The following is a 72089-nucleotide window of genomic DNA, read 5'->3' as shown; positions in this document are numbered from 1 at the left end:
ATTCCAAAAGTATGAACTGATGATGGTGATGATTATGATGATTATTCTATTTTCGTGGTTTAAGGACGAACCCACGAACCTTAAGTACCTGAGGATTTTTGCCTAAGGATTTAGAAATTTGCCTAGTGGTTCCTCACTAGTAGGACTTTAAAATTTGCCTAGTGACTTCTCGTCAGTAGGACTTTGGAAATTGCCTAGTGACTCCTCGTCAGTAGGACTTTGGGAATTTGCCTAGTGGTTCTTCACCAGTAGGACTTTGGAAATTTGCCTAGTGGCTCCTCGTTAGTAGGACTTTAGAAATTTGCTTAGTGGCTCCTCGTTAGTAGGACTTTGAAAATTGCCTAGTGACTCCTCATTAGTAGGACTTTGGGAATTTGCCTAATGGTTCCTTACCAGTAGGACTTTGGAAATTTGCCTAGTGGCTCCTCGCCAGTAGGACTTTAGAAATTTGCCTAATGGCTCATCGCCAGTAGGACTTTGGGAATTTACCTAGTGGTTCCTTACTGGTAGAACTTTGGAAATTGCCTAGTGACTCCTCGTTAGTAGGACTTTGGGAATTTACCTAGTGGCTCATCGCCAGTAGGACTTTGAAAAGAACTTGAACAATGTGTACCTGGGGCTTCTCGCCTGAGGTCTTGATGATTCGCCTAGTGACTCCTCGCCAGCAGGATTTGAGAAGGCTTCAAACAATGAGTGCCTTGACCATGAGTTATGTGATTTTAAGGTTTCACTAACCTTTGTATGGTTTTTAGTTGACCAAAAACTATTTTGAAAAGTGGTTTTGAAATTAATCAAAAACTGTTTGAAGTGTGGTTTTTTTTTTAGCTTACCACAAACTATTTAAAAACTTGGTTTTAAGTTGACCAAAAACTTTTGAAACTTGGTCTAAAAACATGCATTCTTTGCATTAATGCATTGCAGACAATCAAATTTCCTTTTCAAGGAATTATTTGAACAAAGTGCTTGAATTTTTTTCAAGAAATGCATGAACTAATCATTTGGAAGACCTTCATTAGAAAGGATTTGTCTCAATCTATGAACTTGATCTTTTCTTTATTTGATTGAAATGGGAATTGTCTGATATCCCTTAATTTTATCTCTCTTAACCAATCCTCAGGTGTTTGGAGATGTTCGCAATGTATACAATCCAATTGATCCGATAAGGTTTTTCAAAAGGTTGTAATGTTGGCTTGGTCAATGGCTATTCAAAGGATAGGCATTTTGAGGCCAAGAAAAAGGATTTCATCATATCTGACTTCGGGTCTACAAGTTAAGAACCTCTAAGACAAGATAAGATATTATTGCATACACTTCTTTGAGCGATGACTTCTTGTCATAAAGTCATATTTTTACTTCTCAACATCCCAATCTGAAGAGTCTTTGGGAAGGGGTTGTATTGTTGGTATTGGGTAGGCTCAAAAGGCTCATTTGTTTAAATTCAGGGTTTTTATGAAATTGGTGATCTTCTTGGCATCACCACCCCTTTCCTCTTTTGTCCACTAAGGATCTTTCTTTTCATGGACATCAGAGTCCCCTAAATGTTTATCAGGGTCTCTTTTCTTTTACTCATTCTCACTTGCTGTGATCTATGATCTCTCATGATCTTGGCTTTGCTTTGTCATGACCTTTTTTATTTTGAGTTTTCTTTTGAATTTTCTTTTCTTTCTCATTTTTCTTGGGCATTTGGCCTTGCTTTTACCAGGCACACTGCTTTTTCATGCCCCTGATTCTTTTGCATCCTCTAATATTTTAGCTTTTGACCTGTTTGAGTTCTAAGGACTTTGTGTCATGCTTTTTTTGTTTCTTGTTTATTCAAGGTGGATCATATGCTCATGCTCTAGTGTAAAGAGATGACCACCAATTTAGGGTTCTGAAATGAATATTCATGCTCAATTGGACTTTGCCAAAGGTAATGTGTTTGGGTATAAGAAATGAAGTGCTTTTCTTCTTCTTGGGATGTCTTGAGCTTCCATATGACTTCATCTCAAGTTATCACAGAAAGATTGATGCAAGAATATGCAATAAAATCTTTCTTGGTCCTATTCTCCCATGGCTGTCAACCACAAACCTCCTGGTTTGCCCCAATGTGAGGTGGTTCTTAACAAGGTTGTTTTGAAAAAACTTCTCCACTATTTCGGCTCAAATTTGGTTTGCAAGGGATAAGCATGTGTTTGGGATAGTGAAATGACTGCCTTTCATCATTTCAATCCAGGTAATCATTGCGAACATCCCCTATTTCCTTTGGATGAGTTTTTTCTCACTCACTCATTCACTTTGACTTTGAGTGTATAGGGGACGTGTTTGGATACGGCTTACCTTTCATCATTTGAAGGTCTCTCCATTCGATTTGATCCAAGCTTTTTCTTTGAAATTTTTCAAAGCTTTTTGTCAAATTATCCCTTTTAGGGAATTTTGATACTTAATGCATTTTCAAAGAAAGCGTGTTTCAAAACTTTTGATTTGAAACATTTCTGAGGTATTTTCTTTTCAAAACAATCTGTTTTGTTTTGCTCAATCTTAGTGTCATTCCGCTTGGGTAAGAAAAAGTTTGATTTTCTCTTAGAAAGGCAACTTCTTTAACACATGTACTCACGATTTAGGATACATGTCTGATCAACTTACCAAGATCCCTCTTGTTTGCATGTTTTTGCTTTGGTTCCACTGGGGATTTTTCTTTTGTTGCTCCCTCTTCTTTGTCTCCCTGGGGATAATAAAAAAAAAAGAAAAGCACATTAGGGAATATCAACGGAAAAATTGAATTGGAAGTGATACTTCCCTCTATTATTTGACAACTTCGTTGGGGATTCTGAAATCATCGACTGGTTCGAACTCCTTTTGCTTTCTTCTGCAAAATAGATAAACATGTTCATGAAATACGTAGTATGCATGATATGCATAATATGCATATGTTCTAAAGTGACCCAAATCTCTTTTTGAATGTTCGTCTTCATTTCATGGGTAGAAAATCTTGACAGCATCTGCATTTACAGGATAGGCCAATTCCGTTCCAGCCATATCTACAAGAATCAATGCTCCTCCAGGAAGGACTTTCTTGACAATGTATGGACCTTCATAATTCGGAGTGAATTTGCCACGAGGATCTGAATTATTAAGGATGACTTTCTTCACTACTAAATCCTCTGTTTTGAAATGCCTTGGTTTTGATCTTGTATAAGGCTTGTTGACATTCCGCATCCCACTTCACCTTGGCATTTTTCCTCAATAATTTGAAGAATGGTTTAGCAGTCTCAGAAAGCTGATAGCTGAAACGAGCAATGTAGTTTAATCGCCCCAATAGGCTTCTCACTTTTTTTACCGTAGAAAGAGTTTTTAAGTCGTATATTGCCTTGATCTTGGGGGGATCTATTTCAATGCCCCTGCTACTGACCACAAATCCTAGCAATTTGCCATATTTTGCCCCAAATACACACTTGTTGGGGTTTAGTCGCAACTTGTATTTTCTGAGTCTTTCAAACAACTTGCGAAGCACTTCAACATGATCCCCTCCTTGTTTGGATTTTGCGATCATGTCATCCACATAGACTTCGATTTCTTTGTGCATCATGTCATGGAATAAAGTTACCATTGCCCTTTGATATGTGGCGCCAGCATTTTTCAAACCAAAAGCCATCACCTTGTAACAAAATGTGCCCCATGGTGTTATGAAGGATGTCTTCGCCTTATCCTCTTTCTTCATGAGGATTTGATTATATCCTAAGAAACCATCTATGAATGAAAATGTTTCGAACCCAGCAGTGCTATCCACTAATACATCGATATGTGGAAACAAGAAATCATCTTTAGGGCTTGCTTTATTTAGATCGCGATAATCAACGCACACCCGTACTCGACCATCTTTCTTCATTACGGGTACTATGTTGGCAACCCATTTTGGATAATGGTACTACTTCGATGAAACCGACTTTGAGCAATTTCATAACTTCTTCTTCTATCTTCTTTGCTAAATCCGGCTTCGCTCACCTAAGTTTTTGCTTCTTTGGCGGAATACTTGGATCGATTGGCAAAGCATGTTCAACTATGCTCGGATCAAGGCCTAGCATGTCAGCATAAGACCATGCGAATATATCTTGATATTCTCTTAGCAAATCTATAATTCTTTCTGCTTTTGCTGAGGGAAGACTTTCTCCAATCTTAACTTCCTTGGGATTCTATTTATCACCCAGATTAACAGTGATCGTTTTCTCTAATGTAAGTGGCTTTGATTCTTCATGACAAATCCAATCCTTTCTGACCCATTCCTCATCCTCGTTATCTTCTTCAATATCGCAAGCGATCTCCTCGGAAAGATTTGGGCCACATAAGAACCTATTATGGATATGCGAATGCTCATGCCTAACATGTAACAAACATGATTAATAATCGCATACAAAGTAAAATAATGCATGTGGTCTTATGAAAAACCTTTTGGAAATTCATTTTGAAATTTATTTTGGAAAAATATAAAGTTAGAGCTAGTCCTCATATCATCAGACTTCCTTGCTCTTAAAAATCATTTTCGCAATGAGGAGCAATATAGAAACCCAAAGCCTCAAGCCTCACGAATGAGGACAATGTTCATCATAGGCTTGGTTTTGTTTCTATATGTCCTTAACAAAACATTTGACCACTTTTATTGAATTGAAAGATGTGATTACATCTATATCAATATGAATGTAAATTGCAACTAATCTAAAATTGCAAATGAAATCATAAGAAATTTGAAACTGTAATAAAAAAAATGCAATGGAAAAGGCTGGTAGCAAAAGTTCAAGAGAATCTTCCTACTCTAGTGCGTAGGTATCTTCTGCTTCGGTTATGATGACACTGATGGTATTCTCTTCGAATAAACCAAGCAGAACAGATTCTTCCACTGCATGTAAGTCTTCTTCTTGAAGCAGCTTGGAAGGTCCAGGAAAAGTTTCTCTGATGTGAATCTGATGATAGGGAAGCTCTTTAGCTTTACTCTTCCATATGGATGGATTAATGATGCGATCACTTCGGCTTCCATAGCCTCCATAGTTCTTTCGACCTCGGCCTTGGCCTCCATGGTGATCTTTAGAGCTATCTGGAATATAACGTACTCTGTGTTTATTCTTGTGGCAAGCGAAGTGATAGGTTCCTTGATTCCTTGGGATTTCAATCCAAGACCATTACCGAGAGTAAATCCATACTGGCATAGCACCCTTCCAGACATAATGGATGATGTTGAAAACTCTGGGGATTTTATGATGCAACCGGCAGGGATTTGCACCGTTGAGATCATTTCAAAGGAATGATAGCTTGGTTCTTCTTTCACTTCAGGTTCGACATACGGTATTGCACTCTCTTTGTAAGTGGTGAAATCCGTCTCCCAATGTACAGTGATCATCTTGCCATTAATGACGAACCTGACCTTCTAATGGAGACTTGAAGGAATAGCACCAGCCATATGAATCCAAGGTCTTCCGAGTAACAAGTTGAAAGTCCTCGGAATATCCACTACTTGGAAGTCAATTAGGAAAGGTACAGGGCCTATGTTCACCTCGAGCTCGATATCATCAATAACATCTTTCTTCATTCCGTCGAACGAGCGCACAGTTACCTTAGAAGGTTTGATGAGCTCTTCGCTAATCCTCAAGCGATGCAGTGTGCTTAGTTGACACAAATTAAGTGCGGAACCATTATCAATCAACACATGTGATATCTCTTTGCCCCGGCATTTGATGGCAATATATAGAACCTTATTATGGGAACACCCATCGATTGGGAAATCTTCATCGAAGAAAGCAATTTGATCTTTCAGAAGAATAGTGCCAACAAAGTCTTCCAATTGTACTTCATTAATTGTCTCGGGGACATGTACTTCATTGAGAAGCTTCATAAGTACCATTTTGTGGCTTTCTGAAGTCTTGAAGAGATCCAATAGAGAAATCTGTACTGGCATCTTTCTTAACTGTTCAATTACTTCAAATTCGCTCGTCTTCATGACTGAAAGCAATTGTTTGACATCTTCTTCGGTTACTCCTTTCTTTTCGTGCTCATCTTCTTTCGGGACATAGCATTTCCCTGATCGGGTTATGGCATCAACTTCTTTAGGAGAGTAATCCCAAGGTACACGCCTAGTATCAAACTTTTCTTTTGGAGGGAGAGTGATGATCACAGGCTGTGTTTCTTCTCCTTCAATCTTTAGTTGATCAATGGGAAGTTGGATAGTGATTGGTTCGACAGGACCTTCTTCCTCCTTATATTTATCTACCTCATCAAGCTTGATCAGAAATAGTGTAGTCATGGATACCATGCTTCTATTGGCTTCGTCAACATCCATTCCACCACAGCCATCAGGTGTGATCATTTCGTTCTTGAATGCCCATGGAGGGGGTGTATATTTGACACGGTAATTATACCGGCCACTATCTTGACCCAGGAAATCAACAACTTCACCTTGTCTCTGTGCTTTGTGAGCAAATCGCCTATCACCTTGGTGAGTCTTTTTCTTCTTTTTCTCTTCTCGATCTTCATTCTCTTCGAGATTTAGTTGGCTGATCGGAACCTCGTCCATGCCACCCCATCCATCAGGTACAATGTCTTCATTTTTAAACGCCTATGGTGGTGGAGTATATTTGACACGGTAATTGTATCTACCGCTGTCTTGACCGAGTAACTCTACGGTTTCGCCTTCCCTGGATGATTTCTGGGTGAAACGCCTTTCACCCTGTCGGACTTTTTCTTTCTCCTTTTGATCCTCATCTGTTTTATCTTGGAGCATTTCCTTCTTAGACTGAGCTTTCTCTTCAGGATCGATTTCGTCATCCATACCACCCCAGCCATCAGGCACAATTACTTCATTTTTGAATACCCATGGCGGTGGGGTATATTTCACTTGGAAGTTATACCTTCTGGAGTCTTCTCCCAAGTTGTCTACAATCTCATCTTTTAAGAGCGTTTTTTGAAGAAAACGGGCATCTCCTAATCGAGAAGCTTTAATCTTGACTTCATATTCATCTTCATCGTCAGACTTGATCATTGTTTCTTCGTCTTTGATCATGTTTACTGTATTGTGCTCAGGAAGAGAATTTTGATGTACATTTGGCTCGGGCTCTTGGAAATTCAATATCTTCTTGTCAATGAGCTTTGAACCTTGTACTTTAGAGTGGGACAATTATCTACATCATGTCCCCTTTCTCTCATGTGATAGGTGCAAGTTTTTGATTCATCGTACCAAGAAAATCTTGCGGGATTATCCCTTGGCACTTCTTTGGCCACCAAATGCCTTTCTAGAAGCATTGGTAATAGTTTCGATAGAGGTCGGGGCAACGGTGTGTATTGCCTCATGGGCCTTTTCTTTGGCTCGAACTGTCTCGGGTTTTTCCAAGCGATGTTGGATTGCTTTGGAAATGATGTTTGATGAGTATTTGGACTAGACACCATAGCCACTTCTCGAATGGGTTCTTTGTCTTTTCTCTCGGGTTAAGGCCTTCGTGTTGCTGTTTCTTGAGCCTTCTTCTCTTTCAATCCCCATTCAATTCTCTCGCCAACCTTTACCAACATGGTAATGCTTGACAGCCTGATACATGAAGCTTATCATAGTACTCAATTGGCAATGATTTTAGAAAAAGTTCAATGAGTTCATCTTCACTTATGGCAGGCTTTACTTGTGAGGCAACAGCTTCCATCTCTGAGCATAGGCTCTAAACCCTTCATTCTTCTGTTTCTCAGTTCTGACGAGATCTTCTTTAGTTGGGAGTACTTCAATATTAAACTTGTACTGGTGAAGAAATTCTCCCGCCAAATGGTCCCATTCAGTGAAGTCTTCTATGTCGAGGGCGGTGTATCATGCGAGGGCCGCTCCTCTCAAACTGTCTTGAAATGTGCTAATAAGAAGTGGCGTGTTATCTGAATATCTCGCCATCTTACGGAGATAATACTTCAAATGGCTTTTGGGACAACCAGTGCCATCATACTTGTTCACGAATTCTGGTTCCTTAATTTTCTGGAATAATAACTTTTGTATATGGCGAGAACTTGTCGAACATTTGAAGTTCATAACCTTGACTTGCTAGACATTCTTCAATTTTGGCAAATCTCTTGGCCTCTTCTTCATCTTTTGTTTTGGATGTTTTCTTGGTTGGGTCATCTTCTTCCAAATTCACTACCTCAGGCGTAGTCTTTGGAGGGTTCTCTCGAACTGGTTTTTGATTTCTGACTAGGTCCTCAATCGGTGTTTCAGTAGCATTTGAAGTTCCCACATTTGGAGTAGTAGGATAAGATCCTCGAGATGCGAGAATAAAAGTCTTCATTTCTGCCATCATGGCGGCCATCTGGGTCATTTGGTCATCAACCTCAGCTAGTCGAGTACGAGTTTCTTCTTCCACCATTTTTATTTGCAAGCGAGTTCGGGGTCTTTTACCTTCCGTTGCTAAACAATCTTCTTCACAAAAAGACCCATTGTTAGCATAGTGAAAGAATCATGAAATCCTACATTCTTTTAATTGTATGATTTCTTATGATTAACAAGGATAAGATCTTTTATGCAAGCCTTAGCCTTGCATATAACTTCTTATCGATATCTTTCTCAAGCAATCATACAATTTAAAGAATTGTAATCCATGGTGGCTTTTTTTGCGAAATGTACTTTGAAACTTCATCAAGCAATTATTCATTAAGCAATTGTTTCAATTTTGAAAATTTCTATTACAATGCTATATATCAAAATAGGGGAATACTAGCTTAAACAAGTCTAGGCTTCTTGCTAGCTAAGGTAGCTTCAGCCTCTTCATATTCCTTGGCTCGCGTCTCCCATTCTTCCACATCGATTACAACCTCTTCGGGAACATACGGCTCTACACCTGGCGTGCTTGGCACAATGTACTCTGGGATATACGGCTCATCGAAATGGGTAGTAACACTCAAGGGTACATATGGTTCGACGTCGATTGGTCGTTTAGCCTACAACCACTTTATATACTCATTGGATGCCAAGAAGAGTTTCATTTCTCCTTCCAAATCTTCAGGCCATTGCACTATTTGCTTGGTTGATTTCTTCAAGAAATTCACGATCCTATCAACTTTTATCTGCAACTCTTTATTTTTCTTTTCCAATAGAGATTTTTGTGGTATCTCAAATGTGAACTTCTCCGGATGCCAAATAGGTGGAACTTGCTGAATCATTCTGAATTGCCGTATGACTCTTAGTAGGCAATAAGCGGTCCCCCCACTCAATCCAAGCAAAGGCACCAAATTGCCTTCTTGGCAAGTAATTTGAGCTTTCACTATCTTCAGCCATTGAATTCTCCATTGAAACTAGTCGGGAGTTAATGCTCTAATGAAGTTTGCCCACTCATGAAATGAGTATTTTGGCAGTTTGTCTTGGAGTTTCAAATACTTCTCGATAGGGTTGGTAGATGAGTCGATCTCTCGAATGCGCATATGACGTTCCCAAGGTCGGATATGGGAAATAAACCACACAGAAAGTAACCCGGCTAAGGCTTGAAGTGCACCTTTTTGTTGATTTTGGTATCTGTTCAATGAAATGATAGTCTCCGCCAAAAGCATATTGGAGAAGTCCCATTTTAGGCAAGCTTGCCTAGCGATTACTGCAACGAGAGGATTTAATCCAATCCTTGATGCGGGGAATAAGACGAATCCGAAGAAGGCAAGAATGAAAACCCTCACGGAAGTATTTCCAGTTTCTTTCGGCAATTTGGAGTAATTGGCCACCAAGTAAGATAGAGGAAATCTCCCGGTATTTGACTTGATCAACTTTTTCACTTGAGGGGTCTTCAAGTTTAAGAATTCGGCTATAACACTCGTGAGTGGTAATCCAATTGGGGGCTCAACGATTCTTGACTCGAAATCAATTCCAATGGTTGCCTTATATTCTTCTAGCATAGGTACCATCTCGTGCTCGCTCAATTGAAATGTGGCGGTGGTAACTTCCCAGAAATGGGATAATGCTTGAATTAAGCTCACTTGGTACTCCAGGTTGATGAGCTTGAACAAATACCCGAGTCTTTCCTTCACGTATGCTTTATTGTTTTTTGTCATGTTTACCCACCATGCCAAAAGCTCCTTCCTTGGAATCGGAATGACTTGTATATCTAGTTTCCCCATTTCAATCTAAAGCACGTAAAAGAAATTGATTATTATTCACTATGGATTACCGATTAATTTTAATGCCTCCATTTCAATTATATGTCCTTTTAAGGTAAAATGGAGGTAAAGTATACTTGCATACTTAAAAAGTAATGCAAATGTCACTTTAAATCCATTTAGGCTTTAAAAGAGCATATAGTTGAAATCAGGGATGAATTCAGTGTTTGGTGTAAATGCCCATTTCGTCACACTCCATTTAGACCATAAAGTCCTAAACTATGGTTTACAATTTCGAATACATCGAAATGAATGGATAAACAATTGAATGCCGTGGACCTATATATTTCATCTAAAAATGAAAGAATGGTCATAATGGAGTACGACGCCTTAATCATTCATTCTAATACGATAGGGCATTTAAACCAATCATTGATCACCATTTAGGCATTTTTTTTTAAATGTTCCAACTAACTTGCAAAATTATAAAAGAAGGAAATGGAACGATACTTGCTTACCAAAATGTTTCGGTTTGGTTTTAAGTATACCAACCACAAAGACAAGCGAATGCAACCAGTGAGGTTCTGACGCCTAAAAGGGTAAGGTATTCTAAAGGCTTGAGGTCACCACCTTAATGGATAAGGGATTCCATCCCAATAGGCAATCAACCTAAAGTGAAGAAATATTATTCATCTCGGTGATCGGTATTATATTTAAATGATCTCATGAGCAATTGGCTCACAGTTTCGCCTAAACATATACCTCCTAAAGGTAAACCTAATTGTAGCCGGGGTTGGGCCACGGGTGGTGTGTGCTAATGGTGTAGTGCCTAAGCTATTCAAATGCATACATAGCAATTAGTAATCAAACAGCACTTCTAAAGTAATCGTTTCACATTCATTCCCGACACCATCCTGCAAAACAAAGGTTAACACAGATTACACCCCTTATACCTCCCGTCTGCAAAAACATTTAACACAATTATCAGCGAGACGTACCTGGGATCCGTGCGAGCACAAATCACAAGCGTATCATTCTATCTAGGCCTAAGTCCACTTATAAAAGTTAACTCCCCAGCGGAGTCGCCAAGCCTGTCGCGCCGCGCTTTTTTTTTTTGAACTTTCGGGGTTTGCGCGCTAAGGAGGTATTTCCGTGCAAGGGTCTCTCCCAGACTATACCTCACGTGTCAGTGGATGGTAATTTCCTATTTGATTTAAATTTTCGATTTTGGAGTCGCCACTAGTCATTATTGATAGGTTCACTAGAAATCTAATCGGGATATGGGAGAAATACCACGATTCTACGAACTAGAGATTTTGAGTACGGGGACTTGATTACGCTAATGATCCCGAATCGAGATCCCTAACGCCCTTTCGGTACCTAAGAACGATACGATGTCTAATGTGTCACACAAGTTTCCGAGGCCTATCCACTAATCCTATCCATTCTAATTGCGGTAAAATCAATCAAGAATTAAATGCGCAATCAACGTCAATCAAACCAAACAATCCTAAATTGTCTCTAAAAATCCAAATGCACCCAAAAACATCCAAACCCTAATGAAGCCCTAAAAGCTTATTTATTCCATGATTTGTGTCTTTTAGGATTTTAAGGTTTTTTAGGGGTTATAACCCCTGAATTTGAGGTTTTCTAAAAATGCCACTTGGGCACTTCCAAAAATTCAAATTTCACTTTCCAATGTTGGCCACAGTGTTTTTGAACCGTTTTGTGAATTTTTGAAAATTTTGAATTTTTTTTTAATATCTGAGAATTTCATTAACCGATAATTGATTTTTATGTTTTTCTGAAAATTTTTATGGATTTTCGAATTTTTCAATTTTTTTAGATTTTCTGAATATTTTCACATTTTTTATTTGTATTTTTCTGAATTTTCTGAATTTTTATGGATTTTCTAATTTTTTTAAATTTTTAGATCTTTTTTATTTTTTAATCAATTTTTTTTTAAATTTTATTATTATTTTTGAATTTTCCCGCCGGAATGGTGAACCGGACCGGACCGGTTGGTTCAACCCGGTTCGAATGAATTGTACCGAGAATTACAGGCGCCTGTGCCGGTCATCCCTTCCGATAGGCACGGTGCCCAAAAACGGCACCGTTTTACCCCTTTTCTCTTAGGCCTTTCATCAAACACCTAAAATGTATGATTTGTGTGTTAGAGTTCTCGAGGCCGAGACTTTGAATCAAGCTCCGGCGAGCTTCCGGTCGACCTTTCAGATTAGTTTTTGGTCCTGTGTCAAGTTCATATCATCCTCTATCAAACTAGACCAATTGATTGGCCGTCGGACCATCGCCGATCGACGAAAATCTGATCGGAAAATGCAGGTTTGTTGCTAACCTAAACCATGCTCATCAGAAGCTCTAAATCCCTATTCTATTCGCCCTAGCCATCTAAATCGCTCAAAACAGGTATCAAGTCATCACAAAAGATAAAGGAACACTAGCTTGACCGGCCTATGGCCACGGTGATGCTCCGGCGACGTTATCCGAGCTCCGGCGAGGTGGTTTTGGTAATGGCCGACTCGGTTTATGCATGTTTAATGGCCAAAACACAATCAAGCAACACAAAATGTGGTTAGAAACAAGTTTTGAACATCCAGAAATACAAAATCACAATCAGAATGATATGAACAACAAGATTGAATCAAATCGTGTTTTCTGGAATTCTAGAAAAACCGTGACTATGAGCAATGTTTACCTTCTTCGAATTACACAAATCGGAGTGCTTGGACTAATCGGCGCTCGTGAAGTTGTTCCCTGACACTTGGGGTTCAAGTTGATGGATTCAGCTCGTCCGAGGATACCTGGTCAAGCCGACCGAGCTCCAGTTTCAGAGTTTCACGATCAAGCTTTCCCGAGGAGGAGATCTCCTTGATTAATCGATTTGCCGGCGCCGATCACTCGATCCAGGGATCTCTACTCCCCTCTCCCTCTCTAGATTTCACCCTCTTTCTCTCTCTATCTCTCTCTTTCTTCTCTCTGAAATTTTCTCGAGCACCCTTTCTTCGTCACGTTCAGTTTTTTTTCCGTTTTGTTGATCCATTTTTCCCGCCTAAAATCCATTTCCACCGCCTTTCGATCGGTTGGAATGACTTTCTGGCGCCAGCCGGAGATTCTCCAGCTGACCAACTCAATTAAAACATGTTAATTTGATCGGAGAAGGTCGGCAAAGTTGCGGGTTTGAGAAGATATTTATGGGTTCATTATGTTTTGGGACGAACCGGGTGAAGAAGACAGGTTACCGGGTCAGGTCGGGTTGACCCGGCCGACTCGGTAAGCCCGATTTTGGCTAAAAATTCAAATTGAGCCCAATTTTAATCGAATTTTCAAAATTAAACCCCAAAATTGAATTCCTCATCTCATTTTGAACCCAAATATCTGATTTTCCCCAATTTTTGTCATAATCATGTCCAAGATTTTTAGCTTTTTATATTCGGGTTATTGGAGCTTTGTTCAATTTGATGCCCTAATGACCTGATTAGGAAAAATTGGTGCCAAAATTGAATTACCCACATCAGATTAACCCTACAAACGATGGTCTCATGGTTCAACAATTTCGAATTGGGCACGATTCCCAATTTGGATTCAAAATTCCTAATTTTCAATTGAGTTTTGGGGATTTTTTATTTCTACGAAAAATTGTACAATTGGACTGACCATTATGTAATTCAAGGTCCTACAATCATTTGTTGTGAAGACACTATGACTTAAAAATGACTAGAAAAGATCTAATTGCATTTTTGGTTCAATTCGGGTTTGATTTTGCCCAATTTTGGGAAAAACACATGCCCGATTGAGATTTTCCAAAATTGATGATGCATTAGTGAAATTGGATTTAAAATAAGACTAAGGACTATTTTTATGGAATTTTCTGATTCCATTTGCTATTTTTCTTGATTTTCTCACTCATTTTGACTAAAAGAAATTAAAGAAAAATCCAGGAAAATGCTAAAAAAATTATTTTTGGTCTATAAATAGGTTTCTAGGCTTGACCAAGATTCCTAGTCCTAATTCTAAAATTTTTGAAAATATGAAAAAAAATGAGTTAAAAATCAAGTGTCAACAGTATTCACTGTAGATTCGCTCTGGCATCCTTTACCTTACAACATAGGTCACTAAATTGAGATTTATTCAAGTGCCTGAATTGTTGTTTCAATGCTTTGAGCTTATTCACCAGAATAAACATTTTGGATCCTCTAAAATCCAGTTGCCAGCTAACGTAGACAGTTGGTAGAAAATCGAGGCTTTCAGTCTAGAAATTGAAGAATTGGAAAGAGGGCTTCCTTCTCCTAGCAGTGGTGTTAAGACGCACTAGGCACGGAGAGTGATCTGAAACACCCGGCAGTAAAAATTATACCGAATAATGAGAGTACCTGTTTTGCCAATTTGCATTAATGAAGATCCTGTCAATCTTGCTCGTTCTAAGATCATCATTAGACCTTTTATTTGTCCATGTGAAAAACGGGCTTGTGGAATTAGGCTCGATTAGCGCCAGCTCCTCAATCATAGTGTTTAGCTCATCCATTCCGGAAGTCCATCGAGCATTAGATCCGATCCGTTCAATTGTATCTCTCGTTTCATTGAAATCACCTATAAATAACCAAGGCATATTTCCTATATTACCAATGGAGAATGTATTAACGTTATGCCATAGGAATCTCCTTTCAGTTTCAGAATTGCCTCCATAAAATACAAATAAGAGAAATGAGTCATCTTCCGATTTTTCAACAAGGCAGTGAATGACTTGAGCTGAACCTTCCATCATAGTCAGCTTTAAAATAGACGGTTTCCATAATACCCATATTCTACCTAGACTGTTATTCTAATAGTTATAGATGAATTTCTAGCCTCGAAACTTACTGTTGATGACAAATTCCGCATTTCCTTCTTTTATTTTATGCTCAATCAAAATAAGAATATGAGGGTCTTGAGATAAAGCAAAATCTACAAGTTCCTTTTGTTTGGGGCTACTATTAAGGCCCCGTACATTCCAAGAAAGTATATTCATTGGTCAGGGGGTTCTACCCTACTCCCCAAATCTTCGGGTAGAGTAGCGTGCCCGTCAGAAATAGCCCCACTCCCCACATCTTCAAGTAGAGTAGCGTACCCGTCATAAATAGCTGGATGATCGCCCTCTCCCAATAACGCAAATCTATTTACTCATTCATGGTTTAATTTCACAAATCATGAAGAACTTATCGGAATCACTGATTAGGGCTCAAATTGGGGGTTTTTACCCATTGGCCTGAAATTGTGAAATTGATTCTAAAATTGGATGTGAAATGACTTCTAGATCAAATATCATGAAGAAAACTAATCTAGAAAATGACTAGAAATGAAGTAATTTCATTTTTGGTCTATTGGAACCAAAATCCGCAAATTGGGGAAAAGTTGGTTCTAAATCGATTTTGGTAAAATTGTTGATGCCAAGGTGAAATTGGAGCAAAAATAAGACGTTTTGGGGGTTTTCAATTTTTTTGAATAAAGTGTTAACCAAAAGTCAATATTTTAGTGATTAGTCACTAAAATGTCAATTAATGGGTCAAACTTTGAATTTTTTGAAAATTGATTATGCAAAAGTGAAATTGACACTATTTTGGGGTTTTTTATGCAAAAAATCAAATTTTGACTTTGAGTTGACTTATCGATAACAGGTTGACCAAAAGTCAACACAAAAGTCAACATTTTGACTTTTTGAGATTGAGATGTAAAAGACTAGAAAATGAATGGCTAATGCTAATTCAAATGCTAAATGACTCTTTTTGGTTGAGGATCAGGTTCTGTCGCGATCAGAAACCCTAATCTCAAAATTTTTACATGTATTACTCGTCGGCTAAAAATCAAGTGTCAACACTCCTTGCCTAAATTAGCGTTAGACAACATGCACCTAGTCCTTTCTAATAAGGTTCTGTTCATACGCTCTACAATACTATTCTGTTATGGTGTATTCACTGTAGTATAATGTCTTATAATGCCTTCGTTTTTGCAGAACTCATTAAACTCACTTCCACAAAATTCTAGCCCATTATCTGTTCTTAGCCTCTTGATTTTCTTACCGGTCTGCTTCTCAATCAATGTTTTCCATTGCTTAAATATCAAAAACATCACTCTTTTGCTTTAGAAAATATAACCAAATTTTGCTTGAAAAATCATCAATAAAAGTAAGTAAATACCTCGAACCAAGGCCTTTTGAAGGAACTTTCACAGGCCCCCAAAGATCAGAGTGAATATAATCCAAAGTACGCTTTGTTGTGTGAATTCCTGTCTTGAAACTAACTCTTTTTTGTTTTCCAAATACACAATGCTCACAGAAATCCATTTTTCCAATTTTCTGACCACATAAAAGACCTCTCTTACTCAGCTCCTCCATCCCTCTAATACTCATATGGCCTAATCTCATGTGCCATAATTTAGTGTCGTCTGATTCTGACATAGAGGATGAAACTGCAACTGAACCAGTAACTGTAGTACCTTGCAGTTGATACAAAGTTCCAATTTTTAGACCTTTCATCAACAGAAGTGAACCTCTCATAATTTTCATAACTCTACCTTCAGTTGTAAACTTACAACCATTAGCATCAAGTGTACCCAAAGAGGTAAGGTTCTTTTTCAAATCAGAAACATGTCTGACATTCTCTAAGGTTCTGATCATGCCGTCGTGCATTTTAATATTGACAATCCCAATCGCAACTGCTTTACATTTAGCATTATTTCCCATTAGAATAACTCCACCATCATATTCCTCATACGTAGAGAACCAATCACGATTAGGACACATGTGATACGAACAGCCTGAATCAAGAATCCAGCTATTACTGAATTTGTGTTTATCATCTGCAACCAATAACCAATCTTTGTTTTCTTCTTCAGCAACACTAGCTTGAGCGAGATTTTTGTTTCCCTGATTATGTCTATTCTGGTAGTTCTAATTGTTCTATCAATTTGCATTCCTTTGATTTTGCTGATTCAGATTATTTTCTCTTTGCTGCTTTGCCTTTAGTTTCAGACAATTTATCTTGATATGCCCCCTAGACTTACAATAGTTGCAAATCAGATCCCTATGCTTCGATTTTGATCTACTCCTACTACTATTGCTTCTCTCAATAGACTTTCCTCTAGCAACTAAACCAGCCCCATGATCATTACTGCCTTCAAAAGTCAATTCAATATATAGTTTTTGCTTATTTAGAAGACTAGTCTTGACATCTTCAAAATTAATAGTTTCTCTACTAACAATCATGGTCTCTCTAAAATTCTTATAAGAGGGCGGTAGTGAAATTAGTAATAAAAGAGCTTGATCCTCATCTTTAATGTTAACATCAATACTTCCTAATTTAGAGATAATAGCATTAAAATTAGAAATATGAGACTTAAGAGAAGCACTTTCTGCCAAACGAAGAGAAGAGTCGTTGCTTGAGCCTCAACCGATAGGTGAGGGATTTTGTCAAAAAAAAAAAACTCATATTTCGTCCATAAACCTGAAGCTGTTTTCTAATCTAATACCTCCTGCAGAACCTCATTCATAAGACACAACTGAATAACAGATAGAGCTTTTTCATCCAATTCTTCCCAAGTTTCATCTGACGTGTTTTGCGGTTTCTTCCCTTTCCCAAATAGAGTTTTCTTCAAACCCTGTTGCGTAAGAACAGCCAACATACGAACCTGCCATAGGTTGAAACTGCCGCTCCCATCAAACTTCTCAATATCATATTTCATTGTTGAACTTAATGCCATAACTAGAAGATCGAAAAACCCCAAGGCTCTGATACCATATTGTTATGACTAATGCGAAAACAATAATGAAATTAAAACTAAGAAGACTAAAGAACACCAAAATTTACTTTGAAAACCCTTGAGGGAAAAACCACGGGGAAAGGAGAAGCAAAATTCACTATAGAATATTGAGAATTACAAAAGGTGGCTTAAAAAAAAATAAAGACTCTTTCTGTCTCAACTTCTTAATCTAATAACTTGAGAAAAAATTAATATTTATATTGCTCCCAAGCCCATAAAGAATTTAAGACATACTCAACACTATTTAATAATGGTATAATCGATATTTGGTTGGTAATTACAAAGTTCTATTTACCAATAATATCCATCTATTTGAGGCAAAAGTGTGTTTAGTCTCAATTTTAGGAACATTCCAAATATACCCCAATTGAAGTTTAAAGCTAAAGTTAGGATAAAGATGTAAGATAAAACGATTTTCATAACCCCGCTCCCATCAAAATCTCCAAAAAAATCCATGGAAACGAATGGTAAAATTGTATTTCTAATGGTAAATTTCTAATAACTTGAAAACTTGCTATTGAATTTGGCATTCGTAAATTCTCATATTGTTGTATCTTATGATAGTAAAAAAGAGACTGTGTTGGTAAGTTGCTCATTTGAATGGTAAGTTATTAATTTCGATTTTATTTATAGTGGCAAATTCTCACTTTGTCTTTAACTCACTAACTTGTAACAAACTTACGCTGGTCAGTAACTAACTTTATTGTAAATTACTAATCCCACAACTAATTTTGGGTTTTGAGTGGTAAATTTCTACATAACCAGCAACTTACATTCCACTTGAAGTTGATGAATTCCTTACTCTCCTGGTAACTTACTCCCTTAAAGAAGAGCTACGTTGGTAAGTCATTAGTTTCGCTTACTCCCTATTTTCACTAGTAAGATTTTACTTCGAATGAGAAATTTCTACCAAGATAGATAACTTATATTTTACTCAAAAGTTCACACATTCCTTACCCTGCTAATCACTTACTATTTAAAATAGTATATGGATTGGTAAGTTATTAATTTCACAGATATCTTACGATTTTCACTGCTAAGTTTATTGTTTTAAGTGGTAAAAATTCCAAAGCTTTTGATAACTTTATATTGCATTTGACATTCGCAAGTTGTTAACACTAGATATTTAAATCACTAAGTAATACTAGAATTGCTCAAAAGCTTTATAATTTCTCTAAGGTATTAGAATTACTATTGAAATCACCAGATATTAGAATTGCTCACTAACTCATCAAGCTTGAAAACTTACATTTATCTCCACACATATGGTTGCTTGTTCCGCTGTCCAAGTACCAAAAAATTTTCAAATCACTATCCCTTTGTAACTCGACAATAGGGTGAGTTGTTCATCTTGTTCATCATTTTCAATCAAAATTCTTCAAAATTATTAGTATTTCTTCCACATCTAAAACCATAATATCGAACTTATTACAGTTGAAGCATTTAACCAAAAGATTTTGGTATCTACCTTGAAAAATCTTGAAGTATTGCTTTTTTCGTGGCCTTCTGGGAAAGTTTCACTTTACCTCCCGAGCTCTCACTCTCGTTCAAGCATCGTAAACTTTAAACCCTTTTCATTTTGCTCTCCTGAACTCTCGCCCTCTTGCACGTTAACCCTCAAAGTTTAAGTCCTGACCTTTTTACTCCCGAACTCTCACCTTGTTACAAGTTTAATTTGAGACTTTAAAAGCTTACACTAGTATTCGCCTGAACTTACAAATTACGACTTAAAAGATTGCGGTCTAGGGTGTTTTCGTCTATAAAAGGGCACAATGCACATGATTAGCACTTCTCATTTAAGAATCACGTGCATTGTACATTTTAATGAAAAACAAAATTATTGGTGCTAACAACTGAAAATTTGTATGTTACGGATGGTGAAGTGTAAGGAGTTAAAAAGTTTAGATCAGAGTTTAGGAGGGTAGATGCAAAGGATTTGGGATTAAGAATTTAGGGGTGTAAAATGGACGACTTTAAAGTTTAGGGTTTAAGGTGTAAGAGAGTGGAAGTTGAGGGGGTTCAAGTGATATTTTCCAGATACTTTTAATGCTTTGTTGTTGGAAAAAGCACACAACCTCTTCCTCATTCATTCTATTCCACGACCGGTGCCACGACCACGACCACCTTCACCAGCTTTAGTTGAATTCCGATCTAATATGATGAGTCCAATTTTGAGCAACAGTTCCAAAAACTCTTCATTCTAATCTTTCCTCATGGGTTTGCAGCGATCTACTTAAGTGATCGATAGTGACGAGAGTCAAGGAGCTCGCAGAGAAGCCAAAGAAGGCAATGGAGGTGTCTAAACTTAGCTCGCTTCGTCCAGGAGATTTTGCAGTTGCAACAGCATGTGGTTGACGGTTCTAGTAATTTATTTGTAATGACGTATATGATCTGTGTTGCAACGTCTCCGAAATGCTCTTGGCTAAGGTGTTACGGCTAATGGATTGCTAAATCTAAACCTAGGACTTTACTCGGGCTCTTCTAAGCCCATACCAACTCGCAACTTAAAGCTCAAGTTCTTAACATACAAATCGATTTTATCTAGGAGTCTCTACTAATCAATTTATGGTGATTCGATTGGAAACCCAAGTAAAGCAACGGGAAAATCGCCTTACTCTTACGAACCAGAAATTCAATGAGTTCAGGGACTTGATTACATTAGTTATCTAGCTAGTATCCTTTCGGTATCCAACCTTGCTCAAACGCCCATTAAGATGTTCATGCAGTCTTCCTATCGATTGTGAATCATAATGTTCCAATCCCAATCAAGTTAAGGAAACAACAATCAATATATCGAAAGTGCGCAAGTAACGACCTAACATGCCTCTAATCATCAACATGCACGGTTTTATTAAACACACAATTTTAACATGCGAAGCAAATGTGTAATCAAGCATAGCATTAATCACACAAAAAGGCCAATTCCATAGCCTAATTTCCAATTTATAATTTTCAGAAAAAATAAAAATTTTCGGGTTTTTTAATTAAAAAATATTTTTTAAATATTAAAATAATAATAATATAGTTATTTTATAATAATATAAAAGGACCCGGGTCGGATCTCCACATCCGACTCGGGCTCCCCGGCCCGGGTCCACGACGCCCTAAAAACAAATAAAAAGAAAGGCCCGGCCTAAACCTATTTTCTATTTCTAGCCCAGCCCACAGGAAAGAAAGGAAAGAAAAGGGAACCAGGTCCGGCTCCTTGCCCGACCCGGCCCTTCCCCCTTACAGACCCGACTCGCCAGCCGCATCTCTGCACGACGCGGCGACGCCAGCCTCGGCTGAGAGCCCAACCTCGGCCGACTCCTCGTCCGGCTGTCGCCCGGCGCCACCTCAGCCAACCCAGAACGAGAACTCCCCCTCTGCCAGACCGCCTTTCCCTGGACCGACCAAGAAGCACCAGCAGCGGCCGGGCCTCCACGTTCGGCCACGACTGATGCTCGGCGAGTCACGGCCGTCAACCACGGCCACCGCCGATACCCTCTGCCCTTGCTGGTCCCCTCATGGCCGGAACAACCTTGGAAACAAACATTCTCAACACAAATTTTCAGATCTAGTTGAGGCATTTCGTCGAGCAGGTGGAGTGCACTCTCGAATCGAGGATTTCTCGGCTCCACGGAGGCTCGACTCGGGGCCGAGACTCTCGACATACAACCACATGGATGCCAGAACAGAACGTAAGGGCGACGTGGGCTGGAGCTTGCGCAAGCGGACGGCCGTGAGCTTCAGTCCGAGAAGCCCCAAACAGGGCAAAAACAGGGGCTGCCGCGATGGGGAAAGAACGGTGGATGGCCGTGATGTTCCCTACCCGGCTCAGTGACATCGGCTTGGAGGCGAGCCCAAGACGAGTCGGGCTATGGCCGGCCACCTTGGTGCCAAACCGGGATCCTTGGGAAATCGACCCCCAAACCAAACCAAACAAAACGAAAACACTCTCATAGGCGAGTGTCTTTCGAAAATCTCCTTTGTACTTCTCATCAAATTTGTGGATTGACATCTCTGATACTTTCAGTGAAATGGCGAGGACGCCTTGTGTATTTCAGTGAAATTTATGCAAAGAGTAGTGAATATACTTTGAATTTCATACAGGGAGTGCATTTGAGGTTTCAAAAGTCTCTGAGTGTCAACCTTCTAATTTACTGTCATGAAGGATTTACCTTTCGTTAATTGATTTCATCTCGATTTTTCCCATTGAACGAGCACCTTCTTCATAGTCTATTTGTGCTAGACTTATGACTACACCGAGCACTTTTGAGTTATGTGGTATAGTTCGCTTGATATGATCGTGAGACGATGTGTGTCAATATTTATGTCGGGTGACTTTTCCTAAAGACGAGATGAAATACGAGATGAGGTCAAGAGACTTGGTACACCTGTGACACGCTACACCATTGAATATATGAGTCAACGTTTGAATTTATTGCTGGTTCTACAATTCCATACCGTTGGTAATTTTATTTTGGGTTAATACCATGAAAATTCTTAAACTGATATATCTGTGACAAATTTATCTAAAACTAATTTTTTGACAATGAAAGACCCCAATATCTAAAACTAATTTTTTGACAATGAAAGACCCCAAACTGGTATACCTGTGATAAATTTACCAAAAACTAATTTTTTAACCACCAAAAACTCCAAACTAATACATTTGTAACAAATTTACCCTTTGTTAATTTCCGTTAAATTGGATTTATACCTCAAAAAATCAAAAACTGGTTCACCTGTGACAAACAGATGATAAAACCCAAAGCTGGTAAATCTATCCACTGCCGCGTATCATTTAACAAAGCAATTTAACAGTAAAATTTAACGAAAACTAACGGAGGGTAAACTTGTTACAAGTGTACTAGTTTGGGATTTTTTGTGGTCAAAAAATTAGTTTGGCATAAATTTGTCACAGTTGTACCAGTTTGGGGTTTTTCGTGGTATTAACCCTTTTATTTTAGCCTAAGACTTTGTTACTTTCGTAAAAAATAAATAATTTGAAAAATATTTTCTTAAAAATGACTCCTTCTATCACTTACAAAATTGAATAAACAAAATGATGGGTTTTTATAATTTTGGACCGCCCATGATGGGCTAACCTAGCCCGTTAGACATGAAAGAGCCCATGAGAGAATGATAACCGCCTAGGCAGTTATTTGTGAAAATTGTAACAAGAACAAAAGGTGAGGCAGAAGGAAAAAGTACGTTCTGCAAGTTTAACATTCATTCTCACAAAAGACAAAAAGAAAAAAACTTCTCTCAAGGGCTCTCACTCGACGATCGTAGAATTGTACTCTCTCGGCGTTGCAATCGGAATATTTAATCCGTGGAAAATAAGGCACGTCCTTCTTGGTGATGTATTTTAAACGATCGGTGATTCAAGTTTTATCTGGGTACGTTTCTGCATATGATTTTAGCGTTACTCGTTAGTTCGAGTTTTACGTTTTTTAGGAATTTGTTTCCGTTTTTCCGCATTATGTTTAGGAATCTGTTTCCAACACAAAAAATATTTTCGTCTTCCACAAAAATGTTGAGACATAAATTGTTGTCGATAATGAAAATATTTTTAATTGGCTAATTAATTTAAGGGATAAAAAAATCATTTTTAAGAAAATATCTTTCATATTATTTATTTTCTGCGAAATAAATGGAATGCAAAAAAAGCATTTGATGATCCACCAATGAAACTAATTCCAAGAGGCGGCTCATACGCACACCAAAAACTAATTCCACCTTTATGTATCTCGCGTATTAGGAATTACTTAGTTTCATTAAGAAAAGCAAGTGATAGAGTGTATTTTTCCCTTTTACAAGACCAATTGTTAACAAGAGAATCCCAAATGTCACGTTCAAGAACATACGATACATAAGTGAAGCACCCCGCTCTGCTCTCAGAGAGTTTACATGTGCTACACCATTGGATTTTATTACATCACCATTATTCAACTGGTTAACACCAGACATAAGCTTGTTAGCTGAAGACCGTTATCGAAAGGACGAGTTCAACTTGCAACAGCATTGATATGTAGAGGCGTCATCGATTCAATACTTCTCTCTCGATCTGGTTCGTAAAAAAACCGGATTTTTCGATCATTCAGTGGTTGAATAGGTCTGGCATTATACCTGGCACCCTGCAATAAGTAATTATCTTTTGAAAGTGAGAAAATTACGTGCACCATGTCGTAGCCGTAAACTTAAATGGGTATTTTAACCGCTAAGGTCCTGATGGAACAATGCGGCCGAGAAACTTAGGGCACTTACATCGCCGACGAGACGTCTCAGCAACCTGATTTGGTCCTCCGAAACACTGCTGATCTGGTGAACATTGACAAGTGATGGTTAGTCTACAAAACACTCCATAACATTAGAATTACACTCTTTAACATTGCTGATCTGGTGAACTTCGACGCCTTATAGGTTTACCTTTTGGTTGACGATCCATACGACACCTTCAGTGCAGGGAGGAGTGGTGAGGGAGCCCTTGTATCTGTAGTAACTCTGTCCATCCTTGATGATGTCCCTTGGGTCGATCCTCCCCACTTCTATCTCTTCCCCAAGTGTCATCATTTCGGGCCATATCCCCCCCAACACCTGCACATCGTCAAATCGTGCTCATCACCCGCATTCGATCAAATCTACACATGGATTGACATAAATCGGTCTAACAGCAACATATCTGACACCAGGAAGTGCTTTTCCTTTCTGTTCTGAGGATTAGAATTTGAAACTACAGTTTTTATGCTATGAATTCTACCTTTACACAGGTGACAAGAACGCTACCACCTGTGTTTAGTTCTGTCTTTTGAGGCCATTCCTCTTACATGTTTCGTTGTGATAAAAGCTAAATTTGATGTAATGGCTATTACTGACTGTAATGTAAATAGAATCGCAAAAGCGTCGTTATATATTACTTGCCATACTGTGAACTATACATAATTACGTACTGTGTAATAATGTTAATTTGTCACATTATTGTACGTAAAAATTGTCAAATGCACCATCTCAGAAATATAATTAGTAAGATCGTTACTATATTGCCAATACGATTATCTTTAAGTGGGGATTCCCAAAAGATTGAAGTAAGAATACATCACCCTTCCATTAGCTACGACCTTTTAAAGAAAATAACTCATTTTTGTCGTCCACTTTAGTTTATTCTTCTCACCGAAAAAACATTTTCAACGGCTCACACTGTAAATGCACAGAAAACATAAGAAAATACCCACTCCTTTTAAATTAAAAATCTACTCACCAACTAATATATAAATCCGTCCAAAAAAAAACAAAAACAAAAAATACTCAAATTTTAATACAAATCCCATGCGACGCGTGTAGCGCACATTGATTTTAGTTATTCTGTATAAGAAATTTTTGCATACCTGGTTAATAAAAGCATTTCGTTTGCCTATCTCGTACAGTAGTCCAACAACAACAATGTTGTGCGGAGCCTCTGCGGCCGAGTGAACCATGTGAAGCTCCAATGGATACCTATTTTCAACGTGTACAAAAACATATTCTTCATGTTCACCAGCATATTGAGCCACAAAATGGGATAACTACGCTAGGAATTCTAAAATTAATCACAAAAGTGAAATCAAGTTGTAAAACTTACAAATATTACAATCAAACTTTAAAACATATCAAATTTGTGCAATTAAATATATACTTCTATTAGCTCCATGAATATGAGCCGTTGAGAATACTGACATGACAATTTTTTAGCATTATCTTGAGGACACGTGGTGCTCATGAGGTGCCAAGTGTAGATGCCGGATGAGAATAAAAACCAAAAAAGAAAACATAATTTAAACAAAGACCAGCCAAATATAAAGAAAACTGGAACTTGGGGGGGGGGGGGGGGGGCGAGGGGAAAAGAGATTTGATTAAGTTTTTTTTAATGCAATCAAGTTCTCTAACTTTTTCAATTTGTGCAATCAAATCATTCGATCAATTATTCTAACTAAATCATCAAATTAATTAATGACATGGCATTGCTTATGCGACAGAAAATGACACATGATGCTAACTTGGCGTTAAATGGACAGAAAACAAACGGGCAGAACAAGGCAAAAGAATCCTAATTTGACATTATTTGTTACGATGGGTCAACAAAGCACTCAATTGTACACATCAAGAAGGTGAAATTATTTGATTGCGCAAATCCAGAAAATTAGAGAATTCGATTACACAAAATAAAAATTAGAGGACTAAATTGCATAAACCCAAAAAGTTAAAGAACTTAATTACATAGAACAAAAGTTAGAAAACCAAATTGCAAAAATACTAAAATTTAGAGGAATAATTTGTACTTAACCCCTTATTTTTTTTCTCCTAAGGTTATGCTTACGAGTGTAATTGTAATTTTTCCTCAACAATCAGCTTTTCTAAGATCTTGGATAAAATTTTCACATTTGCAGGACCCTCACAGCTGTAACAGCTTAAAGCAGCTTTTAGGAAATTACGTCACTTAGGTCTTAGGTGGGTAACCTTGTTGCATTGTTACTATGTCATGAAGTGATGTGACTTTTTAAATTAGTTTATACTTTTTGGAATTATAATGCCTCGAAGTTGGGTAAAACATTATTCTTAAAATCCCTATAGTTGTGAATGTGACGGAGCCGTGAAGAGTTTGCCAAACACTTCGTGAATGTTACAGCAGCACTTTTTGGCATATGCAACTCCTCGAGGAAAGTTGTGATTGGGTCTCAGTGTACGTAAAACACAATTCAAAGAAACCAATCAATCAGAGATTTGAAAGAGTAAAACTTTTCAGTCAGACGAGGAGGGAGGGAAGCATTAAAGGTAGCATGCTCGCGTTCATAAGAAACTGAGAAAGAGACCTTCTGCCATCAATGGCATGCTCAGAAGGGTGGTGCCAATGACATTGTTGCAAGAAGTAATCTCTACCATCTAACTTGATCGACCCTGCTCTTCTTTCGTCCCATCGAAGCTGCAATCGATATAAAGAAAGTTTTGCTCAATTATTTTTCTCTATTGGTATTTTCTGATCGAGGATAGACCATTCATCTTCACTAGTTTAACACTTATTACAGATTAAATGAAGTCAAAGGACGAATATGTACTAGCTTTTACAATAGTCATGTGGGTCTAGAATGAGATTTCATGAAAGCTTCTGATCATTCTGTATTATACATGTCGGAGAAGGTTTAGACAAAAAAGAAAAGAAACAAACCCAAATAACAAAGAAGTTGAAGTTGCTGCAAAATCCGTTTTCCTATTCAGTAGTCAGTTCGATTGGGAGCCACTCGTGCATTTTTGCATATATAGGACATAGAATACCTTGGCGCATGGCAAGGTTTAAACTCCACTTTAAAATCAGAAAATTAATCAATTCAAATCTTAAATATTCTGAAAACTGTTTAAGGTGACTTAAAAACGATGTTATTCATACTTTTGCAGAACGAAATATTAGAAGTTGAAAACGAAAATCGCATCGAATACCTATTCATTTGCTCTTGTTAGAATTGAGGATTTAACACTTTTTTAAGGAAACCAGGGCTGGGAATTGTCGTTCCTCGCATTTCTCATGTTAGCATGTTGTTCGAAGAAAACAAAAAAAAAAAAAGGGGATCTCCATAATTCTGGTCGGATTTTACCCGAATGTCATGGCCTCTATTCATGACGTATGCTTTGGTTGGATTGTAGTTCCTCCTTAGGTTCCCCGCGCCCCAAATCACGTCCACATCCTCTCTTGCCAAGTCAATTGGAGATTGCTCCTGTCCTTCACTGCATGCGCTCCATTCTTCCTTTAGATATCCCCAATTCTCTGGTCCCCTCTCGCTCCCGGGTATGTAGTTGAAGCCACTCTCATCCTCTAATGCACCAAAAAATCACACGCAACATCATCAAAAGCAAAAGCCAAAACCACCATAACATAGAGAGAGAGAGAGAGAGAGAGAGAGAGAGAGAGGAGTGTTTACCAGGTTCTACAGGTGCGGTCGATGCCACATGCAAGGCCGTGGCGAGAAGACTCAGGAGAAGAGCAGAGAAGACTCGAGTTCTGCTTTGGCTTGTCATTTTGTTTTTTTCCCTTACTCTCAAAAGGATTTCAGTGCGAGCGAATATAATCGCCCAACTCGAACGAGACGCGATGTACAAGGGCAATGCCTCAAATCAGTTTGTTTTGTTGAAGAAAAATTAAACCTCCCAACTCCCATTTATATATGCATTCCAACTTCGAGTGAATAGTGACATGCACGTGAACAAGGTGGTTCGGTAGGTAAGAAAGTGCGACTACGCCAAATAATTGAGACGTTAGGAATCTTTCCATCTGTCTTTCTTATCTATGGTTGATTATCTATAGTTTAAATAGTAGATAAATAATCCATAATCTATCGTGTACTATAAAAAGTAAAAGCAAGTTGTACAGAATTCATTACTAAAAGGACATTGAGCCTAATGATGAGTCCAAGAAGTAAAAAATGAAATCATTAAGAAGGTAGTTTCTTTTTATAACCTAAGGGCACGAGCAAATGTCATGACAACATGTGGGATGAAAAGTGGGCCTTCGAAGCAGTAGGGTGAAATGTGAGAAATGCAGAAGGGTCGATACAACATACAATTTGTCGTAGAAGTGGTGTCCAGGTTTTTATGCTAGATTCCGGAGATGTGTTCATTATCATTTTAAAGTATCTATGAAGGAGGTTAGCCTTTGGTGCACAAATTAGTGGTTAGGTGATGCTGCTCTCCTAATGATGGTTACGGCCAGCCTTTTATGTCTTACTCGAGGATTGAATGCCGAGCTAAATAGGGTAAAGTTCGGTTGATAATGATTATGCGATTTGTCATAATAATTATGGACATGTATGTCATATTATGTCTCAAATTTGAGCTATTTATGAAATTTGATCCAATTGAAGGATGTAAATCAATTTGCTAAATTATTCACGATGGCCACACTAAAGAAGGAAATAAAAAATGTAGGGCAAGTCTTTTGCCACTGCCAGACAAAGAAGTAGGGCCCTATATATATATAGGAAACGTGGGTTAGCTGGTGTTTTAAGAAGAAAGCAAGTGGGGCCAGGGATAATTAGAAATAAAAAAAAACAAAAGAGAAATATAGGGTTTTCTTTTTCTTAGCCCTAGGTTGTCCTTCTCTCTTTATAATGGTAGCCACACATAGGGACAAGTGAAAATCGTGGATTTTCTTCGGCTCTTGTCTCAAATGGTGGAGGCTGAATAGAGAATCTTTCTTGGACATACGGAGGAGCTCATTTTTCGGACATGCAGAGGGGTGGAACACGCCAAATGGATTTGTGCTGTGAGTTTTATTAGACATATTGAGTTATTTATTCGTAAACATTTTGGTTTGGATATAATTTAGGTGTGTAAAATACTTGAGTGTGTGAGTGAGCGATTGAAACTTGAATTCTCCGATTATAGTGGATTATTTGCTACTGGCTCTTTCTGTGAATGTAGGTACCAATACTCGGACCAAATCATGTAAATCTTTGGTGTTCTTTATTATTTCTTTGGTGATTTTTGCATCGACTTAAATTGCAAGATCCTGGTTAACTTCCGCATTTGTTAATGTTATCAGAGCTTAAGGATGGGTTATTATGGATTGTGGTTTGGAGCTTTTTCTTGTCTAATTATTATCTAGAAATTATGTTGTTAAAATTGAGACATTTAACGGGAGAAACTGTGAGATTTTGTGGAACCACTGCCAACTGTTCTAAAAGTTTAAGCTGTTAGATGAAGACGTGGTTAATATTTAATTACTCTAAAACTCCCCCCACGCTTAGTCTGGTCTTTTTGATTAGTACTAAGCGTGGACAATGGGGCTTGGAAAGATTTGAACTTAGGACCTTAAGCTCTGATACCATGTGAGACTTTGTGAGACCACCGCCAACTGTTCTAAAAGCTTAAACTATTAGATCAAAGCGTGGATTAATATTTATATTATAACACTCCCCCTCATACTTAGTATGTCTTTTTTTGCCTAGTACTAAGAGTGGACATATTTAATGGAAGAGGCAAATAAAGAAAATAAAGAATCGAGTTGATGAAGTGTTACTTTTCATTAATATGTTATACAGTATAAATAGAGATATCATCACTTATAATTATGGTAGAAGTTTAAGATAAAATATACAATTTGATTTACAAGGAAATTGAATAAAATACAAATTAGAAATGATCTCCAAATAATCAACTTGTAGATACTCTGCTTGATATGTTATCTTTATGCTGATTTGTAGAAGATTTTGTACTGTAGCCATTTTGATTTGTTGCTGCAATAAAAACAATTTTAGGTTATGAAGCGTCAAGTTAGAGGCGTTATTAACAACTCAAGATTTGGGTGAAGCATTAAAGTGCAAGGATAAGTTGCCTGAAACAATGAAAGATGTTGAAAAGGACGTGTTAATAAAGAAGGCAAGGAGTATAATCTTATTGAACTTACCATATATGGCGTTAATAGAGGTGGACGAGGAGAAGGATGTCGCGGTGTTATGGGCAAAACTTCAGGCACTCTATGTAATGAAGGGTTTGAACAATCACTTGTACATGTTGAAGAGGATGTTTCAGTTTAGATATATTGAAATTACGTGTATCAAATCCCACCTAGATGAGTTTAGTAAACTCATGATAGACTTAAAGAACGTCATTAAGATTCTAGATGATAAAGAGCAAGACATGATGTTGTTAACTTCTTTACCAGAGTCATGGGAGCACTTTATTGATTCACAACTAAAGGAGCGCACTATGATTAGCTCGGAAGCGATAATGTTCGCATTGTTCTTTAAAGACTAGTAGAGAAAGCTGCGAGCTAACAATCTAACGCAGGATGTAGTGTGGGGACTAGTGATTCGAGGAAGAGATCAACATCGGGGGTCCAGTATCAACAGAGGTAAAAGTAGGTCGAAATCACGCCATAGAAAGTCCAAGGGATGTCTGAAATTCTTTGAGTGTCACGAGGAGGGGTACATCAAGAGAGAATGTCCGAAGTAGAGAAACCGAGGTGACAGGTAGAATGCCACAAACAGTGTGGTGAACATCATAGAGGAGAGCACTAGTTATGCAGAGGCTGTCTTGTGTCTGAGTACTAGTTCGTTAGGAGAAGAATGACTGCTAGATTCAGGGTGTTCTTATCATATAACGCCTCATAAGTACTAGTTTACTACTTACCAAATTGTAGAAGGTGATAAAATTTTTGAAGGGGAATAATGTAGCCTGCAAGGTTGAAGGAATATGAACAGTTCGGATTCAGATGCATGATGTGGTGGTGTGTACACTGACAGACATGAGTTATGTACCGAAGCTTAAGAAAAACCTTATTTCTCTAGGGACACTTAACAATATTAGATGGAAGTACGCCGCTGAAGGTGGAGTATTAAAGATCTCTCGATGTACCATGACAATGATGAAAGGGATGAAAGTGAATACTCTCTATCAGCTACTATGAGAGACCGTGACAAGAGCTGTTGCAGTTTCATCAGGTGAATCAGACTCTAACTTGACTCATTTTTGACCTATGCGGTGAGTGTACATGAGTGAGACAGGTATGCCGATGTTGGGAGAGAGGGGGTTGCTGAATGGTTAGAAGACAGAGAAGCTAGACTTATGTGAGCACTGCATCTTTGGGAAGCAGCACCGAATTAAGTTTACTACAACTATTCATTCGACCAAGCAACCGATTGAATACATTCATTCAGACGTCTAGGGCACGTCTCCGGTTCCTTCTAAAGGAGGTGCCTGATATATGCCGACATGTACCGTCGACTATTCGAAAAAGATATGGGTATACTTTCTGAAGCACGAATCTGATGTGTTTGGTTGGTTCAAGAAATATAAGGCATTGATTGAGAAGCAATCAAATAAACAAATCAAATGCCTGACAATCAATAACGACATAGAGTTCTGTGGTAAATATTTCACTGGGTTATGCGAGAGAGAAGGGATTATGAAACACCGCACAGTATCCAGAAAAACACATCAGAATGGCATAGAAAAACGGAAGAACAGAACTTTACTCGAGCGAGCTCGGTGCACGCTTTCACATGCAAGACTAGGCAAGGAATTTTTGGTCGAAGTAGTGAACGTGGCATGTTACTTGGTTGATTGATCTCTATCATCTGCTATCGAGTGGAAGACTCTAGAGGAATTATGGTTGGGAAAACTTGTTGTTTAATATGGATTATGAGAATTCGGCTATCATACGTATGCTCATGCGAGTGATGGTATGCTTGAGCTAAGAGCGAAAAAGTGTATATATTTTTGTTATGCATGTGGGGTTAAGGGTTACTAGATGTGGTGCATTGATTTCGATTTACCCGATTTTCTAATTAGCAAAGATGTGATTTTCGACGAGACTATAATTCTTCAATAGAAGAGTTCCGAGACACTACTAGCAGAGCAGATAAATCATGGAGTCAGTAGTAAGGTAGAGCATCAGGTGGATAATCCAGAGTCTTCGGAGGTAACATAGGTTGATACTTAGATGAGGCCGTAGTTCCTAAAGTCGGTGATAGTAAACAACCAATACAGTTGCATCACACTATAGTCGCGGGCAGACAGAGAAGGCTAATTAAACTACTGGTACGCCATCATAGTTATATAGATATTGCTTATGCATTGACTGTAAATGACGAAGTGGCGACAAATGAGACTTGGTCTTACTCTGAGACGATGGACAATAGTGAGTCATCATAGTGGTTAGGGGCTATAAGCGAAGAGATGGAATCACTCTATCGAAAATTAGACATGGAAGCTGGTTAAAGTATTCAAGAGCCAGAAGATTATTTGAAGCAAATGGGTCTATAAATAGAAGGAAGGCATTCCCGGTGTCGAATTAGCGAGATATAAGGCGAGACTTGTGACAAAAGAGTATACACAACGGGAGGGCATTAACTACAACAAGGTGTTCTCTCTTATGGTAAGACATGCTTTTATTCGTGTATTACTTGCTTTAGTTGTCACACAGGATCTCGAGCATAAGCAATTAGATGTGAAAACGGCATTTCTTCATAGTGAATTAGACGAGCAAATTTACATAAGGTAGCTTGAATGATTTGCTATTCCAGGTAAGGAAGATTATGTTTTCTTGTTAAAGAAGTCTTTGTATGAGATGAAACAGTCGCTTAGGTAGTGGTATAAGTGTTTTGATGCTTTCATGGCTAGTTAGGACTATTCAAAAAGTCAGATGGATAGCTATGTTTACTTTAGGAGATTGGTGGATGGGTCTTTGATATATTTGTTATTATATATTGATAGAAATTAAGAATATGTCTGATATTGATGTGCTGAAAAGGCAATTGAATGCTAAGTTTGAGATGAAAGATTTAAGTGCTGCAAAAAAAATATTGGGTGTGGAGATTTTGCGTGATAGGGCTGCAGGAGTTTTATGTTGTTTCAAAAGAAATATATTAAGAAGATTGTTGCACGTTTTAATATGTAGTCACTGTAATATGTGAGTACACCATTAACGAAGCATTTTAAACTTTCTGATAAATTATCACTGTAGACTGAGGAGGGAGAGGAGCATATGTCCCGCGTTCCTTATTTAAGTGCAATGAACAATATTATGGCCTGACATTTCACAAGTTATGAGGATAGTTAGCTAGTATACGAAACAACTTGGTAAAACTCATTGGAAAACTGTGAAGTGGATCCTCATATATTCAAAAGGGACAACAAATATGGGTATAGTGTACAGATGGATAAAATGGAAGTGAGACCACAGAGTATGTGGATTCGGATCACGCTGGTGACTTGGATAGGTGCAGATCATTAGTAGGGTACATGTCACTAACCTTTATATCGAATGAGGCAATATGGCCGAGGGGTTTGCTCTTGGACTTTGGGTTAAATCAAAGAAGTGTTGATATACACTGTGATAATCAATGTACAATATATCTGGCATATAATCCGATTTATTACGAGTAAACAAAACATATCGACATCAGGTACCACTTTATTAGAGATGTCTTGGCAAAGGGTAAGATTGTTGTGTAGCAATAGCGGAGATCCCGACAGACATAATAACTAAGCCTATTCCTTAGCATGAGCTTAATTGGTGTTTGTAGAGAGTGAGCGCCTGTCGAGGCATTGAGAGAGCAGCATGGATAATGAGCACTATAACATTGTTTAAATGTCGAGCCAAAGTGGAAAATTGTTATATTATATCTCAAGTTCGAATCATTTACGTAGCACGACCTGATTGAAGGATGTAGATCGATTTGCTAAATTATTCACGATTGCAACACTTGGGAAAGAAATATAAAATAAATGGCAAGTCTTCTGCCACTACAACACAAAGAAGGGGGACCCACGTTTCTTATAATATATATATAGGAAACGTGGGTTAGCTAGTGTTTTATGAAGGAAGCAAGCCGGGCCAAGGTAACTAGAAAAAAAGAAAACAGAAGAGAAACATAGGCTTTTCTTTTTCTTAGCCCTAGGTTGTCCTTCTTCCTTTACAGTGTTAGCTGCACATGGGAACAAGTGAAAACCGTGAGTTTTCTTCAGCTCTTGTCTCAGCTGCATAGTGGAGGCCGAATAGAGACTTTTTCTTGGACGCTCGGAGGAGCTCGCTCTTCGGCCACGCACAGAAGCGGAACACCCAAAATTGATTTGTGCTGTGAGTTTTATTACATCCTATTAAGTTATTTATTTGTAAACACTTAGATTTGAATATAATCTAGGTGTGTGAAACACTTGAGCATGTAATAAGTAATTGTAACTTGGATTATCTAATTATAGTAGATTATTTGCTGCTGGCTCTCCCCGTAAATGTAGGTACCGATATTCGAACTGAATCACGAAAAACTTTGATATCCTTTATTGTTCCCCGTCTATTTCTTTGGTAAATTTTGCATTAACTTAAATTACAAAATCCCGATTAGCTTCCACGTTCTCTAATATTATACTAGAGATCAAGACTAGCCTAGAAGGCGAAAGAAAGTGCCATAGAGATGGCATAATTGACTCGGCCATTGGGGGTGCCACACTGCTCAAGGAGGGCACGAGTGACTCGAGATTGGCAAACAACTTTAATCGAGGGAAATAGCTGATGGAGTAGAGTGACCTATTCTACTAGGCTAGCGTTTGCCATTCATGTAAGTCCAAAGGGAGTGGCACTGACAATTGAAAAGCATTAAGAAGTAACATAATTGCTTGAAATGAGGGCTACGTGGAAATTGGTAAGGAAGATTATCACAGTTCCATTCCCCCCATACCTATGTCGATGAAAAGTGGGGTTTTGTGATATCGGGTGATGTGCATGAGATGCCAAAGAATTAAAACAACTCGGTAGTAAAAGTGGGATTAGGGTGTTATACTAGGAATCCGGGGATGGGATAACTATTATCTTAGAGGATCTCTAAAGGCGGAGTTTGCCTACAAATCAGTTGGGAGTTGATACTGCTTTTTTTATAATGACCATGACAAGCTGAAACTAGTTATTTGGCTTAAGTGGTTTATATGTCTCATTTAAAAGGCTAGATGCTTGACCTAAATTGGGGACGGGGCGATCAGTAATGATGATGTGATTTGTTATACTATCCTTGAGAATAATTGATTGAGAAAAGGTTGGCCTGGTGTTTCGACTCATCAAGTGCCACTTAGGCTTCCTTGCTGCAAAAGTCTCAAGAAATGACATGCATGCTCCATTATATAGGGGCTCATGAAACATTTTACATTTCCCATGAACCAGTTAAGTTTAGGTCTAAGGTTAGTCCAAGTGACAATGACCCAAAATAATTTACATGCAGTAGTGGGGTTTGATCATACACTACAAAAAAAGCCGGGTTTTGCCACGAATTTTGCCACGAAAAATTTCGACAAAATTCGTGGCAAAATGAATTTGTGACGAAATTAGCGACGGAAAAAAATTCGTCGCTAATAGGCCGTCGCAAAATTTTGCCACGGAAAATTCCAATTTTCGTGGCTAATTTGCGACGAATTTTTTTCGTCGCAAAATTCGTCGCTAATTATTCGTGGCAAAATTCGTGGCTAATTTTGCAACGAAAAATAATTCGTCGCAAAATTCGTCGCTAATTATTCGTGGCAAAATTTGTGGCTAATTTGCCACGAATATTATTCGTGGCCAATATCCGTGGCTAATTTGCCACGAATATTATTCGTGACAAGAATCCGTCGGTAATTTGCCACGAATATTTTTCGTGGCAAATATCCGTGGCTAATTTGCCACGAATATTATTCATGACAAGAATCCGTCGGTAATTTGCCACGAGATCTATTCGTGGCAAAAGTCGTCGCTATTATTTTGATTTATTTTTTGGTCGCGAAATTGCAACGAAATATTTTCATGGCAAAAAGTCGTTGCTAATTATCACGTGGCTAATAATTTTTTTTTTTCGACGAGTTTATTCGTGGCTAATTTGCCACTGGAATTATTCGTGGCAAAATTCGTGGCTAATTTGCCCGCAAATTTTTTTTTTATCAGTATTTTGCCACGAAAAATTTTGACAATTGCGGCCGACATTATTCGAAAACAAATTTGGCGACGAATTTTAATGAATACTTTAGCGACGAATGTTGTTTAGGAACGATTTCGATTTGAAATCTAATTAACATTGATAGAAAATCACGGTCAAGACAAGAACAAACCCCAAAAAGAAAGAAATGAAACAATGTTCTAAATTAGCGAGTTCGCAAACTGTTGTGGCAAACTATTGATCTTGCCAAGAAGTTCTTTCACGTTGTGGCAAACTGTTGCGGCAAACTATTGATTTCCAAGAATCGAAGTCCTGTCCATCTGCAGCGCAAACATCACAATATCAAACTCCTAACCCCTGTTAATTTTTTCACATCTATTCAACAGCAGAAGCACAAAGCAGAAGCACAAAGATATAAGTACCTCTTGAAAATTTAAACTAGCAAGGATCATCATCATCATCAGCATCATCATCATCATAAGGAATCTCATTATCATCATCATTGTGGCCATCACCTACTGGATTAGTAGGAGGTACAGGAGGACCGTCATCAGCTTCGAGGTTGAGGTGTTGCATGATCAATTGCAAACGTTGGTTCACTCCTTTCATTTCTTCGTCCTTCTGTACAAGTAATTGTTTCATTTCTTCGTCTTTCTGTACAAGTAACTGTTTCATTTCTTCGTCCTTCTGTACCAGTAATTGTTTCAAGCGGTTCAATTCTTGGTCCGTTCGCTCCTCGTGTTGTGCCCTTAAAAAAGCCGCACTGGAGGATGAAGTTGCAGCAGCCGGCGTTCTGTATATACTTGACAAGGATCCCATCCCAAATATATGACCTCTTCTCATTCCACCCGATGCCTCCATCCATAATGCCATACTGTCAACCGATGGCTCGGACGCAGCAGCACTATCACCATCACCATCACCATCACCATCACCACTAGCAGCAGCCGTGCTCATTACAAGTTCATCATATTTGTCCTACATTAACAATATTAATAAAAATAAAAAAAAACTTCATATATATAAATACAAAATATAACCTTACATACCTTAATAACTTTTGCTCGATTGCCGGTCCATGTCTTATCTTTTTTTCTGAAAGGTGCGTTCAAATGTAGCCATAAATGTTGGTTCCGTCCCCAATTCATCTGCCTACAAAATATAAACATAAATGAAATGAGTAATTATTGATTTAACTTTACAACATGTTTAAAAGACTTACCATTCTTTTTCTATGCTCCCCGATATTAATAGAGTCCCCAGCATATGTGGCAGACCCTTCACTAGAACTAGAAGCTCGATTCTTCTTATTAATTTCACTGATTTGCTTATGCTTTTCGGTGTCCCAAATTCTTTTGATTTCCGCCCAATTGTCAGCTGTAATAAAATCCGGCTTTTCTTGTCTTCTCTTTGCTCTATTCATCACATTTCGCATGTGATCACCGGCTTTCTTCTTAAAAATTCTTTTAACTTCTTTCTCTTCCGCTTCATCCCACCTGAACTTCCGCTGCAAGCAATCAATAGAAAAATAATTGTACGCTCAGTATGCTAAATTGAACTTAGTTTGTGAGGAAATAAAAGGACAAAACTTACCTTGAACTCATTCCACCACAATTCCTTTACTTCTTTTGGAGCAGTGGTCCAACTACTAAACTGCCCCATCCAATAGTTATCGATTATTTTATTAAGTCTCCTCACAACATGCATAGAATCCGTGAATCTGCAAACGGGTTATAACTTATTTCACCATACGTAGCATCCGTAAAGCATACAGACAATTCAGTTGACATCCATAATAATTCACATATATTTAAAAAAATGAAATACTTACGAATCTCCAAATGGGGCTATCATGAATCGGGTATCTTCTTCATAATTCGAGTGTTGCGTTGAAGAAGAAGGTGGAACCGAAGGCGATGAAACTGAAGTAAATTCAGTTCGCATTTGAGGGTCGGAGGAAGGGCCAATGTGTCCATGTACTAGTTGAGGGTTAGATAAAAGGGCAGGGGCAGGGGAAGCGGAAAGGGATGGGGATGAGGACGAGGAAGAGGAAAGGCCTGATCTTCTTTGTGAAGCATCATCACGACGCATGTGACCTCCACGTTTATACTAAAAGGTGCAAGGTTAGACAAAAATAAAGAAAATTATGAACATATATTAAGGACACATAATGACGTACGTCGTGAAGCTTACCATTTTGTTATTGAGAGCAAGAGAGATGGCCTCTGAAAAAAAGGAAGCTGTCCGGAAATGTCTACGAGCTAAATTTCTGGTCCTACAACAGTAAAAAAGGAAGAACTCATCTAGTGGTCGTGGTCATCAAATTTTCAGTTAATTTCGTAATTCGACTTGTTTTAAAATTTAATTGCATGTTTTGAAAGCCTTAGAACTTAATAAGTTACACTTTCACAACAAATTTTATGATGCAAGTAAATCACTAAGTTCTGTTCAAAATGAATATATCAACTTCAACAAGAAAATCAATAAATTTTTACCTCGAAGGGAGCCACTCCAGAAAACGCAAATGTCACGGAAATAGTTTTACCCCGATGGCCAAAGCTTCAACCTAGGCCAAAAAAGTTTGCAAATAGTTTTCAAACCTAGATAATGATAAAATGACTCCGAAACGAAAAAAAAAAGTGGAAATGTCACGGAAAACACTATTCACCAGAATCATTTTTTGCCAAAAAACCCATCTAAACGACTCCAAAAAGCCAAAAAATGGCTTGCGTCACGGCCATAGGCGGTGAATTTCGATCAGCGGGCCGTTTCCACTTGACCGACCAAATTTCAGCTCATTCCGACAACATTTCACCTTATTTCGACCAAATTTCAAACGAATTTCAACTAAATTTCAACCTAAATCCGACCAAATTTCAACCTAAATATGAGAAATTGATTATGTTTCGTTCTGTTTCGTGGGCGAACGAAACAGATTAGGTCTGTTTGTTTCGCCCACGAACGTAATCAAATTCGTGGGCGAAACAGAAGCAACCATTCCTGTTTCGCCCACGAACGTAATCAAATTCGTGGGCGAAATGTAATGGTTCTCTTTCTTTTCGCCCACGAATTTGATTCTATTCGTGGGCGAAACAGACCCAATCTGTTTCGCACAGAAGGCAACACCCAACACAGAAGCGCCCACGAAAGCCAACACAGAAGCGCCCACGAAAGCCAACACAGAAGCCAACACAGAAGCAGAAGCCGAAGCATAGAAGCGCCCACGAAACTGGTTTGTTTCGCACACGAATAGAACCAAATTCGTGGGCGAAACAGACTAACTGCTTCGTCCCACGAACGTAACGAAGCGCACCCAACACGTAAGGCAGCGTGAAGCGCAGGCGTAATGCGTAACTGTACGTATGGCGCACTCAACACGTACGGCCACCCAACACGTAAGTTGCAGCACGTGCTTAGCGTAGCGTGCTTGTAGGCGTGGCTACGTGGCGAAGCATAGAAGAAGAAGCACAGAGCAGAAGCAGACCCAAACGTAGACCCAACACATACATTGAAAAAAATCCGTGGCAAATTTGCCACGGATTTTTGCCACGAATTTCCTAAAAAAGAATACAATAGATTTCGTGGCTAAAATCCGTGGCAAATTTGCCACGGATTTTAGCCACGAATTTCCTGAAAATGCCTTCACAAGTTTTTTTTTTAAAAAATCCGTGGCTAAAATCCGTGGCAAATTTGCCACGGATTTTTGCCACGAATTTCCTAAAAAAGAATACAATAGAATTTTTTTTAAAAAAAAAATCCGGGGCTAAAATCCGTGGCAAATTTGCCATGGATTTTAGCCACGAATTTCCTGAAAAAGCCTTCAGAAGTTTTTTTTTAAAGAATCCGTGGCTAAAATCCGTGGCAAATTTGCTACGGATTTTTGTCACGAATTTCCTAAAAAAAGAATACAATAGATTTTTTGTTTAATAAAAAAATCCGTGGCAAATTTGCCACGGATTTTTGCCACGAATTTCCTCAAAAAGCCTGCACACGATTTTTTTTTTAAAAAAATCCGTGGCTAAAATCCGTGGCAAATTTGCCACGGATTTTTGCCACGAATTTCCTAAAAAAAGCCTAAATCATGCATACGGCCTTTGTTTACGAAATCCGTGGTAAATTGCCACGGATTTTTGCCACGAATTTCGTAAAATTAATTTTTGGCTTTTCATGAAAAATTACTTAGCCTTGTGAGTGGGATTTTTTCATGAAATTCGTGGCTAAATTTCGTGGCAAATTTTCCACAGATTTTAGCCACGAATTTCATTTCTACTATCCCACACTCGCGTAATTCATTTTTTTTTTCCGGACAATAATGTTTCATTAACAATAATAGCAATAATAATATTCAACAACAATTACAATAATAATAATAATAATAACTACCACAACAACAACAACAACAACAACAATACTAATAATTACGGCAACAACAACAATAATAAATATGACAACAACAATAAACTTTGTCATAATAATAATAATAATAATAATAATAATAATAATAATAATTACGACATAATTAGTAAAAAGTCTCAAAAATCTAAATCTTCATCTTCACCTTCGTCTTCATCTTGATCTTAATCTTCTTGTTCAGCATCATCGTCATCATTGTCATCATCATCGTCGTCATCATCGTGATCATCATCGTCATCGTCGTCGTCGTCATCATCATCATCATCATCATCATCATCATCCTCTGTCTGAAAATCAGCTTCTGCAACACCTTCTAAATTTGATTCGCGAATTTCAGTTAGATCTACATCTATCATTGCTCCACATGGATCTCGTAGAGTAGGAATGTTATATTCCTCAGTTTGAACTGCATTATAAACTTCCTCTTGTTGATATGCTGTATCCTTCCAGTGTTCCTCGATTTTTCTTCGTGCTTTGATTTTACATACAGCCCACCAATCAGTTTTGTCACGTTTCAAACTAGGATATGATGCATAATATACTTGAATTGCTTGTTGTGCCAACACAAATGGTTCATATTTCTTATACCTTTTCTTGTGATTTATTTCAACCAAATTAAACTTCGTATGTACTTTCGTTCCTTTGACGGGGTCGAACCACATGCACTTAAATAACACAACCCGCATTAATGATCCGGGGTACTCTATCTCGATGATTTCATCCAACAAGCCATAAAAATCATCTTTTGAACTACCACAATTGGATGACCGAACACACACACCACTATTCATTGTGGCTTTTTCCATTCCATATTCTCGAGTGTGAAAATTGTACCCGTTTATGAAATATGCTGGCCAACTTCGTATGCTTGACTGTGGACCCCATGACAGATAATATAGTAATCCTTGCTCTTCAACTTGATCATGATTACTGTGAACCTAAGATTACACACGCAAAGTCAATAATATATATTTAAATGATGTATAAAATATTAATAACTTGGTTTTGGTCTATAGGCAACTTACATATGTTTTGAACCATGCTGCAAATTGTTCATTGCACAAACGGTCGAACTCATTTGGTGGTAGTCCATACATTGAATTTTGAAAAATCCTATTAACAATTTACATTTAAATATTAGTAAATATTTGACACGCAATACATATATTTGCAAAAATATACACTTACTGGAAGTATGGCTTCACTTCTGGACAGTTCAGTAAAATATAGGTATGGGCTGCTTGCCGTTCTTCGCCTGTTAAGCAACGAAACTGACATGCGCCGCTTGGTCGACCGAGATAATTGAAAATAGAGAATGATTTGCAATTGGGATCGATGGGACCCTCATCATTTCTTCCTGCTCTCCGCCTCTTGCACTGCACGTGCGGCTCAAAATAGTATGATGCAAATGTTGTCACTTCTTCCACAATAGATGCATTACAAATTGAAGCTTCAACACATGCCTTATTCTTCACTTTTTTCTTCAAATGATATAAGAACCTTGTTGCAATAGAAAGAAGTTTATCAGAACATAATATATAATAAAGTATTTTGAATTTTATTTTGAAAATTTTTTTACCTCTCAAATGGATACATCCATCGAAATTGGACGGGACCTGCAACTTTAGCCTCATAAGGCAAGTGAACTAGGAGATGCTCCATTGAATCAAAAAACGCTGGAGGAAATATCCTTTCTAAATTGCAAAGAATAATTGGAATGTCTCTCTCCAGTTTCTCCATGTGTGATACTTTTAACACTGTTGAGCAAATATCATGGAGGAAATTACTTAACTCTGTAATGGCGCCCCATACAAAGTTTGGTAGAAGTTCCTTCAAAGCTATTGGAATTAGTCTTTCCATAAATATGTGACAATCATGACTCTTTAATCCTGTCAACTTGCATTCGTTCAAATCAACACATCTCCCGATGTTTGAAGCATATCCATCAGGAAACCGCACAGATTTCAACCATTGACAAACGACTCGTCTCTGCTCCTTATCCAATGTATAAACCGCTTTTGGTTTTGGTCCCCCTGCTTGCATCCACATCTAATGTTGGCCGATCACAAATATCTCTCATATCTTTTCTTGCATTCAAGTTGTCTTTTGTTTTTCCCGTGACATCCATCACAGTATTTATGACATTATCGAAAACATTCTTTTCAATGTGCATAACGTCAAAATTATGATGAATAAGATGAGCTTTCCAATATGGTAGATCCCAAAATATACTGCGTTTAGTCCACTTATGTGCACTTCCGTACGCAATAGTTGTGCCATGAGGGTTTTCAACAACAGTTGGAAAGTCCTGCACTCGCTCCCATATTTGATCACCAGTCAACCTCAATGGTGGAGGAGTTCTTTCAATCCTATTCTTGATGAACTCTTTTTTATTCCTTTTGAATGTATGATTCGTCGGCACAAATTGTCTGTGATAGTCAAAATAGCAAGGCTTCTTACCATGTCTTAATCTGAATGACTTCGATATCTCCAAACATATCGGACATCCTAAGATCCCAGCTGTACTCCATCCAGATAACATTCCATAAGCTGGAAAGTCATTTATCGTCCAAAGAAGAGCAGCCTTCATTACAAATGTTTGATTAGTAGAAACATCATACGTAACGACACCTTCATTCCATAGCCGTTGTAACTCTTCAATCAATGGTTGCATATAAACATCTATCAACTTTTTCGGATTTTGCGGCCTGGTCACGATCAATGTCAAAAACATATAAGGTGTCTTCATGCACATACCGGGTGGAAGATTGTACGGAGTTAAGATAACTGGCCAACATGAATAACTTTTCCCTGATTTTCCAAATGGGGCAAATCCATCAGCACAGAGACCTAACCTAATATTTCGAGGCTCTATCGCAAATTCAGGGTATGTTCTATCAAAATGTTTCCATGCCTCTGCATCTGAAGGATGACACATTAGACCCTCTTCTGTTTCATGATTTGCATGCCAAGTCATGTGTTCAGCAGTGGCTTGAGACGCATAAAGCCTTTGTAATCTGGGGATTAAGGGCAGATAAAACATTTGCTTGCATGGTCTACGCTTCTGATTACGACCTTGCCTCATGTTCCTGTTAATCTTGTAACTAGGTTGGCTACAGAATTTGCAAGATTCTGCATTTTCATCATCTCTCCAATATAACATACAACCCCTACTACATACATCAATCCTTTCAACTGGAAGACCTAAGTTATCCACTAACTTCTTCATATCGTAAAAATCACTTGGCATTATGTTATCAGGAGGCATTGCTTCTCGCATTACTTCAACAAAAGAGTTAAAGCAATTCTCAGACACATTATGCTCTGCCTTGATATTTAACAATCTTGCTGTCGCTGATAACTGAGTATGATTGTCACAACCTGCCCATAAAGGTTCATCTGCTGCTTTCAACACTTCCCAGAACTGATTAGATGGAAACGTTTCATTACACATATTCTCATCAAAACCTGTTACTCCTATCTCTTCAAATTGTTCAAGTCTTGGAGTAAAACTAGTACTTGCATGGTTTGGATCTGAATTATGACCAGCTGCATCAATCACCATCCTCTGGTATGGGTTCATTTGGTCATAATAGCTACATTCTTCCCTAACTGAAAATTGGTCACTTATTCGATATCCTTCATCAGATATAAATGGTTCACCATGACAAGTCCAATTATAGTAGTTCGGAGTAAACCCAAATCTACAAAGATGTTCTCTAACTGTATCACATACATGAAATTTACCATTACTGCACTTTCTACACGGACACCTTAACTTATTTCCATCCATCAACTCATATTTACTACTAGCAAAGTCCAAAAATAGTTCCAACCCAGTACGAAACTCATCGGTCAATCCTCGACGTCCAGGTAAGTTCTTATTATACATCCAAGCCCTGTCTCTTTGCATTGTCTATATAAAAATAACAAAATCTCGTAAAATATTAATGCCAAAAAATTTTCGATATTAAAACCATAAAATTCTAAAAATTAAAATTTTATTTTTGCCTAAACAATTATTTTGAAATTGAAAAAATTAAAACAATTGACTTACCCAAGTATTTGACTGAAATCTTTGTAGTACAAAGTGCTCAATTTGATGAGAATTGCAACGTTCACTTCATCCGCGAGACTTTCAAACGAATACGTACCTACAAAAAAAAATTGACTTCAGATTTTATTTTTTTATAATAATTTTTTTCCCCAATTTTTTTTTAATAATTTTTTTTTCGAATTTTTTTCCCAAATTTTTTTTCCTTCAATTTTTTCTCCGGTCGCCCGTCCGGCGACCGGCCGGCGAGTTGGACCTCGCCGGCCATGGCTAGATCTGGACCTCGCCGGCCAGATCTGGACCTCGCGGTGAGGTCCAGTGGCCGCCGCTCGACCTCGCCGCGAGGTCCAGATCTGGCCATGGCCGCCGCTGGACCTCGCGGCGAGGTCCAGCGCCGGGCCCCATGGCGAGGCTGCTCGGCCTCGCCCAGATCTGGGCGAGGTCCAGCGGCCCCGCCCATGGCCGGCGAGCCTCGCCGGTCGCCAGTCGCCGGTTGCCGGACCGGCGACTGGCGACGAAGTCAGAAAAAAAAAAGAGAAAAAAAAACTCAATAAAATAACAAAAATTTGAAAATAGTTTTGCCCAAATTAATCACACCACTTACCAGTAGAAAAGGTTCACCGAGATAGATTTTTGTGCGTGCGGAGAGATTTATCGAGAGGAAGGGATAACAGCGAATAGGGAGAGGAAGGGAGAACGGCTAATAGGGATAAGAAGAATTAGCAGAGAGAGAGAAATTGGGTCTACAAGTAGAGGAGAATTAGCGACGAATAACAATTCGTCGCTAATTCCGTCGCAAAATAACCACGAATTTTTTTTCGTGGTAAATTTCGTCGCAAATTAGCGACGACATTTATTTTTCGTCACAAATTAGAAACGGAAAAACATTCGTCGGCAATTTCGTCGCAAATTAGCCACGAATTTTTTTTCGTGGCAAATTCCGTCGCAAATTAGCGACGAATGTTTTTTCGTGGCAAATTCCGTCGCAAATTAGCCACGAATTATTTTTCGTGGCAAATTCCGTCGCAAATTAGCCACGAATTTTTTTCGTGGGAAAATCCGTCGCAAATTTTCCACGAATTTTTTTTCGTGGTAAATTTCGTCGCAAATTTGCGACGATTTTTTTTCCGTGGCAGATTCCGTTGCAAATTAGCCACGAATTTTTTTTCGTCGCAAAATTCGTCGGAAATTTGCAACGAATTATTTTTCGTGGCTAATTTGCGACGGAAAATATATTCGTCGCAATTTGCGTCGCAATTAGCCACGAAAAATAATTCGTCGCAAATTTCCGTGGCTAAATCCTTGTTTTTTTGTAGTGATATGGCCTCTAGTTTCTAAATGAAAAATCTCTTGAAGCCGCAACCTACTGATTGAGAGGTAAAGAGGGCAGCTAATTAAGTGTCCATAGTGTAGTCGTTGTTGTGCTATGGTTTTGTTTGACGTGCCGAAACCTTTACTGCATTTTGAAATCTTAGCATATTGTACAACTTAACCTTCAACCTATATCAAACAGATGTAGCTTGGATTGAATCAATATATTAGTAAAGTTTAGCTGAGGTCGTAGGCTTTGATGACATTTTGTGATAAAAACTTAATGGAAGACACTGGCCCTTAGGGTATCCTTAGGTAAAAGTTAGAAAGTTCAAAACTATCTTTGAATTTGATTTCTCGGCAATCCATATGGTATATCTGTCCTAGTAGCGTGCACTAGAGGGATTTGTTAGGTAATCAATAAAAACAAGTTACATGTTGAATGCAAGGCTCACGTTGCTATTTTGGTTAGTGTCATTAAATACTCACATTACTTTAATTTCGAATGTAATCCATATGGTAGATCTTTCCTAGTGACGTGCAGTAGAGGGACTCGTTAGGTAATCGGTCAAAATAAGTTGCCCGTTGAATGCAGGGCTAACGTTGCTGTTTTGATCAGTATCATTAAATACTCACGTTACTTTCATGTTGAATGTGATCCATATGGTAGATATTACGCAGTGACATCCAGTGGAGGGATTCGTTAGGTAAGTAATCAAAATAAGTTGCATGTTGAATGCAAAGCTCACGTTGCTATTTTGACTAGTGTCATAAAATACTCACATCAAAGTAAAGTCAAAATTCGTCAAAAGTTTGGCAAAATATTTTCATTGCGCCTATTCTGGCGTAGAAGAATGACGTGACGGATCAATGATTTGGTGCAAGGAACCACCAATGATGAAAGTCAACCTCAGACTTGGAAAATTTTTATGGAGAATTGTGGGCCAAAACAATTTATGCATGGCTCACGTTGCTATTTTGTTCAGTGTCATTAATATTTTTTTATTTTTTAATTATTTTTTCTGATTTTTTTCTTTCTTTTCTTTTTTCCTTTCTTCTTCCTTTCGCCGGTGACTGACTATCGGCCATGGCCATGCGGGCTGGCCTCACTTGAGCAAGGGTCACCGTCGCCCGCCACAGGTGAGGCCCGACCAGCCGTGTCTGCCGTCGCCATCCGACGACCTCCCGTCGGCATTTGCCTTCTCACGAGCTCTCTCTCGCCCAGGTTCCATCATTTCCAGTGAATCCTTTTGGTCTTTTTGTTTGAGTTCTCTTCCTAAGGATCTTGGCTCGGAGACAATTATAGGCGGCTGGCCATAGTTTGACTCATCTCGAACTCGCCCTATAGCCGTCGTCTTCCAGCTGGGTAGGAGTCTATGAGATTAAACGCTCGCCCTTACGAGCCCCTCTTACTCTTCCCTGTTCTGTTTAAAGAATGAGTCAAGCTCGGTCGCTAGGGCTCTTAAGTGTTTTGTGTCCAACTGGGTTGTTTTCTTTGATGTCAAGCATTTCCTGATGATTGTTTTGGCCTAGATCTGGGTTGGAGCTCTAAAAAATGGTAAATATCTTCTCCTCACTCTGTTCTCGCCACATGTTGGCTGATGAAATGCCCTTAAAATCCAGTGTAAGTTAGTCTCGTTTTTGTTTAAACTGAAAGCATATTGGTCCGGATTAAGTCACGTTGGTGGATTTTCACAGTTTTTTATTTATTTAACAATCGAACGGCTCTTCGTCTTGGGTTCTACGTTCTCGGGGGTTATCGACGGTGGTTGTTGTTGAGGCGATGATGTTGAATCAATGGCCCGAGTAAAGATTCATTCAAGTGATTTTGCCAGCTTTGTTTTCTTACTCTACGTGTTCCGTCCATTTGTTTGATGCGGCTAGTGTGGAAGTTTGAGCTGGTGGTGAATGGCTGTGACCGGTGGGCTGGGTTGTGTCCGTAAATGTACCACCATTGGCAGGGTTGTGTCCGTAAATGTACCACCATCTGCTCTTTAGAGTAACCAAACTAGAAATAGTAACCCCACCAATAAACAATACATGTCGGCTGATTTTTGTTCACCTTGTTTTACGGCCCCAAGGAAAAAGATCTCCTGAGCGCTGAGTAGAAATTCTATGTGTGATCTGAATCTCTACCAATATCTGTTACTAATTTCAGAGTTCGGATGTCTTTTAGTTTACCCAAAAGCTACTTGTTGCAAAACAAATGTGGAAGTTAATTGAATTTGCAATTCAAGTCAAATACAAATTGACGAGGAATAATACAGAATACGAGAGATTTACCTGGTTCGATTTGAGTATCGAAACCTACTCTACAGGAAAGCAAGCCGGAAATGAGTCACTCATTAATTGGCGAGTTACAAGGTTACTCTTGTTTAGATGCTCAAATGTTTCGCACCCCTACATTACACTCAGACCCACATTGTTTAGCCTCACGAAAAAACTCCTTGGTTGGACGTAGGATTCTCCATTCAAATATCACTGAGTCTCGAGAGCTCTTCTCACGGCTAAGAACCCAGAGCCACTCTCTCGCTTTTGTACTTCTTATATTGAGCTCCTCTCCATTGTTGCGATTATGAGGAGGGAGCTCTACTTGCAGCTAGAGAGCTTGACTTGTGACATGTGGGAGTCATCATTGTGTAGCTAATAGAACGAGTCAAAGTTAATACCATGAAAAATCTCAAATTAGTACATCTATGATAAATTTACTCAAAACTAAGTTTTTGACTATAAAAAATCCCAATTGGTACACTCACGATGAATTTACCCCAAATTAATTTTTTGACCACAAAAAATCCTAACTAGTACACCTATGATAAACGGAGGTAAAACCCCAAACTGGTACACCTGTCAACTACCACGTGTCATCCAACTTAACAATTTAACCGTAAAATTTAATGAAAACTAACGGAGAGTAAATTTATTACAGGTGTACAAATTTGGACTTTTTTATGGTCAAAAAATTAATTTAGGGTAAATTTGTCACAGGTGTACTAATTTGAGGTTTTCGTGAAATTAACCCAATAAGAAAACCCAAATGCTTTTCCTTATCTTATCTGACCGACCCCAGTTTCAGTTGAAAGGGTATCCCCAATATGTGCTCAAATGGGGGCTGCAATGTGTGGCCAAAATAGTCCTAAAAGACCGAAAGGAACAACTCATTATATGTCACGTGAAGCGGTCTCTGTAACACTTCCGAAATCGTTCGGATTGATCTGTATCCTTCAAGGTGGGTTGGATCTCATGCACGAGTTCAAACTTGAGACATATATCTTAACACCGCCATCACAATGAATCTTTGTAGGCAGGCCGCGGCAGTGACGGTTCATTAGTAAAGAGGAACTAGCCCCTGCTTGGTAGGAAAGGATGCATGAGATGGATCTACCAATAACATATCCTTCTTTGTCTGCGTTCCGTGACTTTATTAGTGTAGATTCATAACAACCACCTATTGAATCGGTCCGTTTTCGCTTCTGCAAAACAAAGAAAACACAAATATCTATGAACTGCAAGACTTCTAGCGTCAAATGACCTCTTTGCTTTTTAGTTTAGTTATTCAAAATATGCAAAATTTATAAATCTCATATTATACCAAAACAATTATGTCAATTTTAATCGGAAATCTTAGTTTTCGAAGTTCTGAATCATGTCAACCCCCGTTACTCATAACAACAAAGAGACGAATGACCCGATTGAAAGCAGCCTGTCTGTATAGAACCAAGAGCAGCATTATCTTTTATGAGGTAAAAAATAGCAGAATTTTGAGGGCTAATGATGACAAAAAAGTTAGGCTCGAGTGAAAGCGATGGTACTGCTCTAGAGAAAGCAGCAAGAAATGCATTATATAATAGAAGAAACAGATGAACATATACCTCTTTAGATTCACAAAGAGGCAAGCCCCAGCCATGGATTACTTAGTCTTGATTTGTGCCTTCACTTCTGTGGGGCTTGATCCAAGCTCTCTCTTTTGTCGCAACGAGAATCAAAAAGGCTCCCTCCAACCTCCCACCCGGTCTGCGGCCTCTTCTGCTCATCGGTAACCACCTCAAACTCGGAAAGCTTCCCCACAAGTCTCTTGTCGGGCTCGCTCGCACTTACGGCCCCATAATGAAATTTCAGCTCGGCTTTTTAACCACTGTTATATTTCGTCGGTCCGCCCATGATGTGTGTGTCCAAGGGACACCATTTGCTCTAATAAGAAGTGTGTCTGAGATACACCTTTTGAAGAGGTGCGAGGGGATTTTCTTCAGGGAAGTTAAGGTAACTTCCTCAGTATTAGAATATTGAACAAGAGATAAGTAAATTCTGAAGAACAGAACTCTCTCTCTCTCTCCTCTCTTCATCAAAGAACGACGTATAAGGATTCCGTATCTACTTTGAGAAGACAATCGGTATTAACGCTGTGGAACAAGAATACTTTCCTTGTGATTGTATTCGGACCAACGTGAAGTAGATTCATTCATTGTTCGCTGGTGATTCAACGTACATTCCTGGGTATTTCGTTTGTCAAGAATCGAAAGAGGTTAGTCATTCCCGACACTTTTATTTCCTTCAATTGGTATCAGAGCCAGGTTATGATCTTTGCCTTGTTTTTCCGTTGAATTTTTTCGCTTGTTGTTTGATATGGGGATCGAGAGAATTCATAACGTCTGGATGTTCATTGCTCGGAAATTGCAACATGAATCGTCGAAAACGAGATCGGACGCGACGAACGGGTTTGGAGGTTGAACGCCGTTCTGTTTGACACTGTATCGAATATTTATGTTTCATTAAAAATAATATATTATTATACAGAGTTAAAGAACTCGTCGAGACGAGCAGAATGGCGGGTCGAATGCCGCCGGAAACCTCTGGACGCGCCGCCACACGCGGCCACACGCTGGTAATGCTAAGGAGTGAAAGCCATGCGCATGTCGCCAACCGGCGCGTACTGACGTCATCGATGACGTCAGCAAAACTGTCGGTAACCGACATGCTGACGCATTGATGGCGTCATCTGGCCAGCGAACCCACCTCCGACGACCGGCCGACCCGACCCGTCTGGAGACCCGACCCGATGACCCGACCCAATTACCGACCCAATTTTACTTGTATTTAATTATGATTTTGGAAATACAGAAGCTGGCTTACATGTAAATGACCACATAAAGATTATGTAGAGCATGGTTCATTGATGGCATGTTTATAAGGTTTAACGTGCTTGCAATTTCAGTTCCGAGCTGACTCAAACAACGGTTGGAGATCCATTTTTTATTTACTTGTATTCTGCTTGAATTACCTGTATTTTGGTTAACATCATGCTGTTGTTTATAATTGTATGAGAGAATGCGATCATTGCATGATGTATGATAATCGTTTTTTTCAAGTGGGAGTTCGTAGGTTGGTAGAAGTCAAAGGAGTTCTCACCTAGAACTTAAAATTTGCGCAAATTAAACAAGTTAATGATAGTAGAACAATTGTACGTCGAAGCTGATTGGAAACATAGTGAACTTTCGTTTCGATATCTTCTGTTGAATTATCATTAATTTAGTTTGTCTTTGCTGCAAATTAAAATGTGTATTTATGTGGAATATGTGCTAGTATTGATTCTATGTTTATTATGTCAATGTGTAGTAGAAATTGATTATGGCTTCGGCATCCAAGGCCATTGTGGCTGACCTCAACAAGGGTGAAAAGCTGAACGGTGACAATTATCATATTTGGCACCAAAAAATTCAGTATATCCTTGAGGAGCAAGAGATTTTGGAAACCCTCAACCACACCATGGATGAACCTGCGCATGGAACTTCTACTCAACACAGAAGAGATCAATAAACTTTTCAAACTTGGAAAAAGAAAAATAGCATTGCTCGCATCACGTTGTTGAGTTGTATGCAAGATGAACTCATGTGTGAGTTTGAAAGTTATGACAAAGCTCAAGCAATGTGGATTGTCTTGAAAAATAAGTTTGGGGGTACGTCTGCCACTAAGTTGAGGCGACTCACCATCAAATTTGACACATACCGGAAGCGCTCAAATCTATTGATGAGGCAGCATCTTCGGGAGATGTCAAACATGATACGTGAGCTGAAGTCAGTAGGTCATACCTTAACTAACAAACAGCAAGTTTAGACTGTTATAAGGTCTCTTCTTGAGAGCTGGGAACATATGAAAATCAATATGATGCATAATGAGAATATCGTCACTTTTGACGATATTGCGCGTCATTTGGAATTAGAAGATGAGCGCCTAGAGGCTGCAAAATCCTCTACCCATGCTTATGTTGCTGAATCAGGTTCGGGCAAAGCTTCGGGCTTTAAGCGCAAGAGGAACCATAAATTCAACAACAAAGGAAAAGAGATTGATCAGGTACCCAAGAGAGCCAAGACTTTCCGACGCAAGAAGCGTGGCGGGAAGAAGGACAAGGCCAAGACGATGTGCTACAATTGTGGTAAATTGGGCCACTTCGCTCGTGAATGCACTGAGCCGAAAAAGGTACCACGTTACTCCATTACTTTGAGTAATGCTTTTGTTTCTAGCACTGTAATGCTTGCTGAATCTCATCCAATGTGGACTGTAGACTCAGGAGCAACAGACCACGTAGCTAGAGACCGAGGAGCATTTGTGGAGTATCGTCGGATACAGCCTGGAAGAAGATGGATATATGTTGGAAATAACTCAAGAGTTGAAGTGAAGGGTATCGGTACATGTAAATTAACCTTTTGTGGTGGTTGAAACCTATTCCTACATGATGTCCTCTATGCTCCAGATATTCGGCGAAACTTGATCTCTGTAGTTGTTCTTCTTGGCTTAGGTTATGTATTTAATTTTCATGGTGATTGTATTGACATTTTGTTTAGAACAGTTTATTACGGTTCTGGTTATGTATTGAATGGTTTTATGGTATTAGACATTGACTATGATGTGTACAAAGTTAATGTTGATGGTTGTTTTTCTTTAATTGCATCTTCTAATAATGTGGAGATTGATGCAAGTACTTGGCATGCTAGACTGGGTCACATTGGGTTACAAAGAATGAAACGATTAGCAAGAGAAGGCCTATTGGGGTCACTCGCTAATGTTGAACTACCCGTATGTGAACATTGTCTAGCGGGAAAAATAACTAGAAAATCATTTGGTAAAGGAACCAGAGCTGAACTTCCATTGCAACTTATACATTCTGACATTTGTGGTCCTTTAAATGTGAGGGCGAGGCATGAAGCCTCATATTTCATCACTTTTATAGATGACATAACGCGTTTCAGTTATGTTTTTCTGATCTCCCATAAGTCCGAAGCATTGGATTGCTTTAGGCGGTTTATAGCTTTGGTAGAGAATCAATTGAACAAAACAATAAATGCATTGAGAACAGATCGCGGACGTGAGTATCTATCTGAGCAATTCAAGGCTCTTTGTGATGAAAAGGGAATTGTAAGACAATTGACTATTCCTGGTACTCCGCAACAAAATAGCGTTGCAGAGAGAAGGAATAGAACCCTATTGGAAATGGTTAGGTCTATGATGGCGCAGGCAAATCTACCCGTTTCATATTTGGGAGATGCGTTATTGACTGTTGCCTATATACTTAATCGTGTGCCCTCTAAGTCAGTTGCTTCCACCCCTTATGAATTGTGGACAGGTAGGAAACCAGACTTAAGTAATCTACAACCTTGGGGGTGTGCAGCATATGTTCATGATTCTTCTCATAAATATGGAAAATTAGGCTCTAGAGGGAAGAAGTGTATCTTTATTAGATACTCCGAACACTCCAAAGGGTACGTGTTCATAGGTGAACAAGCTGATGGAAGTGTGACTGAAATGGAGTTACGAGATGTCATATTCTTGGAGGACGATTTTCCTAGTAGAGGTGAGATCGATAAGGACTTCCAATTACATGAGATGGAAGATCCCGATAACACACCCACTAATGTTATTGAAGAAAATACAGATTTACCTCAACATACAAGACCTAGTGGGAGTGTAGCGTCGCCTGGCAAACTGAATTCTCAAGAAGTTCAGTTGCGTAAAAGTAATCGTAAAAGTATTCCCCGTCGTCGATTTGAGATTGAAGGGGAAGCATTTATGATTTCTCCACAAGACGATGCGGAGCCTAAAACAGTTCAAGAGGCTCTCTCATCTCCTGACAATGAAGAATGGAGAAAAGCTTTGGAAGACGAAATGGAATCTATGAGAACAAACCACGTCTGGGACTTGGTTGATCTACCACCCGATCGCAAGGCTATTGGAAACAAATGGATTTTCAAGATTAAGCGAAGGGCGGATGGATCCATTGAAAAGTATAAGGCTCGCCTTGTGGTGAAAGGCTATACTCAACAAGAGGGTATAGACTATGAGGAAACTTTTTTACCAGTTGTAAGGTTTGCCTCCATACGCCTTATCCTAGCCATTGTTGCACATTTGGACTTAGAATTACATCAAATGGATGTAAAGACAGCATTTCTCAATGGAGAACTAGATGAAGAAATCTATATGAAGCAACCGATAGGTTTCATTGCTGAAGGTCAAGAGCGTAAAGTTTGTAAACTTCATCGCTTAATTTATGGCCTTAAGCAATCGTCTAGACAGTGGTATTTTCGTTTTCATCGAGCCATAACTTCTTTTGGGTTCACGATGATCGAAGAGGATCACTATGTGTATATCAAACGGTCCGAGGATAAATTTATGATTTTATCTCTTTATGTGGACGATATACTGTTGGCTGGGAATAACAAGGGTTTGGTTATAACCATAAAAGAATGGTTGTCCTCTAATTTTGAAATGAAGGACATGGGAGAAGTTGCATATATATTGGGAGTTAAGATTGAAAGAGATCGATCAAAGAAACTCCTTGCTATGTCACAAGAGTCTTATATAATGAAGATTCTTGAACGCTTCAATATGCAGCACTGTAATCCCATTGATACCCCTATCATGCAAGGTGAAGGCCTGAGTACTAAGATGTGTCCTAAGACTCCAGAAGAAAAGAAAGAAATGGTAATTGTTCCTTACGCTAGTGCTGTCGAAAGTTTGATGTATGCTATGATGTGTACTCGACCCGACATATATCATGCTGTGGGGTTAGTGAGCCGATATCAATCAAATCCTGGTTCAGCACACTGGAAAGCAGTTAAGAGGATCCTGAGATAATTGAAAGGTACTATGGACTATCGACTTTGCTATCAAGGGAGTGATCTACGTTTATTAGGATACTCCGATGCTAATTGGGGAGGAGACCTAGATGAGCGTAAATCGACATCTGGATATGCGTTCTTGCTTAATGATGGTGCAATTTCTTGGAATTGCAAAAAACAGACATGCACATCTTTATCTACGATGGAGGCAGAATTTATTGCATGTTCTGCTGCAGTGCAAGAAGCAGTATGGCTAAAACGTTTCTTGAAAAATTTAGCCATTATCACTGATGTCCTAAGACCAGTGACAGTATATTGCGATAATCAAGCAGCCATTGCCTATGTGAAAGATCCTAAGTACCATGGTAGGACGAAGCACATTGACATAAAGAATAACTTCATCAGAGATATAATAGCGCAGAAGGAAGTAATCCTGCAATATATTTCAACCAACAGGATGGTTGCTGATCCATTTACGAAGGCTGTTCCTAGAGACGTGTTCTTGACCCACAGGATGTCTCTAGGATTACGTAGATTGTGATTGTGATTGTGATATGTAATATTGTTGAGAATCACTGGATTATGTGTGTATATGTATTGTACTTGTTTGTTAATGAATTGATGTTTTATCAATTAGTACAATGTTATGAGACTAGCACAAACACACATATATTGTTGAAAGGTATGTCATGAGACAATGATTGGCTCACTCACACGAGCAATCACCTTAAACGCTATAGTAAGCGGGTTGAGATGAGACGATATGTACTATAAATGCTGAAAGAGCAGTTTAGTACATAAAACGATTTAATGTCGCCTTGATTGGAATCAAGATGAGGTCTGTTATTCGTATGTGATAAGACTGAACATGATATTCCCACAATCATGTATGCCTGAAGGTAGCCGGATGCGAGTACTAAATTGGGCGCTGTGGAAAGCGAGCTGATATAGCACTCAGGCTAAACATGAGTACGTGAGAAGAACGTGACCATGTTTAGGCTAAGATCCGTATAGTGGATATGATTAATAAATGACATACGCTCTTATAGAAAGAGAAATCCACTATAGCATGTAATTCATACTACATGTGCTTTATTCGACAAATAAGGGAGATGAGTACAATTATCCCTATTTATTCATCGTGTGAGTCCTTAAGGTAATTTATAATTTACCTTACTTTGTATCCTATGTTACTTCTGACTATGTTCTCAAAGTAGAAGATCAATGTTGCTACTTTAGCATGTTACCGGCGGTCATGAATAGATATGACTTTATGGGACGTGTCTAGGAAAGCAGTTGTTCTGAAACGAAGAGAGACATGAGTGCGAAGGAAGACTATTATTGTTTTACATCTATCACATGTGTTTACCGGTCGACCAATTATTTCACCTTCAATGGCTTCGGAAATAATTGTAAATACACGGTGTTCTTGAGAAAAGTCAAGTATAGCCTTTAAAGGATAGGTATACTTGGATTGATGTAACAAAATATGTCTGGGGTACTGTGAGACATTAATTGTTTATTTCTTTTTGGGGTTGTAGTCATTATGTTGTCCTTAACAGGTGCATAATTAGAGCTCCCAAGTGCAGGTGTACTCACTGGTCGCACGGCTTTCTTGCCAGTATGAATTGTTTCTAAGGTAGATGAATGTTGAATGCCTTATGTTCTTGATAGAGCATCATCAAGCCTATCATGTGCGAGTGGGAGATGTTATATTTCGTCGGTCCGCCCATGATATGTGTGTCCAAGGGACACCATTTGCTCTAATAAGAAGTGTGTCTGAGAGACACCTTTTGAAGAGGTGCGAGGGGATTTTCTTAAGGGAAGTTAAGGTAACTTCCTCAGTATCAGAATATCGAACAAGAGATAAGTAAATTCTGAAGAACAGAACTCTCTCTCTCTCTCTCTCTCTCTCTCTCTCTCTCTCTCTCTCTCTCTCTCTCTCTCTCCTCTCTTCATCAAAGAACGACATATAAGGATTCCGTATCTACTTTGAAAAGACAATCGGCATTAACGCTGTGGAACAAGAATACTTTCCTTGTGATTGTATTCGGACCAACGTGAAGTAGATTCATTCATCGTTCGCTGGTGATTCAACGTACGATCCTGGAAATGGTTTGGAGTGCATTGAACAGGTTAGTCGATTCTCCCGACACTCGCTTCCAACAACCACAGTTGTCGTTTCTTCTCCAACGCTAGGCAAAGAAATCCTCCAAACGCATGATGCTATCTTCTTGAATCGAACGATTCCTGATACCATCACGGCGCAAAACCACAATCAACTCGGCTTGCCTTGGATACCCATTTTGCTTCTCTTTCGAAACCTTAGAAAAATATACAACACACATCTATTGTCCAGTAAATAACTGGATTCCAACCAGCACCTTCGCAGCAAGAAAGTGGAAGAGCTTGTCTGTTACGTTCAGAAATGTGCGCACAATGGCGATGCTATAGACATTGGCGAGGCGCCTTTTAGGACTAGCCTCAACTCTCTGTCGAACACGGTTTTCTCATTGGACATGATGTACCCTTCAAATTCAGCTAAAGAGTTGAAAGAGGCGGTGTGGCAAATCATGGCCGAGGTTGGAAAGCCAAACCTTGCAGATTACTTTTTTGTGCTGAAGAAGATTGATCCACAGGGTTTGAAGCAGCGGAATTGTATTTTGGCAAAATGTTTGATATCTTCGATGTTCTCATCAAGAAAAGGTGGCAGCTGATGATGCAGTCTGGTTCAGTTACTAGCAACGATGTCTTGGATGCTCTTCTTGATGTAGTGGAAGAGAAGAGTGAGGACGTGGACATCTCTCTAGTGAATCAGCTGTTTCTGGTATTCAAGCTTCTCTTTGTTACTATCTGATTTGTAGAACAATATTTTTATTCACGTGCCATCATTGTCTAACTAGGAGAAAACACCGTTGCCATGCATGACAATCTTGTTTTTATTGTTTTTCGTATAATTTATCCGTGATTAGTTAGCACTGAGCATTAATAGAACCACCATATGGAATCAAAAGTATTCCTCTATTTCACTCCGGTTGTACTTGTTTCACTTCTTTCGCTGCAAATAATGAATCTAAATCTTCCCGTCCTGAGTACTTATCATGCTCTTATGTTTGTTGCAATGATGACCACAGGATTTTTTTGCTGCCGGTACCGAAACCACTTCAAGTACTCTAGAGTGGGCAGTGGCGGAGCTACTTCGCAACTCAGAGAAGCTATCAAAAGCTCAAACCGAGCTCCATGAAGTCATTGGCAAAGGCAACCAGATGGAGGAAGTCGATATACCTCTCTTACCGTATTTACAAGCTATCGTAAAAGAAACTTTCCGACTTCACCCACCATTTCCACTTCTCCCGCGCAAGCCTGAAGCTGATAGACTTATAGCGGTTTCACCATTCCAATGGGTGCACAAGTTCTTATCAATGCGTGGGCTATAGGAAGAGATCCTAGCGTTTGGGTCAATCCAAATGAGTTTGTGCCGGAGAGATTTCTAGGATCTGACATAGATCTCCCGGGAAAAAATTTCGAGCTTGTACCGTTTGGTGGTGGCAGGCGAATTTGTCCAGGATTGCCGTTGGCCACGAGAATGTTACATCTGATGCTGGGTGCGCTCATTAACGCATTTAATTGGAGGCTCGAAGACCGTGTCACACCGGAAAATATGAACACGGAAGACAAGTTCGGGATCAGTGTGCAGAGAGCTCAACCTCTAAAAGTCGTGGCCTTACCAGCGTAAATTGTTGAAAGATTTATGACATAAAACATGAGAGACCCCTCACATTCGATGCATTTGTTGTTCTGTGCATGACATCATTCCCAATAAATGGAATGACTCAGATATTATGCTTTTTAATGATATGTGCCGTATTTTGGTGTTGATGCTACACTTCATCGGTAAGTAACTTGGGTCATATACTCTTATCAGTGACATGAGTAAGCACACATAGTGCAACAACCCTCGATTGCCTATGCATTTAAACTCGACAAGTTTAAAAATCCGATGCATTTAAACTCGACAAGTTTAAAAATCCGGGAGCCTTTGATCTGTTTATTGCTGATAAGACTGGATCTCGAAAAGAACTCGCCGAAGATGAGAAATTGTCCCGATTTATTTTTTATTTGTCTCACCCCTAAAGTGTAATCTATCTACAGTTCGAGATGAAAGAAGCTTACTTTTTCCCTGATGTTTTTATGTGCCGACCTTTATTTTGGCAAGTTACTAGCGCGCGCCAGATGATGGTACATTTACAAAGTGAGCTGCCTTCAGAAACCAATGAACTACATAGAGATTATAATCTATCCTACTCCAATTCTCCGTATACACGCCATCATCAGAAATTTTTAAGGAACCTCATGAACTGGGAAGATAAGGATTGGGACGGACTGTTGATGTACAGAAACAGCCTCTCTATTCAATTTCCTAATGCATTATGATTAGCAAGCACCTATGTGCCTTTGTAGATTCTAGTTATTTGATAGATCAAGTTAGTTAAGATCAATGGCATTGATGCAGTATTTTCTGGCGCAAACGGTGCATCCAGCGCCTTCTTGAACGGCTTTTTCCTCGGCATATGAGCCCCATCTTCTGCTGGCGTTTTTCAGGTGCTTGAAGTGGGGCACATGACAACGAGGAAGCTTTTCCTCGTTCATAATCGAAGACTGATTGAAGAGTATGAGTTCATGAATTTTAAATGAAGAAAATCTACTTTGCCTTTTGTGTACAGTTGGCCTGTAAATTAGACCGAGATTATAAAAATGCTTAATATATATAGCCGGCTTATTTCCTGATAGCTTAGGTTTATTTGACTTTGCAATATGATTGTCCCTTGGATGTTTGGCGCATTTAGATAATGTTAGAAATTAAACCAAATTCACTGGAAGTTGCCGATTCATTAAACAAGTTACCAAAGGCCGTTCGACTTCCAAGAGTGGTGCACACATTCAAGAAGAATCTTTATTGTAGGGTTGTTTTTTCAAAGAGTCTATTCATATTTCTATGTCTTGACCTTACGTGTTTTTAGGTCTAGTTAATGTTGTGTAAATTCCTAGAAACCTATCTCCTCGGAACGGTAGAGTTCATTTATGAGTCATTTAAGAGTAAGTCTAAGAGTCATGTAACAAGTCTATAAATAGGCGTGTCTTGTAATTATTTTGATAAGGTGAAACCGATAAGGAGTTACTGATAAGGTGAATAAGGCCTCTTTGTCTCCTTCTCTCGAGTTGTGAGTGTTTCACCTTCGAATTTATCCCAACAAATTAGTATCAGAGCTTATGGTTTGTGATCATGGCCTCAACAAACAATCAGCTTCCTCTTCAATACCCTCGTCTTACCAAATAAAATTATATTAATTGGGCAACTAGAATGAAAGCTCTTATCGGCGCCTATAGTGTGTGGAAAGTTGTCAACACCGTGTTGACACCTGACTTTTAGTCAAAGTTTTCAATTTCAAATAAAATCAAAAAATTAGGATTACAAACCTTGGCCACACTTAGGAACCTATTTCTAAATAAAAATAATTTTTTTAGAATTTTCGTGAATTTTTCCTTAATTTCTTTTGGCTAAAATGAGTGAAAAATCAAGAAAAATACCAAATGGAATTAAAAAATTCCATTAAAAATAGCCATTAGTCTTCTCTTAATTCCAATTTCATCACTGAAGTTTCAATTTTAGAAAGTTTCAGTTGGGGATATGTTTTTCCCAAAATTGGGTAATTTCATACCCTAATTGAGCCAAAAATCCAATTAAATCGTTTCTAGTCATTTTTAGGCTATAGTGTCTTCACAACAATTGATTTTGGGACCTTGAGTTGCATATTGGTCGGTCCAATTGCAAAATTTGACCAAGAAATTGAAAAGGCCCAAAAATTAATTGGAAATTAGGGATTTTAAGACCCAAATTGGGGATTCCATTCAATTTGAAATTTTCAATCAAGACCCATACCTTCCCTAGGGTTAATAAGTCATGGGTAATTCAATTTTGACCTCAATTTTGCCTAATTAGGTCATTTGGACACTGAAATGAACAAAAACCCTATTAATACGAATTCAAATTTGAGAAATTTTGGGTCTAATTGTAACAAAATTGGTACAAATCCCATATCTTGATGCAAAATGTGCTAAGGAATTCAATTTTGGGATTAAATTTGAAAAATTGGGTCAAAATAGGGTTTAATTTACGAATTTGGACCAACCCGGGTCGGTCTTCCCCTTCGCCCGACTAACTTGCCTGTACGGGAAAGGAGAAAATATCTGTTCGGAGCCGCGTCTTCACCGACCTACTCTGGCTAATCGAGCACATGCTAAATGGATCGAACAGCTAGAGATTCTCCAACTGTCCATCCTCATATATTATAGCCAACTCGGAGGTTGGTTAGAGCCAAGAACCGACTCGGGGAAGAGGGTTAAAAAATCAGAAAAAAGTTGTTATCACGAGGAGAAGGTGCTGGACGAAAATCCTGAGAGAGAGAGAGAGAGAGAGAGAGAGAGAGAGAGAGAGAGAGAGAGAGACTGACTAAGAGAGAAGGGAGTTGAGGTCTCCTGATTGAGTGACTGGCGTCGATCGATTGAACGGCACTGGCGAATCGATCGTTCAAGGAGAACATCCTCCCCAGGTGATCAGTGTAAAGCTGGTCACAAAGGCCTGAAAGTGAGTTCCGGCCGATCAATCCAGGACCTTCCTGGTGAAGCGGAGCTCATTAGCTTCGAAAGCAGGTGTCAAGGAATCACCCTACGGTCACCATTTGGTTCGAAATTTCATAATCAAGCTCTGGCGAAGAAGGTAAAGTTTGTTCATGGTCATCGTTTGATAAAAATCCAGAATAGGTGCTTGAGTTTTATCACGCTTGATCATGCATGTTTCTTTATGATTTTGAGATTGTTGAGGTTGAAAACATGTTTCTGATCATAATGTTTCATTGTTTCTTGCTTTTCGAATCGATGAAATCGCATTCTCATTGAGTCGGTCACCATGAAACCCACATTGGAGCTCCCAAACCTCGCCAGAATGCTTTCCAATGGTCAACAGCCGATCAAGTTAGTGTTTCTGATTCTCTTTGATTGTTTTGAGTGATATGTGATCGTTAGAAATGGCTAGGATGTCCTGCATGCTGATCTGGATATTAGATAAGCCGATTAGAATAGTTGCAGGTTAGCATTTTTTGGCTCGATTTTCTCCGGCCGGTGATGGTCTGATGGCGAACCAATAGGGCTAGATGGTTAGAGGGAGTGTGATAGATGATCTAGAAAATGAGGAAGTGGCCAAAAACACATCGGAAGGTCGCTGGAGCTTGGTCCGAAGTGGCGGCCTTGATAATGCTAAAACTAGCTTCATGCCCAGAAGGTGTTCGATCTGTCTAGAAGAAAAAAGTTGGAAACGTGCTCGCCGGAGCGTCAGCCGGTGCCTGCTAGGCCGGTCTGCTTTGGTCGGACCGGTCTGAACCGGTTCGGTTCAGTTCATTTTTCCGATGGGAAAATAAAATTGTTTAGAAAATTTATAAAAATTCGAAAATTTCATAAAAAAATAGAAAATTCAGAAAATCATAAAAAAATGAAAATTCAGAAAAATCCTTAAAAAAATCAAAAAATTCGATAATTCATATAAATTTGAGAAAATTCCAAAAAACTCACAAAAAAATTTGCAAATTTCCAAAATTCACAAAAATTTTAAAAAATAATTTTTCTTTCAGAAAATAAAAAAAATTAGTTTTCGGGAAAGTAAAATTCTTAGAAAAATTTTTCCAAAAAAAAAAATTTCAAAAATTCACAGAATGGCTTAGAAATCTTGTGGGCACCCACTTTGAGTGAAATTTAATTTTTTTTGAGGTGCCCAAATGGTATTGTTCAAAATTCTTAATTTAGGGATTAAAAGGGGTTTTATCTCCTAAAAAATCCCAAAAGGGGTCTAACCCCCAAAAGGGGTCTTTACCCCTAAAAAATCCTAAGACAACACAATCTATTGGATGAACAAGCCTTTAGGGCTTTACTAGGTGTTGACACCTAAATTTTAACTAGTCATTTAGGAACAATTGCATAGAAAATTAGGGATTGATTTTTTAACCCCTAAACAAAAAATATAATTAGATGGCATTGCATATAGATATTAGGAGCATTCCATTAATAGTTAATTAGGCCCATATAGTTTGCATATTTATCGGACCGGCCGTGGATGTACTCAAGCGAACTGCTCTGAACTTAATGAAATTGAACTAAGCCCGCGTTCAAGAAAATCCTTGGCCATATTACTCACATTGCCGCAATACACATGGAAAGATTGTGAAGCCATATTCGGTTAACAGGGGCAGTGAAGGATCCATGTTAAAAAGTATATTGTTTAATATATAATGAATGGAAACATGGGCTTTACTTCCTCAGCAAGAGTTGGTCAACCAGGGAAGGAAATATTTGACTGAGGAAAGAAATATGTGAAGAGGTCGGTTCCTATGTAGTATAAATAGGCCATTGCATGGCCGAAAGGGGGAGGCTTTTCTTCTCTCTTTTGATCAATAGCGTTATACACGACCAGAGAGAGAGTCATCCGTGAGAGGAAGAGAGCGAAAACACATGTGAGAGTGAGAGTGCAAGAGAGAGAAAGTCGGTCGCGCCGCCTCGCGACCGCACCGCGCGGACCACTGGTGCTGCTGTTTCGCGAGGCCGCCATCCCATTGTTGCGCCCGACGCCGCTGCCCGCGAAGCTTCGCATGACCTACTGCCCCTAAGACTGGAATCCTTTGACTCGACGACCGCCATTGCCCCTTGCCGCGACGAGTTACTCCTTCCGTCTGAGTCGAGGGTCTCTCGACAGTCATGGCTACTTCTCACTCCAGCCTCGACATGCTGTAGACCTGTTGCACGATGTCGACACCTCCTGAACCGATCTGCTGAGCTTCACACCGCCAAGCCACAGAGACAACAACGTTGAAGGAAAAGTCAAAGAGGGAGGCAAGTGGTGGAAGTTGATTGAAGGACTTTGACTACAGTTCAAAGGAGGAGCACGTTCTGCGCACTAAAGGAAGACTCCAAAAGGGCACATCTCCACTACAAAGCCATCCCCCCCAGCTTGCGGCCAGTCTTGCTCGACACTGCTGTTCCCGCTGTCTCGAGTGTCCACGCCATTGTCGCCGTCCCGACGTGAGCCGCGGACTATCCTGCCGCTGACGCCGCCGCTCCTCGTAGCGACACCGCTATCGCCGCTGGTCCATCGCCGTTGGCCACCATACGTTCCGCAATCCCGATCCGCCGGTGATTCAAATTTGAAAATATCCACAAATTAGGTAAGATTCTCATCTATAGTCTTAGAATATTCAATTTCCTAATCTTTCGGGTGTTTGAATATTTCGTGAATAGTGCGTGGATTGCTAGATACCTTAGGATGATGTGTGCTATATCCACAATATTTGAAAATACCCAAAATTAGGAATCATTCCTAATTTGGCAATGTATCTGGACGACTATCCGACCTTATCTCTAAGGTACGATACGCGGCGATACGGAAAATCGTTATCTTATCCATAATCATTTGGATATGATAATAGATTTTATTTGCATTCCAAATTTGAACAATCAGCTTTCCGTCGATATCTATAACCCTATAGATATGACCGTTAGTTTGATTTCTTTGCCTAATTTGAATCTGATAAGAAGAATCTTGCGGATTGCGTGGATTGTTTGAACGTGGTTGCTATCTTTGTTTGATTGTTTTCCTTTTAAATAAAGAAAATCAAAAAATATGTTAGTTAGGATTTAAATTAGAAATTTTGCATGCTTAGGGAATCTTAAATATATCCAAAAGAATAAGATAATTATTTGATTTAAATTGGGATTTAGGGTAGCATATTTCCTAGTTTAAATTAGAGATTGTTTTAATCTTAGTGGATTATTTAGGATATTTAATAATTTCGAATTTTAATAAAAATCCCAAAAAAAAGAATCACTTTAGGATAGATCAAATCATTTTCTCTAGGAAAGATTGCATGTTAATTTGAGTAATTTTTAATTGCGAATTTCATTTGAAAATACCAAAAATAAATCATTTGTCCGTCATTAGAATTAGGTCACGTCGTCGCATGACATATAGTTTGCATGTTAGGCTGCATTAATCGCATGTTAATTTTTGCACGTCATTACATATAGGTTAGCTTTCATTTAAATAAGTGAAAATCCTAAAAAATATTGAGTGAACTGCTTGTTAATTAGAAATCATATTAGAATTGTTGATGTGATTTTCTAGCTAACAATGCAGATGCTTACGTTGCTTCGAGGTAAGTAATTCTCCCAATCTTGCAATTTATTTAATGTTTTGATTATTGGGTGTTACTTTTGTGGTTTGCGCACATGCATGATCACCTCACATGCTAGTGACTAAGTTAAAATGAATCCAAACTGTCTGCCAAAACATTTTTTGAAAAGAAAAGGTACCGAAAGGGCGTTAGACTTGATCTAGCGTAACCAAGTCCCCGAGCTTAGAATCTCTGGTTCGTAGGAATAAAACATATATTCCTATGTTTTATTTAGGTTTCTAATTGACCTACCATAAATAGATTAGTGGCGACTCCAAGCATAAAAACTTTTGCATGTTAAAAACTTAAACCCTAAGTCGCGAATTGGTAGGGCTTGGGAGGGCCCGAGTGAGGCTTAGTCTTAACAATCCATTAGCCTGAGAAATTTTAGGTCGCGACAGCTTGGTGACTCCGCTGGGGACTTGAGTTAAAACTCTTAGTGGACTTAGGCCAGTTTTTCTTTTCAAAAAATATTTTTGTTTTGCAGCGAGGATCCCAGGTACGTCCCTAACATTTTAGGTGTTAAATTTTTTTGCAGAATGGGAGGTATAAGGGGAGGCGTGATTGTTAACCCTTGTTTTGCAGGGAGGTGTTTGGATGTATGGTTTATTTTATGCACGAAGCGCTGTATGATATAACTTGCTGTGCATGCCTTGCATTTACACTACACCGCACACACTACCCGCTGCCGGACCTGGGCGGCACAGGTTTAGGATGGTACTGAGACAGCGGACACCCCAACCACACCCGCGTGGTACGGGTCGCCCTCCTTAGTCCCGAAAGTTCTTTCACGATGTCATTGAGTTCCCACCACGGTTGCACCCTTTGCAACCCGGGTCGGCTCCTTGACTGAGCCGGAGTCAGGGGAACCCCGGCCTAACCACCACCATGACTGGTTTAGCCCGGTAATCCTCGTGTCTCCACTTTGCAAGCCAGAGTCTAGATAGAAATCGAACCTCACATTTCATGCGCATGTCTATGTGGTTGCCATGGTCCTACTGGGTGAAGTAAGTCTTCTGAACTCTCCTTTTTGCAATTAACTTAGTTATTACAATTTTCGGGTCGGTTCATGATAGGTCTAGGTTGGTTTTAAATTTGAAAGTAATAATCATTGAGTCCTTTTAAAAAAAAGAAAAGAAAGAAAGCTCTTTTAGAGAATTTATTTTCAATCTATGTCTTTATTTTCCTAGATGTGTCATAGGTAATTATTTTCCTAAGAAGTTTGCCGTCGTCTTTCTTTTACAAAAAAAACGGTTTTAGAGAATTTGTTTTCAGTTCATAATTTCTAAGGAGTCTCAATTTTTGTTATTCATAGTTTTATGATTAGGGATTTTGGTGCTTCTATTTCCTAGGTTGTCTTGGGCGTTATTTACATTTCTTTGCCTAGATCACTTTTCATAAAGTCTCGTCCATATACGAATATTTTCATGAATAAACAAAAAAGGACTAGAAGCGTGTCATGGACCAACCTTGTCTTGACCATGTGCTTATTTGGTTCATTTCGTTTACATCAGGTAATTACGGACCGATCACACTCGCCTATTCGTACGCGGTCGAGAACTAGAATGGCCGACCAAACTGACTTACGAGATCGTGTCGTTGGCATTGAGGACCAAATGAATCAATTCCTCACTGCAATGCAACAGATGTCCGCCGAGATCAAAGCCCTTCGACTGACTCCCATTCCTGCATCCCCTAAGGCATCAGCCCCAAAGAAGAAACGTGGAAAGAATGCCGATAGTGAGGAAGATGAGAATCTTCCCGATTTAGTAGATGACCCCGTCCAAATTATCGTCAACAAGGACAAACCTGATGAACGGGTCAACAAACTTGAAGAGAGAGTGAAGCAGCTGGAAGGTTCACAGGATTCACCTTCGATCGACCTGTCTCTGTACACACAGATCAAAATCCCGAAGAAGTTCAAGATGCCAGACTTTGACAAGTACAATGGCACCTCTTGCCCAAAAGCCCACCTGCAGCTATATCACATACAAATGACCCCGTACGTTGATAATGAACTCCTGATGATTCATGCATTTCAAGCAAGTTTGACGGGTCCTGCCTTGAACTGGTATCTCATGAAGAAGATAAATAGCCTCAAAACCTGGAAGGAAGTTAGTGAAGCATTTCTAAAGCAGTACAGGTTCATAACGAACATCATTCCCACTTGCGAAGACCTCTAGCATGCTCAGATGAAAAAGACTGAGTCATTCAAAGATTATGCTATCAGATGGAGAAATATAGCCACTCAGGTTGTCCTAGAACCCATAGACAGTGAATTGAAGAAGATGTTCATTAAAACTCTCCCGCTCGAGTACCGTAATCGGATGGTCGCCATTCCGGCTGAGAGCTTCAATCAACTCATCTCCATAGGCGAACAGATTGAGATGGGGCTGAGAGATGGGTGGCTCGTAGATATTGTCCCTGACGGATGGGGAGGTACGGATGATCCGACACCTCCAGTGACAGAAAACCTTGATGATGCGATGGAAGGAATCACTACCTTGTTCGATGATTTCTTTATTGGAGCCATCGAGAAAGGACCGTTGGAGGGAATGGGCACTGGCCCGCAAGAGGGCAATCTTGTGACATGCGAGAGTATGGGAACGGTCCAATCTGGTGCATTATATTCGGTCGATGACATCTTGATGATCTCGATGATCTTCAAGGTCCCTCAGAAATGCTGCGTGGCCTAGAACGACATGAAAGGTCCAAAGTTCTTACTTCAGACTGAACCATCACTGTTAACCTGAGTGATACGGAGGAACCCAAGGAAGTAAAGATAAGAGCAAATCTCCTTGAAAGTGAGACGAAACGCTTGATCCAGTTGCCGCATGAGAATAGTTGGATCCTTCAACCGAAAGGTACGTCAAAGACACTTCCAGGTAATTGACCTAGTCCTAAGGAAAGTACTGCCAGTCTTTCCTATTCCTGGGGGCAAATTCGCCCCAAGCTACAATAGTCCATATGTGGTTAATAAGGTGTTCCTCGGAGGTGCCCTGATTCTCGCAGAAATGGATGGTCGTGAGTTTTCCACTCCTGTTAATTCTGATGATGTGAAGATGTATTATCCCTGATAGGATCTAACATTTTTACGGCAAAAGTTTTCGAATGTCTGGTTAATACTCTGAGTCACAAACATTTCACTTATGAATAAATGGTTTCAATCAATTTAAAGATGTAATTTGTGCATTTACTTTAAATTCTGTTTGATCATTTTGTCAGTCTGTATCCTCGATTTCAAAAGGGGGAATCTACTTGAACAATCTAATAACTCATGTGGAATGAATTGAATGTGTTAAGTGGGGTGCATCGGGATGATGAAAGGCAAGCCCTATCCTATACACAATCCCATGCACTAATCCCCAGTGAGTTGAGTGGAAAAATTTCATGTCTGCAAGGTAAAGGGTTATCTTTTAAAAGGTACGTCAACCGAAATGATGAAAGGCGGTTCATTTCTCTATCCCAAACACTACAGGTTATCCATTGTTTTGCCACTTTGAGCCTAAACGCTAGGAGAAATCCTTTCAAATTACCCCTGTCAAGAACCACCCAACATTGGGGCAAACTGGAGGTAAGTCAGCATTATAAGGTGAAAAATGAATAGAGATTGTCTTGCTCTCACTTGCATCAATCTTCGAGTGTTGCTTTCTCAGATGAATGTCTACGAAGCTCAGGTGCCTTAGGATGACGAAGAGCATTTCTTTCTTTATCCTACACACACTTTATCCTTTGCTAAACCCAATTGAGCCTGCAAATTCGTTTCTTAAACCTAGTTGGTGATCATCCCCTACACTGGGGTAAGGTAAAAGCCATTACTGTCTAAGCAGCATATTCGGAGCGCCGATAGAAGATAGAAATCCTTGAAAGTCCAAATGGCGATTCATTCAGTCAGAGTATGGTTGGCCAATGTTTACATTGTAAACAACGTATGTCAAGTGTCACACAAAAAAAAAAGAAGGGCAAGAAAAAGCAGCGTGCCTGGTAAAAGCAAGGCCGATGCCCAATGATGAAAAATAAGTGTATCAAAATCATCCCCAGTGGGATAGTCATAGTCCTACAAATTTAAAGAAGTGGTGAATTCAAGCCCAAAGCATTCACTGAAAAGACAACTCCCAAGAATGAAGAAGAAGACTGGTGACAATGCCGAGATGATCACCAACTTATTCACCCCAAAATAGCCACTTTTCGATGAGGATGAGAGAAAGCCCTTTCGGACCGGAAGTCCTTCATTCGACATTTTCAAGACACCCACTTATGAGTTCAGATTGTCTTGTCATGATTTTTCCCAGTGAAATTTAGTGATGCTGATTTGACAAAATCGTCATGCATGAAAACTAGTTGAATTTATAGTGCATGAATATATGTGTTCTTGATTGCCTATGAATGCATATTACATGTTGCCTATAATTGCATCTAGCAGGAGACATGTTGCCAAGAGTCAGAGATACCAATAAGTAAGTATGTCTCTACCCCTTCAGATGCCTATGCTTATCCAGGTATTCCTTCACCTGTTCGAGCAATCGACAGGCTCCATATCTAATCAGTTTTGTTGCAGTCACTCGGCGTCTTCGACAACGTCCAGACGTCTACATATTTCTCATCCGAGTGCCTGAGGAGAAATCCAGGTGTCTCATCCGAGTATCCGAGGAGAAATCCGGATATCTCACCCGAGTGCCTGAGGAGAAATCCAGGTATCTCATTCGAGTATCCGAGGAGAATTCCGGATATCTCATCATATTTTTCACCCGAGTGCCTGAGGAGAAATCCAGGTGTCTCATCCGAGTATCCGATGAGAGATCCGGATATCTCACCCGAGTGCTTGAGGAGAAATCCAGGTATCTCATTCGAGTATCCGAGGAGAAATCCGGATATCTCACTCGAGTGCCTGAGGAGAAATCCAAGTACCTCATTCGAGTATCCGAGGAGAATTCCGGATATCTCATCATATTTCTCACCCGAATGCCTGAGGAGAAATCCAGGTGTCTCATCTGAGTATCCGAAGAGAAATCCGGATATCTCACTCGAGTGCCTGAGGAGAAATCCAGGTATCTCATTCGAGTATCCGAGGAGAATTCCAGATATCTCATCATATTTTTCATCCGAGTGCCTGAAGAGAAATCTAGGTATCTCATCCAAGTATCCGAGGAGAAATCTGGATATCTCACCATATCTCTCATCCAAGTGCATGAGGAGAAATCCAGGTGTCTCATTCGAGTAACCGAGGCAAAATCCGGGTATCTCATAATGTCCCTTTTCAGAACTCCTAAGGTGAAATCCATGTAACTGGAGTCCTATCGGAAGTCTTCGATCCTATCAAGTCTGTGAGGTAAAATCCAAATGCATGACGGCTTCATCAAGATTGTCACGTACCTTTCAATCTACTTAACCACTCCTACAAGGTAAGTAACTTCAGGTACGTTTTTATTCGCGTGCATAATTTCTTATTGCATTTCAAAATGGGACTCGTATTCCCACAAAAAATAACATTCATTGCATGGTCAAAATTTAGGTATCATTTAGTCTTTGAATGCAACCTCTTTGAGCTCACCTTCAAAGAGGGGCAGCTGTTGACACCTAAATTTTAACTAGTCATTTAGGAACAATTGCAAAGTAAATTAGGGATTGATTTTTTAACCCCTAAACAGAAAAATATAATTAGATGGCATTGCATATAGATATTAGGAGCATTCCATTAATAGTTAATTAGGCCCATATAGTTTGCATATTTATAGGACCGGCCGTGGATGGACTCAAGTGAACGGCTCTAAACTTAATGAAATTGAACTAAGCCCGCGTTCAAGAAAATCCTTGGCCATATTACTCACATTGCCACAATACACATGGAAAGATTGTGAAGCCATATTCGGTTAAGAGGGGCAGTGAAGGATCCATGTTAAAAAGTATATTGTTTAATATATAATGAATGGAAACATGGGCTTTACTTCCTCAACAAGAGTTGGTCAACCAGGGAAAGAAATATTTGACTGAGGAAAGAAATATGTGAAGAGGTCGGTTCCTATGCAGTATAAATAGGCCATTGCATGGCCGAAAGGGGGAGGCTTTTCTTCTCTCTTTTGATCAATAGCGTTACACACGACCAGAGAGAGAGTCATCCGTGAGAGGAAGAGAGCGAAAACACATGTGAGAGTGAGAGTGCAAGAGAGAGAAAGTCGGTCGTGCCGCCTCGCGACCGCACCGCGCGGACCGCTGGTGCTGCTATTTCGCGAGGCCGCCATCCCATCGCTGCGCCCGACGCCGCTGCCCGCGAAGCTTCGTACGACCTGCTGCCCCTGAGACTGGAATCCTTTGACTTGACGATCGCCATTGCCCCGTGCCGCGACGAGTTACTGCTTCCTTCTGAGTCGAGGGTCTCTCGACAGTCACGGCTACTTCTCACTCCAGCCTCGACACGCTGTAGACCTGTTGCACGATGCCGACACCTCCTGAACCGATCTGCTGAGCTTCACACCGCCAAGCCACGGAGACAACAACGTCGAAGGAAAAGTCAAAGAGGGAGCCAAGTGGTGGAAGTTGATTGAAAGACTTTGACTACAGTTCAAAGGAGGAGCACGTTCTGCGCACTAAAGGAAGACTCCAAAAGGGCACATCTCCACTACAAAGCCATCCCCCCCAG

The 72089-nt window shown here is 39.2% G+C and overlaps 2 protein-coding genes and 1 pseudogene across 2 annotated transcripts; 1 reads left to right on the top strand and 2 right to left on the bottom strand.

Annotated features, from left to right (window-relative positions):
* Positions 1–23622: 23622 nt before the first annotated feature.
* On the bottom strand, positions 23623–28031 carry LOC115674125 (alpha carbonic anhydrase 7-like). Its single transcript, XM_030596457.2, has 7 exons — positions 27813–28031; positions 27489–27706; positions 26712–26821; positions 25251–25359; positions 24295–24462; positions 24133–24186; positions 23623–24002 (listed from the first exon to the last, which is right to left on the bottom strand). Exons 1-7 carry the CDS (start codon positions 27907–27909, stop codon positions 23874–23876), a joined length of 885 nt encoding a protein of 294 aa, XP_030452317.1. The 5' UTR covers positions 27910–28031; the 3' UTR covers positions 23623–23873.
* Positions 28032–36967: 8936 nt separating this feature from the next.
* LOC130139562 (uncharacterized) lies at positions 36968–37992 on the bottom strand. Its single transcript, XM_056316776.1, has 4 exons — positions 37884–37992; positions 37513–37797; positions 37340–37442; positions 36968–37268 (listed from the first exon to the last, which is right to left on the bottom strand). Exons 1-3 carry the CDS (start codon positions 37950–37952, stop codon positions 37374–37376), a joined length of 423 nt encoding a protein of 140 aa, XP_056172751.1. The 5' UTR covers positions 37953–37992; the 3' UTR covers positions 36968–37268; positions 37340–37373.
* An 11981-nt stretch (positions 37993–49973) lies between these two features.
* LOC115674128 (geraniol 8-hydroxylase-like) lies at positions 49974–58914 on the top strand (annotated as a pseudogene).
* Positions 58915–72089: the final 13175 nt, after the last annotated feature.

Source organism: Syzygium oleosum, unplaced genomic scaffold (genome assembly GCF_021117445.2).
Source record: "Syzygium oleosum isolate NSW1041296 unplaced genomic scaffold, Sole_v2.1 Sole_v2.12, whole genome shotgun sequence".
In the NCBI taxonomy this organism is placed as follows: domain Eukaryota; kingdom Viridiplantae; phylum Streptophyta; class Magnoliopsida; order Myrtales; family Myrtaceae; genus Syzygium; species Syzygium oleosum.
Note: the sequence above shows the minus strand (reverse complement) of the source record. Positions and strands in the feature narration are given on the sequence as shown.

Excerpts from the sequence above, each read along its gene's own strand:
- LOC130139562 (XM_056316776.1), bottom strand. The coding sequence starts at position 37,952 with ATGGGGCAGTTTAGTAGTTGGACCACTGCTCCAAAAGAAGTAAAGGAA. Across the intron at positions 37,798-37,883 it reads TGTGGTGGAATGAGTTCAAG|CGGAAGTTCAGGTGGGATGA; the intron begins GTAAGTTTTGTC and ends GATTGCTTGCAG. Across the intron at positions 37,443-37,512 it reads GGGAGCATAGAAAAAGAATG|GCAGATGAATTGGGGACGGA; the intron begins GTAAGTCTTTTA and ends TATATTTTGTAG.
- LOC115674125 (XM_030596457.2), bottom strand. The coding sequence starts at position 27,909 with ATGACAAGCCAAAGCAGAACTCGAGTCTTCTCTGCTCTTCTCCTGAGT. Across the intron at positions 25,360-26,711 it reads CATGCCATTGATGGCAGAAG|GTATCCATTGGAGCTTCACA; the intron begins GTCTCTTTCTCA and ends CGTTGAAAATAG. Across the intron at positions 24,463-25,250 it reads GAAATGCTTTTATTAACCAG|GTGTTGGGGGGGATATGGCC; the intron begins GTATGCAAAAAT and ends GACGATGTGCAG.